The 60,948-nt window shown below is 39.5% G+C and overlaps 1 protein-coding gene across 1 annotated transcript; it reads left to right on the top strand.

Annotated features, from left to right (window-relative positions):
• Window positions 1-1,022: 1,022 nt before the first annotated feature.
• Window positions 1,023-31,138, top strand: FAM171B (family with sequence similarity 171 member B; the record flags this gene model as incomplete). Its single annotated transcript, XM_079538915.1, has 8 exons — window positions 1,023-1,167; window positions 21,264-21,497; window positions 22,201-22,293; window positions 22,651-22,809; window positions 24,663-24,830; window positions 28,440-28,556; window positions 29,359-29,482; window positions 29,803-31,138. The coding sequence occupies 8 exons, from the start codon at window positions 1,023-1,025 to the stop codon at window positions 31,136-31,138; spliced, it is 2,376 nt and encodes a 791-aa protein (XP_079395041.1).
• Window positions 31,139-60,948: the final 29,810 nt, after the last annotated feature.

Here is a 60,948-nt window from a genome sequence, read left to right as displayed (position 1 = left end):
ATAGCATGTATTTTTTGGTGTTGATGAAGAAGAGGGAGACCCAATGTACTCAAACTACTGTAAAGAAAAATAGTGGATCTTACCTGTTGAGGCAGCCATTAAGTTTCCCACTGCAGCACAATTTGTCCTTAAGGCAAGACGGCTGAATTCATATTTTTCAGCAAACTCAGCAACTGTAACAAAATTATATTTTCAGTGACAGCCCCAAATCTCTATGAAGTCATTGTTAATGTCAATTAAGCAACCATGTTGTACAGAATGACATGAAATTATAAGAAAAAATATATTAATTTTTATTAGATTTGTTAAAAAATCCCCAGAAAATACACTTGTAACCAGTGGAGAAAACAAATATTCTTCCACAGTATGTATTCTGTTGCATTCTTTTTCTACTACGTAGAAGAAATCTGAGGTCTGAACACCACTGTTTGGCCTGGCTTCTCACTATGTTTAAAATAAAGATCATTATTTGGCTACTATTTAATTTAAGGGAAATAAATTTCAAAGCAGCTTTGTACCTTCTGAAGAAACTCGTTTACTACTGAAGCAACACATGGAAAAGCTTCAGCACCTGCCTCTCTGAAATCAAGGCACGGCCGCGTCGGTGCCGTCATGAAATGCTCAGCGAGGCTGTCCCCACACGCTTTCAGCACTTAGCCCAGCAGGTGATGGACACCGTTCAGTCCGAGGGCGGTGAGGCCCCGGCGCTGCTGCCAGAGCCGTTTCACCTCATTGTCACTGCGGGCTCTGCTCCTGGGCACCAGCGACAGGACGGGCTGTGCCGAGGGAGGCTGGGCTCGGGTGTAAGGAAAAACTCATCTGAAAGAGCGGCGATGCCTGGGAAACGGCTGGGTCACCATCCGTGGAGGCGCGCGAACGGAACGCCGCAGCCCCAGCACCGCCCCTCCGTGCGGCCCCGCCCCGGCACGTAGCGGAGGGGCGGGCTCAGCGGCCGCTTGGGCCGGAGCTCCCGGTGCGGTGTTCGCCCGCGATGCTCCTCCGCTGCCCGCGGGCTGCCCGCCATGCCGGGGACCCGCGGGCCGCTTTCCTCTCTGCTCCTGGTGCTGCTGTTGCTGCTGAGGGGACGGCCGACGGCGGCCGCCGCCACCCGCCCGCAGCCGGAGCGAGCGGCGCTACCGGGGGGAGCCCCCGCCTCGGCGGCCTCAGGTAACGGCCCCTGACCTGCCGTCGCTTCCCGCCTTCCCCGAGGAGAATTCTCCTCTCCCTCCGCGGGGAGCGCGACCCCGTTTGCGCGAAGCATTAAAATGGGGCAGGGGAGATAAGCGGCTGTGGCGCAGGGTCGGGCGGAGCAGAACCGTGTTGGTGCGGCTGTGCCGTACCTGCGCGGAGGCTGCGAGAGAGGAGCCGAGCGGAGCGGGATCCATCTTTGATAGCGCGGCTGCCCCGAGGCGGGAGGGGAGGGGAGGGGAGGTGAGGGAAGGGAGGCGCGCGGCGCGCCCCGCGAGGTGCCGTTCGCGGGGTGCAGTCCTCGGCGGGCGCCGGGCCGCCGAATCACCGCCGGCCGCCGCCGTATCCGCGCGCGGAGCTGCGGCCACCGCGTTTGTAGATGCGTTCTGAAGCCTTCAGGGCTCGAGTTAGGAGCAGGCTAACGTTTGCCTTGACGTATTGCCTTTCGTCGGAGGATCCCGGAGCGGTTTCAGGCGTTAATTATTGAAGCTCTTTTAGCACCCGGGTTCCATTTGGGGTTTCGGTGGAGCATATGCTTGGCTGTGCCGCGTGTGCGTTTCTGTTTCCAGCTGCCTCCGAGAAGGTAATGTATGCTTAGCTTTGGGCATATGGTTAGCATTGCTGCGGAATCGAAGTGCGTGCACACCAAGGTGTGTATGTGAACTGGGAAACAAGCACAAAGGAAGGGGAAAAAAATCCCAGATTATGGTCTTGTAAGTTCTTAAATGTGGGAAGCAAGAAGCCACATTGGGTAGAATGTGAACAGATGCTTGAATGTTCCTGATACGTGCTTAGAAATGTATTAATTTGATTTTTGTGGTTTATTGGTTGCTTTTTTTTTTTTTTTTTTAATTGCTTTAAGTCAAAAGGTCTTACTTGTAGGACTGCGAGGAAGGCTGTCCTCCTTTGGAACAGATTCTTTTCTCGTTATTTTGGCTCTCTTCTTGTTTTCAGAGGAATGTGACATGCATCACCACTGTGAAAAGGCACTGTCAGCATTTCTACCTTGTGCAGCCAGCGTTTTGCTCATTAAAACTAGCAAAAAAGACCGTTTTTTGTGATTTGCCGATTCTCTCTGGATTTGTGTAATGATTGTGTTTTGTTCTGAGAAGCTCTGGGACCTTGCTGCCATCAGTGCTGCCAAAATCCCTGTGGTACCCAGTCTGACCCCAGCACCATTTGTTCACAGTTGTGGCTGTTGCAGATCCGCGTGCCTGGCGGTTGCTGCTTTGCTTTATTTGCTTACTGTGTCTCGTGGCTTTGCAAGTGCTGAAATGATAATATGGGATGTAGCTTTCATAATCAATCCCACCTTACGAATGTTAGAAGCAATCATTTGTACTGCCCTTAGCATTTGGTTATGTCACGTCTAACCACAGCTACAGCTTTGTTTCACTCGTTGGCTGGCTTTCTAAATCATCTCTTTTTTTTTCCTGTCATAACAAATTGATAAAACCTACAGTGATAAATCTTAAAAAGCAACAAGCTAATCACCATCAGGAAACCTCCTATGAAATCTGCTAAGCGCTGCTGTATTTCATGTGGCATTTCCTTTCCATCAAGTGCTGTGGGTAACTTTTGTTATCTCGATGCATCTGATATTTTAAAAAGAAATGGCTTGACTCTGGACCTGGATTTATCAGATATTCGTGTCCCACCCCCTCTCAGTGAGCTGTCCTTGTGATGGCTCACTGCCGAAAGGCAGGCAGGATAAATGGCTGTTGCTTTGCCCGCAGGATGCTGGCAGCAGAGCGTTCCCTAAGGGCAGTGCTCTGAAAGGCCGCTCCTGCAGCAGCTGCAGACCCTGTGCTGGGGATCTGCAGGCAAGCGGAAGGGGAGAAACCTGAGTTTGGATTCGTGCTGGTTGTTTGTGATTCCAGTGTTGAAAGGGAGGAGACATAACCTCCTAGAACAGAGAGCTGAGGTTGGAGTTCACAACCTTTTCTCGTTTGACGCTCCGATATCTATGTCCCTGCTCTGTCCGGGCTAATTATGCAGTTTAACAGATCAATTCCCTCCTGGCTTAACAAACTTCTGCCAGAGTAATTAACATGCTGCTTAGGAAGAGATGCTCACGTCTGCACAGCTGTGTGTGAGGGTGCTGGGGTGCACAATGTACTGCTAACACTGAAGTGGAGTGATGAGGAGGCCATTGCGTGTGATTGAATAGTTTTTCTGTTCTCCTCCTCTTTCTTCTCCCTTAAAAACAACAACAAACCCACTGCTGCCAGAAGAAATAATAAAATACTGAAGGGTAGGCAATGAAAATGTGCACAAGAGAGACTTGGTTCGAAAAGTTACTCTGACTCATGCTATCTAATGAATGTAGCTATTCTTCCAAATTATAGAAGAAAGTATTCAGGAGGAGAAAGCCAGCCGTTGTGGTGAAGGTGCTGATTGCCAAAGTGGAGAGCCTGTCTTGGTTCCTTGTTATTCATAGGGAGTTTTTCCATTTTCTGTGTGTCGGTTCAGACATCTGGGCTCTGGTGTGCAGCGGTGATCAAAGCGAAGTCAGTGCGAGCTTCAGATACTCAGCATTGGGTCTGTGGGTTTGAGCGCAGGATTCAGGAGGCAGTAAATTATAGTTGTGGCTTTGATCCTGCCAAATGTTATTTATTTATTTTCTTTGCTAATGTGTATCAATGCACATTCTTTGCAGGAGGTATGGGGGTTGTAGTTGACAACGTTTAAGAAGCGTGGATATTCTGGAAGTGGTTCGTTGTTATTCTCGTTATCATGTAGATCCTGTGCAGTAATCTAAGCAGAGACCCCTAATTGCATACGTGACTCTTAACTGCCTCGGTTCTGTGGCAGATCTGATGTGTACTGAATGAACAATGCTGGGGGAAAAACAGCCATTGTGTGAGTAGGAGCTATCACAGTGTGTGTAAATAAATAGGAAGATGTGCACCTTATTAAGGTCTCAAAAAAGAAAACAAAAAAACCAACGTTAAGTTAGGTTTAAACTGTGTTGAAGAATACTAATTGTCATGTCCTTAAGCATATGTCGTATCACTGCATGTTTTGCTCTGTGGGTACTCGCCATACCCTTTGAGATCCCAGCATCAACAAGTAAAGACTTGACTTGCCTTCCAACATAATAAATCATCTCCAATCTACATTATGTTATGAATTCAGGGAAAAGAAACTTTTTTATTTTGCTTTTCTTTTGCTGTTGTTTTTTTTTTTTTAATGGCAGGTGGCCTTGTACAGGACAGATCAGCTTGGATTTTTGCTGGGTGAAATGCAGGCGGTAGCAGGTGACAGCTCTGTTGGTTGAGGCTGATAAGAGAAATACTTGAATGCTGGAAAGCTCTGAAGAAAATAAGAGGCTAATTTTGTCAGCCATGTCTGGATGCTGCCTGTGCAATTGGACTCTGTGCCTGTTTCTCAGCATTATCTATTTGCCTCTGATATTAAGTTGCTATCTAATTTGAAGCCATGTTCTAGACAAGGGATTTCTCACGAAAATTTTTCGAAACTTCTTTGTCTTATTTGTTCTGATCATTCAGGGAGGAGGTAGCTTTCTTGTGTGTCCTTTCTTCTGAAATAATGAAACAGAAGTATTTCTGACGCTGTCTTGCGTTTGGTTTTGATAGCTTGTTCTGTCAATCTGATTTGAGTTAGTGATAATGAATTGTCACCCACTTCTGTTTGTTTGTTTTAATAATACAGTGCTGTGTGAATGATTCGTTGCTTGGTGTTGTCTTGCCCCTCTAGGCAGTGGGCAGGGCATTAGTAGGGTAGGAATAAACCCAGTGCTGCTTTAGAGCTTCTGGTGCAGGCAGAGACCCTGAAAAAATGAGTGAGGAGTTAAAAGCTGTATAGGAAATGGTGCAGTGTTCTTACTAAGAAGAAAATTGAGCAGTTTTAACATCTAGCTAAACAAGACAGTTTGTGCTGAGAAAGTCAGGGCTGTCTAATTAAAGAGCTCTAATCAGCTCTGGGGTTAATTGTTTCAGACAACCGGGAAAATGTTTTTCTTACCCAGTTGGTATTGGAATGTAACTGGTGTCAGGGCAGATGAAGTATTTTTAAGGTATCAAAGCTTATGAGTGAAATTATACTACTTGTTTACTATTTGGACATGGAGGACCTAGTTGAGGATTTTTGACAAAAGAGAATTTTTAATGCTTTAAATTATTTCAGATGTAAATGTTTGTTGGGAACTGGTATGTTTCGTATGTAGAGAACTTCCATGAAACTGAGGAGAGACTGAGTTGCGATATGGAAAACAATTCATTATCAAAAAGAACTGCAAAAGTATTACATGCATGCAACAACAAGATGGTGTTGTGCAAGCAGCAATGAAATTTCAAACAGCCAACTGCACTTCCTTGATAGGAGCTTGGAAAAGAGCTATTTAGTTGCTCCTGAATTTTCTCAGCCTCTGAAATATGTAGTAGTGGTTTCTCAGTTAGGTGAGAACGCACAGAAAGATTGCAAGTCTTAAACTTGTCCTGATTTATTAGACCTGATGGTCTTAAGTGACTTAGCTTTCTGTGCTGCTGTGAAGCTTAGTAATAGAACAGAACACAAGGAGGGGCATTAGGACGCATGAGAGAGGTGATAAAGCATCTGTAGTTTGAGTTAGAAGGGAGTAATGAAAAAAGAGGAGATTTCATTTGTTTGTCCATGTGTTCCTCAGTTTAAGCTATTCTGTCCCTAATAGAAGAAAAAGAAGAGTTTGCATTTCTGTCGTTGAGCACAAAGAAAAAAAATGTTACTTTGCTAACTTTGGTGAAGCGTGTAGGTATAAATGGGAAAGTGCTGGAGAGTTCTGAACAGGTAGGTAGCTTTCGAGTATTTTTAGTGAAACCTGGAATATATTACACAGCATTTAAAAAAAAAAAAAAAAAAAAAAAAAAAGAAACAAGTTGGGAGAAGGAAGGGCAGGATTGACTATTTATGAAAATGGGATCCATGGTTCCACCTGGCAGAAGTGGCAGGAAGTGGGAGCCATCAGTGATGGCAGGAAGCTGGATTGCAAGGGGTGGTTTTTGCAGTTCTTTGTTTTGTTCAAGTTTCATTGCTTCTCTTAGTCTCCTGGCAGGCAAGACACTATCAAAGACTAATTGATATGTAAAAAACATTCACCCAGTTGCTGTCGTGCTTAAAAAAAAAAAAAAAAAAAAAAGGCTGTTTAGTGATTTGGAATACAAGTGCTATCTGTGTCACTGGGGAGCTGTGGTATGTTTCATCTGTGAGCTAGCTGAGTGGATGAAGCCTCTGAAGACAGAGGCAAAGATCTGAGAGGAAAGCTTATTCAGAATGAACCTCTTTTTTGGCATTAAAAAAAAAAAAGGGAATTACTCTTTTGCCTAGAAAGCTGCACATTTTTTGTCATCAGTGTACCTTGCTGCAGCAGATGAGGATTTGAGGCGTGATGTGATAGAACAGTTGAGTCCTCTGTATCACTGCTGGTTTAATTCCAGATTTGGAGGTTGAGAGCAAGCCGGTGTGTCATCGGAGCACCCAGATCGATTGGTTAGGAATGGCCTTTGCACTGTAGAGGTTAGTGCAGTTTTGAATTACCCTTCTGTGTTCTGTAGGGTGAAAACATCACCAGTGATAGCTTGTCCTACGTAATCTGGTTTGACAGGACATAGCCAGCAGAATTTCAGTACACCTTATACGTGCTCCTAAATAGCATCTTCCACACGTCTGCAGGAAACAGCCCCTCACAGGCTGCAGAGGGGCTATTGCACTTCCTGCTTTGCGCTCATTGTTTCAGAGGAAACATGAGGCTTGAAATTTTGATGATAGCACATTTGAAATGAGGATATGAATGTGCACAGCCGTACAATCAGCAGCATGGAAGTGTTTGATGAAATGACCTCTGCGAGGGAGCTTAGGGGTGAAAATCTCAGGGGAATGAATTTAATTTTAGCCGTACCTTCTGTTCCTAAGTCAGGTGTTTAGTAAGGAGGACTTCACTCAGTCTGCGCCTCATCATTTTGTTTGCATTCTAGGTCTGTTCAGAAGAGCTGGCTTTGGCCAAATGGAGTTTGTCAAAGCTGTATCTGAGACTGTGGCACAATTGAAGGCAATGCCTGTATGGGCCTCACCCTATTCACTCCACCTATACAGAAAAGGTGATCTGGCAGATACTATCCTGTCTGGGAGAGAGGTTGATCAAGATGTGATGCTGTTTCCGTGTGAGAGGGCACACTCAAACTTTTACATGAGCAAGCTCTTGTGACCAGCTCTTGTGAGCAGCAGCAGACAGCCTGTTGTGCAAAAGGCTCTCCTAAAGTACCCATTGCCTTAATCACCACTTCACTGATAGGACTCTGTGCCACACCAGTGGTTCTGTCAGGCAACAAACTATCATGTGTTATGAAATGCACCAGAAATTGTCATCTGTGGAGATAATGCGGAAAGACCTTCCTTCTTCCTGCCCAGTTAGACCGGCTGCTCAGACTAGTGCTGTCCTCTGGCTGGTAGCACGTGTTGTATTCTTATAAACAGATTACTGGCAGCTCTGCAGATAATTGTTTGCACGTGCTGTGACCACAGTGTTGTGTGTTCCTGTCTGATGTAGATCCTGGGGCCATCCTGCATGGCCTGCTATGGCTGGCAGGGCTAAGGAGTGAGGTTCCTTACTGTCTGCATGCCTAAGGCTCACCAAGTGCAGACATGAATCCTATCAGGTTCCTGTTCTGTTCTTCCTCCTTCCCCTCCAGTTTCTTGTCTTTTTCTTCCAGGCTGTAATTAAGGTTTACAGTGGGGGCCAAGGAACAGCGTGGAATGACTGAAAGGCAGAAATGGTCAGACTTCAGGACACAATTGTTTCCTTTTTCCATGTGAGAATGCGACATTAGCTTACAGGCTCAGATCCCCCTGCTGGGCCTTCCAGGGGACCCTCCTCACTTCAGCATTCTGCATCTCCTCTTGTTAGTGCTGGCTAGGACGGTGCAGTCATATCAGTGTAAGAGGCAGAGGTGGCCTCTACTGAAATGACGTGGAAATAGATTGTGGCTCTGGGTAGGTTAGAGAGCAGGAAGAATATTTTAGACCTTCTGTCTTCAGGTTTTTTCCCATTTTGAAAGATTTAGATGCTTTGATATGAATCTCGTGTGAACTACTGCCTGCTGTAGCAGGTTTCCCTGCAAATGGTGGATTAATAGCTGTAGTGCCTTTTGTATTGAACGTAGTGAGTGTGAGGCAGATATTGAGCCATGTGCATTAGGACACAACAGTGTTTTCACATTGAAGTGCACTATTGACATGAGCAGAGCACCCCAGAAGAGCTGTGATGTCTGTGGAATGTGGTTTGATTAGTGTGTGCTTCAGCTCATGGGTCTGAGCGTTCGCTCGAGTGCTTTGGCTGACAGCAGAGAAGTCATAGCCAGATAAATTGGTGCACTGACCTGTTAGCACACAGCCTGTTCTACAGAAAAGAATTAGATGTGTCTTTTTAAGTTTCCACATGGTCAATAATAGCTCATCTGCTTCCTCTGGAATGTTTTCCTGTGGTCGACCCATCTTTTAGTCCTATTTGTCACCAGTGTGTTTTTTTTTTTTTTTTTTTTTTTTTTTTTTTTTTTTTTTAAACCTTCGTTCTGTGTGCATGCAGCTGCTGTTTTTTTTTTAATCTGCAGGTCCAATCAATCCTTACGTTATTCATATTGAAGGCTTTTCCTTTCATAATCATCAGTGTCTGTGTTCACTGACAGTGAGTTACAGTAAGATCATGCAAAGCGTATTTTGTCTTTTCATCCCATTTCCTTATCTATACAACTTGCATCAAGCTCTGAGCTGCAAACTGCCAGGTGCTTCTGTTCCCCTAAAACAAGCAGGCAGGCCCACTAAGCGTGTTTAAGTAACACACCTTTGGTGGTTTAAGAACCAGCTTTGCTATTTGTTGGAGTTTTTTTGTTTATCTGTTTTTCCCTTTGCAATGTTTTCTGTGATTTTTGAAGTAACTGACTGTGAGGACCTGCAAGCATGAAGTGTGAGGAGCTCTTGTCTAAACTCGTGCCTAAAGCAGGGTTGTTGCTGAGTTCAGAGCAGGGGCTTGGGGCATTTTCCTGTTAGGCCGTGCAAGAATAGGGATCCTGAAACCTCTCAGGAAAATTCACTGCAAAGTTTTCTTGTTTGCAGAGAACAGAAGAGTTTCCTCATGTCCAGTCAGATCCTTTCCTTTGGTCTCTGACTGTTGTGTCTGACAATCCTGCCACTCACCACAACCATAATAGGGCTGTCATCTTGGCAAATCCTTGGCTATAAGAGACTTGTTTAGGTCCCCTCAAGCCTTTTCTTTGCAAGGTTAGCCAAGCCTGGTTCCCATAATCTCTCCTAGCTGACCTGTGCTCCTGCCTCCTGACCATCTTGATTTTGCTTCTCCTCTGCAGAATGGCTTTTTTTTTTTTCTTTTTTTCTTTTTTTTTTTTTTTGAAGCAACCCCCAAATGTAACAAATGCTGATTCTAGATGCAGTGAAAAGACTTAATTTCTCTGCTTGCTATGGTGCTGTTGATGCAATGCAGCATGCCTTTGGTGTTCTTCCACGGATTTCATTTTTGGGGTAGATTCTTTTCCTCTAGTGAGTATAAATTAGAAAGTGGGATTACATCCTTTGCAGCAGGAATTGGGGCCGTTTTCTAAATGCTCTGTCTACAGTTGGCTCAGTCAGTTGAAATTGATAGCAGTGTGCAGTATGGCCTTCCTGCCCCCTGGTAAGGATTTCTTGGGTTGTAAATTCTGTCGGGGAACCAAATTTATTTATTATTAATTATTATTATAGACTTATGTGGGCAGTGTTCCCAAATGCAGCTAATTGGAATGTTCTCCTGTAAGTAATTTTTGATGATGTTGTGAAGCTGGTTGAGAATTTGCCTGTGATTATTTGCTTGCACTAATGCGAGCTGAACTGGGAAAAACGTCAGTGATGTCAAGGCATTGGAAGATCCAGGGCACTGTGCTGGAATGAATGAGGTGATTCTTGCCCCTTTGAACTGTTAGAGACGTTAATGGAATTAAGAAAAGCTTCTTAATGGCATTCTGGAAAATATTTTTTCTTTTCTGACATCTTGCATGAAGTGGCTGATCAGGAGAAATCAGTATTTTTATGCTAGGTGAATGCAGAACATCGTTTGAGCACGTTAGGAGCAGTGGAAGCTGTTAATAACAAATTACCTTCTGTAATAAATATAGCAGGAGCTTAATTCATTGTTTGTGAAAGTAAGGGAGAAAATGTATACTCTCACTAGAGAGATTTTATTTGGATTATAGACCACGAACACTGAGAACATTCTATAATTAAATTGGCTGAAATAGAGACCCGACAAAATATTGGTGAAAATAATGCACAGTGTTTTGGTGTTGGGCAAAAAGATCGTTGTGTCTGCTTGCTTTTTAATTAGTTGTCAGATTCCTTTTTATTTCTCTCTCTTTCTAAGCTCAACGTAGGAAACCTGTCCCTGTGCTGTAGTGTCTCTGATTGATTGATTTTAATTTCGTGGGACAGATAGTCTCAGAAACGACTAAGTGGATCCGTTTCCCCCCATGAAGTTGGAGCTGTGTCAGCTTTGCAAAAGCTGGCCCCGTGTCACAGGTGCTGGGTGAATCTGAGCATGTTGGGGAGAACACAGTACTTCATGTCCCTTTTTCAGTCTTGGTGTCGATAAAACCCTTTTCATCATCTTGGAGAGGTTTCCATGGTGCTAAGTTGTTCTCCAATTACTCCCTACAGGAATTCGGCTGCTTGCTGTGCAGGGAGAACTAGTTTGTCTCCGGGTGTTCGTGCTGGGGACGCAGCTGGGGGGCAGATAATTGCATGTCCATTTCAAACGGCTGTCCCTAAGCTGGGCCCTGGAGGACTGTGGTGAGGTGCCCTGGAGGCCTTGCTGAGCTGTGGTGAGGCGATAATGATTCCAAGTAGCGATGGCCGCTTTGTTCCTGTGCTCAGTATCACCCTTAGCTGGGTGGCATCACTGTGTGTGGAAGCAGTGTCTTACTGTGGGGACATGGTTGCAGCTTTATAGCTGTATTGTGGGGGCTGTTGCAGCTTTGTAGGTCATCTGATCTGTGAGCTATTATGCCAAGATCTTTTATGAGATATGTGGAATTTCACTTCGTGAAATTAATAATAACAAACATTTAATCATTGTCATCATTTGCAATTGTATTTGTAGAAGTATCATATTTATTGATGTGGTATTTAATAATTCAGTTTGTGAAACTCAGCTTTGTTAAAACTGGTGTAGGAAAGACAGAGTATGTTATTGGGTGCTCATTTTGTTGCTGCGATATGCATTTCCTATCTACTGCCTTCAACTCCTCTCCTATGTGGACAAGACTTCAGTGAGGAAACACTGGCTTGTGAACTTTGCATTTTCTCCATAACATCTCTGCAGAGTGGCCTTACTGAGGGACTTAGGGGACCTTTATCCTTTGGAAGAGATGAACAGTGCATGTGATCTTGCAGCTGTCAGGGAAGTGTTTTCAGCCAAGAGAGGTGACCAGTGTGTTATTGAATGGTGTCATTGAAAGCATCGGTGATTTTCCCTTGCAATTCCTGAGTGGAATGAATTGATGTTTGAGTTACTGGCTTGTAGGTTATGCTGTTCTGCTGTGAGTTTGTACAGGCATATCTGTCTTAAGCTTAAACCTATAGGGCATTAAATGTCGTGTTTGAAGAGGGTATTGCTTTGTCTTTCTGTGCATTTGTTTTCATTCTCTGTCAGATTAAGGGGATGCTTGAACTTGTACAGATCTTTTACCGGCTAGTTCTTACTAGCCACCACTAATAAATAGGTGAGATGAATAGGTGAGGCCCTAACCTATGAGGCTCAAGTAAGGTGCCTGATGCTTTAAAGCTACTGGAATATTCTTTGTCTGTTGCAGTGCATGGACCATTAAGGGGCAGGATGGACAAATCATTGGAAATTTCTCTGTAGTAAGTGATACCATTTCATCAAAGAGATGGTGCTGAATGAATTTTTATATCCACATAGCAGTGGTTTGATTGTCAGCTTCAGGAGTGGGAAATGCATGGTGTTTGCTTATCACACAGTAGGCTTGTGCCGATGGATTTTCATTTTTTGATTTCTGAGTATAAAATGTAGGGTGGGAATTTAAGACACGGCAGTTGAAATAAGCTGTTGTGCAGAATTTGATGTTTCCTTCCGCCCTTTCTGCTCAATACCGTGTAAGGAATTGTGAATTGTAGTACTCAGTCTTTTTCATTCCCTCAGTTCTGATGTGAGGTAAATGGTACAGGCAGTCACATTTACTATCAGCAACTGAGTAAACTGAGATCAGAAAACTTACAGTAGCTTCTGAGCTATGTGTGCTGAGGTGCTCTGAGGTTCTGAAGGTGTTGGGAGTTATTACCGGCATTTGCTCGTTCATTTAAATCTCTTCCACTCACAGTCTTTTCTTCATTTGATGCATGTTTGAAGACTTTGATGTTGTATATTCGTCATCTATCTTCCCTAAGATTACAGAACGAGTTACTTAAAATGAAGAAATTAATCCCAAAGAAGTGAAGCTCTGCAGACCACAGCAATTTGTCGCGTCTGCCCATCTGCTTTGCTCCAGGAGGTGAATTCCCAGCTTCCATAGTAACCATCCTTCTGACAGCCAGTCTGGCTGATGCAACGAAATAGCAGCCAATAAAAATGCTAAGTTGCTATGGTAATTGTCATCGTTGCAGCATCACCAGTACGTGTTCATTTTGAATGTTACTGAAATTATTATTAGTTATGCAAGTATGCCGATGCAGTAGAATTTATGAAATACGATTTGATATGAAAACTCTGGCTTATTATATGCTGTGAGCTAACATGTTAAGTCTCGGGTGGTGAAACGTCATGATTTCGGTATGTAAGTTGAATGGAGAAGGCATCTGGCAGCAGGGAGGAAGGAACATTCAGCTACTTACCAAACAAGTGTAGTGTGTTCTTTCACTGAGCTCCATGAACAGCAGCAGTGTTAAAATCATACAGAAATAAATCAATCACGTACAAATTGTATAGCTGCTTTTATATCTGAATTTTTTAGCTCCTGCTCAGGTAGCCAATAAAAATATTTGAATTGAAATAATTGTTTTCTTCTGTTTCATGTATATTAATAATTGTGATTGCCGTGTTTGGGGATATACTCCCATTGGATAGATCAGTGGGTTGTTAGCAGCTTTATGGATTAGCCTGATGACATTCTTGCATGGTTTTAACAGTTGTGATCATTCCTGGAAGGTGTTTATTGATTATGCATTAGTAATCGTGGAAGATGCAGCCTATAATGATCTGGTTTATTTTATAGATTTTCCAGGGGCTTAGTTTTGTCAATATTTGGTTCTTGTCAGCAACTATGGAATGATTATTGTGCTTTTGATCAGTATAGTTCTGTGTTTGGTCTGAGATCTTGGTGGAAAGTATAACCATTTACGGTGGTACTACTCAGATATCAGTTGTGAGGGTTGATATATATATTTTTAAAGTAATTAATAAGTCCACTCTTGTATACAACAGTTGGCAATAGAAGAAGACGACATGTTAATTTACCTATGCTGTGGTACAGATTTCCCGCTCTGTGTCCAGATCCATGGTATTGAAGTAGTTAATCTTTCTTAATGCTTAAAAACTTTCGATGGGTCTGCTTTGGTGATAGTTCTGTAAGCCCTCTTTTTTAAGAGTTACTGCTTGCTTCTCTTGGATGCTTAAACAAGTTCAGAAAAATCCCATATTGCATAAAACATAATACATCTCATATGTTACAAAGTATTATGTAAGCTATCAAATTATATATAAAATCCACTGCAATGGTAACAAGCACCAAAAGCTTTTGTGTTTGGTATGTGATGATTTTTCTTTTGATGTGATCTCAAGGTAAGCCTGCAATCCCTATTTGTATAGGTGCATATTGTGCAAGAAAATAGCTGGATTGATATGGCATGCCTACTTGATAAATATTGGGATTTCTAAAGTCTTTCAGTTCTATGAAGAATCTCCCCGCATTAGGCAGCTATATCCTCTAACAAAATATGATAGCTAAAGTGTGCCAGTGTAGAATGTTGGCTCTGCTTAGTGCTGAATAAATCTCAGTTGTTTAAGTTCCTTCTGAAATTGGAGTCACCTATTCCAAAAGCTGTAAGGAGATGAGTTCACTGATTGACACTGACCTAGTGACTGCTCAGTATTTTGGGAATTACACGAGTGTCTAAGCACTGATGAGGCATAATTTGAAATCTTTTGGAGGGCAACATTTCCATTCAGAAAGTGATGTCATCCTCTTGATCTCCTGCTTTAAAAACAAAACATACAAACAGAAATGCACACACAGAACGCGTGCCTCAAGCTGCTGCAAACCCTCCTTTCATCTTTTTGGCTTGAGATTTCTGTTGATGTATGCACATGCATACCTATAAAATATAAAGCATAGAAATATGGTGTTGGGGTTAAGGGAAAATAAAGAATTATTCTGTTTTCAAGTGAAACAAGATTTGTTGTTGGTAAATTAATTCAGTGAAGAACAATTTTTTTTGTGTAAGCATCAGTAAAATATTCAGTGATAATTGTTACGTGAAGATTTGGTGCTGAGTCTGTAAATAACTCTGATGGAAAATAAGTTGGGATGTATAACTGGGAATGAAGTCTGTTCTTTGAGTGGCACAGTGGTTTTATTACTTCTTTACTGCTAGAATCTCCTTTAGCAGTGAAATGGACCTTAGTCTTATCTGTAAAATACCTAACTGTAAAAATATCTGTATATATATTATTTCAGTAGATAATGAGATTTTCTATTCTATCTGTTAGAGTTTTATTATAAGATGAAACTGAATTTTGGATCAGTTTTGAGCCAGATGACTAATTATTCTCTGACCTACCAATTGACCCTCGACCTTGATGCTTGTTTTGGACGTGTGCTAATTTGCCATGGGCAACCCCATGTGGCTGTTCAGTCTGCTAGATTTGTGCTCTCCATTTGAAGTGCACGTTCTGGCAGGCTTGATTCAGTACATCTGATGTTATGTAATTGTCACTTTTTTAAAGCTGATGAAACTTGCAGAAAGCCATCTTAGGAGAAGTAAAGGTCTTTGTCCATAGGCTCAGCCTTCTCACAGACTGAAATACGATGCGGAGTCATCCCACAAATGGCCCCAGGGTGGAATGAAGGAGATCGAGCAGGTGTTCTCAAAGAAAAGCAGGCAGCATTGCAAACAGAGAATTAGTAAATGCATTTTTCAGAATAGTGAATGAGCAGGCAAAGATGAGATGCTGCTGTTAGAGATAACAGTAGATACATTCATCTCTCTCTCACATTGCTGCTTGCTCAGCTCTTAAAAGCAAACATGCACTTGTTTCAAAAGGTGTCATCTGATCTTTGTGTGGAACTGGGAAATCAAGATGGTGAGCAAAATGTTTTATGAAGTTGTGTTTCTGTTTTGCCCAATTAAGGTAGAAAGAAGGGCCGCATAAACACTGCAGTGTGTGATGAAATAATGCACGTGTCGACAGGAATGAACTTGCAGTAAATAACTGCCGTTTTCTTCTTAGAAATTTGCAGATGCTTAAAGACTCTGGCAGTGTGGTCTGTATGTGCTTAGCACAGCATGTGTTACAGAAGCAAGGAAATGTTTCTGTCTGAAATAATGCTGCATTTGAAGTCATTGTAAGATTCAGGGCTTGAAAGTCTTCTGAACGACATCAACAGTAAATTATTTAGACTAATAATAGCTCATGAAGTGGTGGAAGGGATTTCGAATCCACGCTTAAGCAATACTGAATTCAGTTGTTTTTCCTAGTTTAGCTGTCTCAGTTTTTCTTGAAGTGTTTGTCAGTGATATCTAGATTTGACTAGAATGGGTTAAACTACATCTGCCATAAAAATGAATGTGAATGCCTTTCTCTGTGAAAGGCACTGCTGTTCCCCTCAGGATCTGGCCTTAGCTCCTTCATAATTAGGATTTTGTTGATGGCTTCTGTGGAAATTGGTTGACCAGAAGTAGGGCGATGTGAACACTGCCGTGTCCTACTTTTCCAGACCCCGCTCTGATGCTTTGTCCTTGGAAGTCAGTAATGTGTTCTGCTCCACTGCATACGTTTTTGCTCTTTTCATTGTATACCTTCATGTTCCATTGTGCATTAGAATATTTTCTTAAGATAGTGCTGAAGTATGGAACTGCACTGTATAGATATTATGGTCCTGCCTTCATGGAATTAGCAGATTGTGTTCAAGTGGAGCAGATGTTGATTAGCTCTGGGCTCCGATTTACTTCGCGCTTCATTTTTACTATGGCCTTTACATTGCCTAAAAGCAGTTCTCTGCATGTCTCTATTTATAGTTGAATGCCACTGAGCAGCACCGCTGATAAATAAAACTGAAATGCCAATAGGTTCTTTTTCCAAATGGTGTTTCAAGGAGCAGTCCACGCTTGCTTTAAAATTAGAGTTACCATGCTGCTGTTTCGCTTGAAGATCAAATTAAACATGGGCAGCTCTGATGTGTGGCTGTATCCCGGCTCTGTCCTTGTGCGTGCACTTTTTCCCACCTGCTGCCCGGTTGTTCCCTGCCTGTCTGCTGGCTGCCTGGAGGCAGTGATCCTTGCAGTGTTCCTGCAGGGACGTTCTTAAGGCTGTCTTCCAGGGCAAGAATGAAACCCTGTCAGCTAGTTGTCAACTGTTTGTCCTTTTTGGTTAGTAGAAGGTCTGTTTGTTGTTAGTATCTAAATGCCCCAAAACAAAGCTAAGCGGTTTTCTTTATTTTGTGCTGTTATTTTATAGCAGAGGAGTACCATGTAATTATCACACGTACATATTTTGCAAAGGATGCTATAATTAGTTACTGACTGAGATATTCTGTTACCAGCTGGGAATATGTAGAATTGCTTCTGTGGAGTTAGGAATGACTTTATATGTGTACAGACCCATCTGTACACTGAGTCTATAGAAAGCTGTGTGGTTCCAGGAAAGCACTGATAGAAAGGAAGCTTATGTTAGGAGATAGGGGTTATTAATCAGACTTGCAGGTTACTTGATAGCTGTGAAGCATAATAGCGTGAGGCATAATGGTCTGACACTAACCAGCAGAATATTACCATGAAATAGTTAGCAGGGGTTGGGGGCCACCAGTAAGCTCATTGTAATGCACTGCGCAGGGCAGCAACATCTGCACACTCAGCTCATCGCGCCGTAATGCAGAACAAAAGGTTTCCACATAACCTTTTTACTAAAGCCAGGTAGGTGTAGGTTGCATTTCACTGACCGTTTTTCACTGGTGCTACGCATGAAGTGTTGCAGTGGATAGCACAGGCTGATATTCTTAGAACATGGGATTGCTTCTTCACAGATCAGTGCACCTTTCATGTCCTTAATTACCTTAAGCCAAAAAATATGGTGGTGTATGAATATAAGAGAGAGGAAAAATAACTGTTCAGTAAGTTAAGGTCAAGCAAATTGCACAGCGCATGTTTTATCTCTCTCGTTAGCTGAGAGCTAGGGAGTGTTGCCAGTTTCCGTAAGAAACATCTAAGTCCATGTCTTTTTGGGACTTTTCTGGCATTAGATTAAACATTCTGTAGGCAAGGATGAGAAAAATCTCTTCTTAAGAAAGGAACTAATAAATAATTTAACAGTAATTCCCGTTCCTTCCACTCCATAAGGCAATTGCTTAATTGGATAGTTGTTTGTGTGCTTGAGAAGGGTAACGGCCAGCCTTTCTCACCGTAGGAAGTTGGTGAGAGATATGGAAAGGGAATTGGGTTGGGGCTCAGAATGTGTAGGGGTGCTTCCCAGGCAGTTCCCTGTCCCAGGGTGCAGGAGGATTTCAGTTCCAGCACTCCTTGGCTTTGGGCATTGGAGCTGGGGCTATGGAGGGACAGCCAGGCCCACAGATAAATACAGCAACCAGGTAATGTGTTTGTCTGCAGCTGAAGGATTAACAGATTACATCAGGCTACTGTGAAGACAGATTTTTCTTTGCACTGTTATGCTTGGAATTGAGAGCTGGGTACAAAGTATTTCTTGTGCTTAACGCTGTGATATGATCTCTGAATTAGGATAGTGATGTGAAGCTAAATCCCAGGCACTGTGTCTTGTTGCTCATTGTGAGGTGTCGTTTATTAACTGTGGCATTTCTGAAGCATGCTAAGTGTGGTAGAAGGCATTGTTTCCCTTTTTCTAATTAGCTCCTACATTTATATGAACATTTATCAGCAAATGTTTAAATGTCTTAAAGCTGGCATTTTCAGTGGGCTTGCCAAGAGACAAATCTCTATTCCTCAGAGGCAGCGCAAATCAAATTAGCACAGACTGAGTTCTTTTTTCTAACTGTGGGAGTTCTGTCAAATCTATTTAATACTGAGATAGAGCTGACCCACTTGTTTGGCAAGTGGTAGTGACCAGAAAACAGCACGAGTTTGGGAAGTCCTTAAATGTATCAACTTTGGCTTTGTGAAATAGTTAACCAGCACTTCCTTTTGTAATAATCTGTTCAGTATGTATTACTGTGATGTTTAAAAAAAAATTCCTCCTTATTTGAGTCTTGAACGTTCTTGAGGACTTGTGCGTTAAGATCTTTTATAGAGGAAAAGATCCTCAAAACTGAGGTATTGTCAGTGTTAAAATAATGTTGTTAATAACTCAGTGCTGTTCAATATGGCGATAAATTTGCGCACTGAATGTATGTGAGGGAATTGAAAGAGCTAATATGAAAAGTGAGTTGGGCCAGGGATGGATGTCAGGTTTGGAAAGGAATGGATCAGTCAGGGGCACTGTATTACCAATGCATGCTCAGTCTGAGCTCTGAGAACCAAAGCATCGTGTTGCTTTTATCTAGGTTGTTGTTGCTGCCCTGCTGCAGGATGCTTTGGTGCAGCCAGCTCCATCAGCGCAGCAGTGAAATATGGCTGGGGGAGCAGGAAAGCTCTTGTTTTTCTTGAAGGATTCCGCAGTCTGTTGTTTCAATCAAAATCTGCTGGAGAAGTAGGTTTTAGCACGGCTGTAACTGAAGGAAATGAGAGGAAGTCATATTGTTGCATGATAGTACCTTTGAATGTACTAATTGCTGGAGGAGGGATGTAGTGATTCTCTGTATTTTTATCTATTTTGATTTACTGGTGGAAAATGGGAACACACAAATAAAAACATTGGTAGGACTAGAAGATGTCAAAAGTTTAAACATGGTAAACTTTTAAAAAAAAAATTCCTTTTTTTTTTTTTTTGTTTTTTTTACTGCATCGAGCTGTTAATGGTAGGTTCCTTTCTCAAATGACTTGATTGCTTGATGACTGCTAAAATACCATTTTGTTCCAGGTAAACGAAATGCATCCCTGCTGGCATGAGCATCAGTTCTATGCTAGTGATTTTATTTTATTTTTTAATACTGTTTAACAAAACGGTTTCTGGCAACAGGATCAGAATGTTGGACGCAGCCTATTTTCCCTATTTAGTGGCTGTTTCAGCAGCCATTGCTGAAGGCAAACTGCCTGTCTTCCAAGTTCCAGGAACCCCTGGAATGATGCTAGGAGTTGGTAGCTGGACCAGTGTTGAAGGATCTGCTGAGTCGTCATAATTTGGTTAGTTGTCACGAATGTATCTAATCGTTAGAGGTTTTAAAAATCCTTTCTCAACAACAAATTAAAAGCAATTGTAATTGAGAAAAGCTGTGAATAAGAGATGACAGCAACATTCTAAGTTCATTGTTTTTTAATTCTATAAATATGTTTGAGTACTATTTTACCTTTGCGTTAAGTAGATACTAATTTGCTGGATGTGGATTACTCTGTAATGTCTTAGAGGATCAGACTGGCAAAGCTCTGAGGTTTTCTGCTACACGTGATAAGTAGTAGTAAATTGAGTAATAAGGTATAGCTTTCTGTACATGAATGTATAGTGTGCTCTGTGCATACAGTAGACATTAGCCAATACTTACTTCACAGAGACCTCACTTAAGTGTTTTCCTTGCATACCGTTGGATAGGTAGCAGTTGGTTTCCCAAGGCCTTTTGATTTAAATCAAGGTCAGTGGTAGTAATCTTGCGGTGCAGTGCCAATCTTGATTATAGGGGAGATAACATAATGAAATTGAGTCTATTTTTGTGCTGAGAAATTTCAAGGTAACTCTCGTTGACAAATGACTTAAACATAAATGCATATTGCTAACTAATGCATTTAATAACCCTTGCGTAGTAGGAGTGTGGTGGTGCTGAATAGTAGTAATTACGTGCTCAGAATATTGGGAAATTGATGTTGCAACCTGTCTTAACAGTGGTCCGTAGGTACTTCATGCTGGGAACTGTATTTCATCCTGGAAGTCATAAGAATTCCTTTTTTCTGGTTCGCATTTATGTACTTGCTCTCTGTGGAAAGATTCCCTGGTAACTTAGTTACAGTCGAGGTGGCAGATTAAATTGAATGTAATTCAAGTGCACTTAATGTTTTCAGTATATTACTCAACCATTATGATCCTCATCTCTGCCAGACACCTGGTATCCCAAAGGAATGAGTAATTAGCAATAGGCAAATGGTATTTAGAAAGTGTGATACTGAAAGGTGAAAACCAGACCAGAAGGGTAAATCTGATGAGAGATATTAGACAGTCTAAATCTGAATTTGATTACTGTTTAAGAACTTCATACATGTAAGAAAAATTGTTGGCCCACCGTTTGTGGATTTTAATTTCTGTTCCTAAAAAAAAATGTAAGATGCAAATCTAAAAGTGGAGCCAAACTGAGGGTTACACTTGTCTAACAAGACCAGCTACAACTGTCAGTGTGATATGGCAGAGTACTTGCAGGACACACTGAGTCTCACATCGTCACATGTGCATTGTTCAAGCTTCAGTGAGAGCAGGAAGAATTACTTCTTAATTTGGGAAGGTGTCTGTTGTTGTTTTTGTTAGTAAATGATTGTCATTTTTTACTTCTGGCATCTCCATTGCCAAGGTTTTTTGCTTCCTTTTGGTACAACTCTTCCTCCCTTTTGCAGTAATTTAGCTATGGTGGGAGAGGAATGGACCATATATGAAATGGACTGCATAAGCACATAAAGCATGAACTATAGGACACAGTAAAGTGGTTAAGTTATAGTCCTCAGCTACATTATGATCTCCTTTTTTCTTCTCTTAATAGGGTCGGTGTTTATGCTGAAGGTTCAAGTGAATGACATCATCAGTCATCAGTACCTGGCACAAGCAGTAGTGGAAGTGTTTGTTAACTACACCAAGACAAATTCTACTCTCACTGGAAACAACGGAGCAGTATTAATAAAAGTTCCTTACAAGTTAGGATTAAGCTTAACTATCGTATCATACAAAGATGGCTACATGTTAACACCTTTGCCTTGGAAAACTGGGAGAATGCCAAGTATGTAAGCCTCTTACTGTCCTATTATTAAACTGTATCTATTGGTAATTACAGTACCTCTTCTCAGCAGTCCATGTAGTTACTGTCAAGTGAAAATGACTGCGGTTGGTTGAGGGAGGCGGTGCCTGTCAGTGCAGATGTAAGAGTGAAGGACCTGTTAGATCTGTCACAAATTCTTATTACTGTGCAAGTGAGGAGAGCCCTTGTTAACTCTGAGTAGGTTGTACTGCAACACAGTGAGTGTACTCTGAGAAATTATTCACTTAAACATAGCAAAGGGCTTTTAATGCATTTTTGATAAAAATCATATTTTATCTAGTGATTCACGGTGTGCCAGTGCTTTGAGTGTAGTATAACAGGTACAGCCTTTTGCTACACTTTCTTTTCAGCAGTACTTCCTCCCAAGTTTTTCTCTTCTTAAATGGGCAAGAAAAAAATCATTGTTTAAAAAACAAATCAATAAGAGGATGCTTCTAAGAACTCTAGCGACTTGTATTCTATAGAAAACATATAACAGTACCAAACACAGCCATATAGAATTTTGTCTAACCAACGTAATTCCTCTTCTGGCCGCCAGGAGTCATTGATTTCTCTAGTCTTCATATGCTCCTTTTCAGCTGCCCTATTCTTTTGGAATCAGAGAGCTTGTTAGATGGTTATTTTTTCAGTTGCATACTATAACAGATATTATCACTTTCCACAGTATACTCGTCTGTGACGCTCTCGTTGTTCCCACAAAGTCAAGCTAATATATGGCTGTTTGAAGATAGTGTTCTGATCACTGGAAAATTGTCTGGTAAGTTCGTTGTGTACTGCAGGCTAAGCAATTCATGATGCTTAGAAAAAAAGAATTACCGAGTTCATGCTCTCTGTAAATGTTCGTTTATCAACACTTGCTGATCTTCTAGGGACATGGAAGCCACTTAAGCTGGGGCTACCTGAGCACTGCTTTTCACAAGAGATAGATATTACCTATACCAAGGCTAGAATTTTGGTTGATTGTTTAACCATTTCTGACAGACGTGAGACTAGGAACTTAAAAGCCTTGAAAAAAGACTATTCTGCTGGGTGGATTTCTGAGCAATATTTTAAAAAATTTTTTTTTTTTTTTTTTTTTTAACCATGGCTAAAACAAAATATTAATCTTTTACAGATGCCAAATCTCAACCGAGTGTTCAGTTTCAAAAATCTTTAATAAAGCTTCCAACAGATCACCATATTACAAATGTTACAGCTTATTTGACAGTGCCAGAGCAATTCTTGAAAGTGGACAGTTTTCTTTATACGACTGGAATTCTTCTAAACAAATCAGGTATAGTAAATGTATTATTTACATTTTTAAAGAGATTTTAAAAACGTAATGTTTTTGAGCACAAACTGTTTCATTAAAAATATGCTGAAATTAAAAGTGCCTGAACCAGCTTCCATTGCATTAAATTGGTTTACTCTTCTTGCTATGGAGAAAAGCTATGAACACAGCTGGTAAGTATAGTTGCTCTTTGATTTGTTCCATGTATATTTAGTGTAGTGTGTCAGAACTCGTAACAGTGAATTTTTCCTTGAGTCTGCTTTACAGATGTGTATAGATAGTTCTACTTAGTGCTGAAGCACAGTTATAGGATTCTGATGCGCAGTAAGTAACCTTTTAAATGACTTTCAATTGAAGATATTTGAGATATCGTGAGGCTGGAGAGCTAGTCAAATGAACGCCTTAAAATGCAGTTGTGGACAGTGTGAGTTATGGGAATTTAAAGCAGTCAGTGGGATTAATTTTAGCAATGGGCTTTTCTGTTTTTTCACTAGAATTCTGTCACCTGGTTGCTAGAGCTTTACACTTAGCGTAAAGGTCTTGTGCAAGGTATAATTTGGCTCACTGTTAACCTGTGTAAGCCTGTTTGAGACCAAGTAGTCTGTATATATACAGAGCACAGTTGTAGTGATGTTTTCTATTATTCTGCTTCACAGGAGAAGCAGTGAGTGATTTCAGTAGTCATTCAATCCAAGTGCATATCAGCATAGTTTAGGATTTGCCATTGTATCAGATTTATTTTTAAATTATAGTTATTTCTGGCAGATGATACAGTTCTGTTTTGTTCTTTTATTTCCATTCCCAGGGAGCTTGAAGCCTTGTGGCTCCGAATTTGATTACAGCGCATGTGGTGGCTACTAGTTGATTTATTTCAACGAACTGTTCTTAAATTTTCATTGAATATCATCACATCTAATTCATATGTTGACTGATGTATTTCATAACTGTTCTCATCTGTATCGCACCTTGTTAAATTTAAAGCATAGGAGAATAAGCAGCATTTCTCCTCTTCAGTGTTTCTTTCAATCTGTCTGGCATGTGTATTAAATTATTCATATACTCCTGTAGGAATAAGCTTCCTTTTAGGGAATGTGGAAGCTAATTGATATCTGATGCACCAGGAGTTTTGTCGCAGCGAGCTTCTAACAGCCTGCGCAGATTTAATATTATTCCAGTACTTATTAATTCTGTTTCAGTTTTTTTTTTTTCCAGTAGCCTGTCATATCGTGGACTCTGAAGTATTTGCAAATTAGTGTGAAGGAAAACAAAGGAAACAAAATGACAAGCTGCACTGTAGATTTTTGCATATATGGAGTTTCCTTTGTATACTTTGACATGTTTCAAGCTTAAACTACTCAGTTAATTGTAACTGCCAAATTAGCATATTAATTGGTACAGGAAAGTTTATTAAGAGGGTTTGACTAAAAGGAGAATTGTGGTGGTTGTATATTTGCCATGTGTCTTCAGTTGGTTTCAAAGTTGTGCATATTGCATGATTAAAAAAAGTTAATCTGTTGGCTGACTCTTTGGGAATCAAATTATATGATAAAGAAGGGTTTCTCCATCTCCAAGCCATCTTTGGCGTAGTCATTGATTCTACAGCCAGTATCTGTATGTTAGAAGTGTTTCTCTTTCACATATCTGATATACAAATGACTGTTTTGGGCTTAGAACACAAAATTTACAAGTCTAGAAGTGTTCATTTCATTTGATCAAGTTAGTGATGTGTAACTGTGCATCTGAATGCAGATGAGGGCTTGACTTTGTTCCCAGGGATATATAATTAATTCTAATTATTTTTTTTTAAAAGTGTACTGTGAGTGGAGGATTACAGACAAAGTATTTCTCTAATTCAGGTTTCAAAAGCATTGAATTGACTCCTCTTGCTGCAATATGTGCAAACGTTCTCTTGGCTGGGAAAGAACTGAAAGTAAATGGTCCTATTCAGATTACACTTCCTCTTCCTCCAAGTACTGTAAAATCAGGAGATGCTATACCTGCATGGACATTTGATATGAAAACTGGTAAGTAGGCTGATGTGTTATTCCACGTTTTAACACATTCTTACAGTTCTGAGTATATGCCATTTTATCATAAAATGTTAATAGCGCTGATAAATTGTTGTTAAATAGTCATCAGTTTGGCTGGAGATCCCGTGCTGGTTTTTGGATGACTGGCCTGAATTGTTCAAATCCATTTCACTGCTTTCGCTGGTCTTAAAAGTGCTGCTAAAACTCATCAGCATTCCTATTCAACACGTTTGATTTAACAAATGATTATTTTCATGGGTGGGCTAATAATTCGGTGAATATATTTCATATGGTGTTAGACGTTGAAACCTAACAATTCTGTGAATGTCTTTCTAAAGGAAAGTGAATCAGAATTGAGAATTTAAGTCATTCGTTTTCTAAAGTATAGCTCTAAAAATCCTTTGATATTGAAGCTGGAATAGATGTTACTTAAGTCAATAAAAAACAGTTATGGAAGTGAAATGGAGGCTACATAAGAGTTATTCATGGTAACACCATAGTTCTTTAAGTATGCAAGGGAGGCTGGGGATAAGACATGCTAAACCTTCTGTCATCGCTCCATGTCTAATTGTAGTCAAGAGTAATGAGCTGTGTACACTTAGCCATTTAAATGTCCCATGTTAGGTGTGTGTGCATTGGTGTACTCACAGTCTTTGCTTGTTCCTTACACCTTTCACCATAGCTCATCTTAAAACACGCAAGTGAACAAAGATGTGAGTCTTTCCTCGCTACTAAAGCAAATAACTGTTGTAGTTGAAAGTAGAGGAGAGGACGCTAACTCTGAAGACTTGTTTACACATTTGAGAGAGAAATTAATCATATTGATAACAACCAAAGAGCATAATTGATTTAAACTAAGAGTGTGCTAATTAAAAATTGGCATATAGAAAAAATTCTGACGTCAATTTTAAATCTGTCTGTGCACCTAGGAGGCTTTCAGAAAGGAAAGTGGTAAAAGGTAGCATTCTTCATCAAAGTAAGTCTTAATCTGTGATGGCTAAATAGCCAAAGGGGATTTAATTTCTTGTTGCCATAGCCATCTTTGTCATCTCCTGTGCTCAACTGTACCTATGCTGAGCTGTTTTGACTTAGTAAACGAACAAAACTAGGTCAGCAGTGCTGTAAAAACAAAGAACTGACAGAAGTAGAGCAGATCAGCATAAGGGCAAATTAGAAAGAAACCAGTTTAAGGTGCATATCTGGGTGCCGAGAAGCCTACCCAGCGTGCCTGATGAGGTGTGTCGGTCTTGAGACAAGAACAAGAACATGATGTACTAACTTAACAACTGCAGCAACAAAGGAATAGTTGATTTTTCACCTTTGGGGTTGTTCACTATTAGAGGTTCTGTAAAGGTAAATTGTTGGCGATGATCCCTCACTGAAGTGCAGTACTGAGGTGGAGCCTGGAGTTTGGAGAGGGAAGAATAAAGAGAATTGAGAACAAGGAGAGAGAACTTACAGGTATAGCTTTAACTTGCATTTTTCATTCTTCTTCTTCAGCTGTCCTATAGAGTAAGTATTTGCAACTATCTTTATGGTTCTGGATGTTTGTTCTTACATACCTTTCTTTATTTTACTTTTACTCTGACCTGTACAAATTGTGACTAATTTCTGACATAACTGAGGAATAGCCAAGTATTTAATGCTGGTAACTGAAGCCAACTGAGCGTCTCAGCAATAGCACGGTCAAGAGCATCCACAGGAGCTGAACAGAGAGCTGTCACCACACCGAATAATAGGCTGCGGTGTGAAAGGTCTTATGTGCAGGATGGCCCAACAAGATGTTGACATGTGCTTAGGTATTCTCAAGTCCTTGGGTAGTTTGTCATACATAATCAGGACTTCCATATCAATGCTGATAGATGTAAGTGAACAAGCCTGTGTTGTTGTGTAGCTTAGTCTAGGTGCACCAGAAATAAAAACATACAAAGTGTTTTCTTGTATCAACTTTTGAAGTGCTCCCCTGGGTAGCTCAGTGTAGTGGTGCAGACACTTTATGAAGGTAAGTGATTGTTGTTGCGGCTACTGTAAATGCACAGTCTGTTCACATATGTTGAGTGTGGCCTCATTGTAGCTAAACACGTTGCTTTATTACAACAGATAGAGGAGTCATAGAATCCTTAGAGTTGGAAGGGACCTCTAAGATCCATCTAGTCTGACTCCCTTGCAATGAACAGGGACACCACAGCTAGTTCAGATTGTATTCAGAATACGCACTTGGAAAAAATATTTTTTTCTTAATGTTTACTTTTTTCTGTGGAGTATATTGTAGGCAAGATAAAACTTGAGTAGTCAAAAGAGATTATACTGCTTCTCATAGATATCTTAATTCGAAGCAGAACTTTTGGAGACGTAGGATCTTTTAAATGTGATGGTGTGTTATTAATTTATTTTTTAAAAGCCTGTAAGTAGCTCACCCTCTGTACTTACAAAACTGTTGTTTTGCAGCATAGGGACCTCTGACCTTAGAGCTGACAAGAAATAGGATTCGAGGTTCTGTTGTTGCCTCCATGTGGGAATTAGGGATGGAAGACACTTAGAGGTGGTGCTACTCCTGAGTCTGGACAAGAGGTTCTCGACGTAACTGAGAAACCACATCCTTCAGGGTTCTAGGCTGTTGCTGTTCCCTCTCTGCCAGCCATTATAAGTACCAAAAGAAGACTGCAAATTTTAGTGCCAAATGGTTTGGAGAGGTGAAGGAGGTTGCAGACACGTGTGGCATGGGTCAACTCTCGTCTCTACCTTCGCTCTGATAATATGTCTTGGGTTTTCTGGAAGAACAGTCCTGGATATCGATTTATGTGGCTTTATATAAATCACACTTTTTATGTAGTTTGGTTCTTAGTTCCTGTTTTTCTGTGCGTGTTAATGTTTTTCTTTCTTGGTATTTGCAGTTTGAAAATGTAAAATTGTTTATATGAGACAGCTTTCGTTTTTCAGGATTGCACAGATGGTATACAGCTAATGTACTCAAATAATGCACTGTTTAATTCCATCTCTTCTACTGCATGCTTTATTAGTTGTAGAAGTTGGCATACCATAAAACTTGTCCTCTGCATTGCCTACCAGATGGTGTGGAGTCTGTGGCCTAACAATAGACCTTCCTTGGTCTAAATCAGTTGTTACTGTATTAGAGGAGGAAAGGAATGTTCATGACAAGCATTGTTTATCCTATTGTAGCTTATTAGATTATGTTGCTTTCCCACTGATTGGTGTGAGCTGATGGAAAATTTCTATTTACATCCTTAAATTACCTGCTCCTTAATTTTTAAGTTTCTTACCTAAAATAAGGTCATTTTTTTTTTTTTCTCCAAATAATTGGCAGGAATATCTATTTAAGATATTTGTTATTAAGAAATGAATGATGTGAAAATAATTCAAGTAATTGCTTATGATGATATTTTATTTCAAAGTCAATGTATGTAAGGATATTTGTGTTGTGATTGTCGAAAGAAAACTTGCATTCTTAGTTAAAACTGTAATACATAGCGTACAGGACAGAAGTTTAATTTTTCTTGAGTTTTTGATAATAGTTTATTTGATAGTGGTTTTAGATAGAAAGGAATATGGCATGGCATTTTTGCAATATCTTATCTTTTTCAGGTGCTTGGGTAAGCCGTGGCCTAGGAATGGTGAAGGAAGCAAATGATCAATTAGTATGGACATACACTGCTCAACACTTAGGCTACTGGATAGCAGCTCCACTGCCTGGAACAAGAGGTATTGCACGTACAAATAGTGAATAATTCAAGTACAAAGTTGTCATCAGGCTGTTAGTTTGATTGTTTTGAATAACAAAAGAAAGGGAAAATGACATGGAATTTCAACACGGATAACCTCTGCTTGTTTGAATTCTGATAATGTGTGCCTTTCTGCATGTGATCGTTTCCTAGAACTTGCAGCACAGCCTGGATTTCCCTCCAGCAGTGCTAAAAGTTAAATGTTTATATTATTGCCATCTTCTGGAAGAACCTTGCAAGGAAACTGTAACTGTGGAGATTTTAAATGATCAATAGCGTGTCCCTTACAGCTGAGATAGTGTAAAACAGGAAGAAATGCTAGGAGGTTAGGCTTAGGTGTGTGGCCTCAGTGGATCCTTTTTTATGTATACATGTTGCATACTTGGATTTTGCAGATTCAAAATGAGGGATTTTCCCAGGAGAAATGTGATGTGAAATTGTAAATATTATAAAAGCACTTTTTAATAGAAACACCGAACAGAATATATAGGTGATGTTTCTAAGTCAATTTGGACACCTCAGACAAATGTCATTTGGCTGGAATAGATTAGGTTCATGGTATTCCTTTAGTATCTAAGATGAACCCTTAGAAATCCGTTATACTGCACATTTTCTAGACTGCTGAAATAGCAAAGTGAGAAGGGATAGATGAATATAGTACCATAGGAACACAAAATTATGGGAGGAGTACAGCATGTTGTATTGCTACAGCTCTGCATATCAATAACCATTACTTGATTTTGAAATCTAATTCTTGTCTGCTTTTGTGTTTGAAAATCTAGAATCGATCATTAGTGCAGTTTCCAAGGACATAACAGCCTATCACACAGTGTTCCTTACAGCCATACTGGGAGGCACTGTTATCATTATAATTGGATTTTTTGCTGTTCTTCTTTGTTACTGCAGGTAAGCAAAAAGAGGGGCTGTAATGAGCTCAGCATTAATGTAATTTAAGATTGATAAACTTGGACTTGGCAGGTTTCTTAACACTATTGAAAAGATATTAAGATATAAAGCAAACAGAATGTTTTCAACTCTTAATACGCCCAACTTCAATATGTAGCCAAAGATTTCTTTAATTTTGGTGCTTACAGAAATTCATTTCAAGTTTTTTGACAACATATTATACTAGTAACTTAAACAACTTCTGATATTCAGATATGGAATTGAACAGTTGTCGTATTTCCTAGCATACTCTGCAGTCACTCTTCATTTCTTTTGCTTAGGGACAAATGCGGTCAGACACAAAAGAAGGAAAAAAATACAACAAAGCTGGATGTCATAAAAAAAGACCAGACCACATCAACAACTCACATAAATCACATCAATGCTGTCAAGGGGTCTTTAAAGTTAGAGGATAAGTCGCAGCTGTATACGCCGAAGATGTCTTCATACAGCCCTCAAAGAAGGATGTCCACGGACACAGAAGATGGAAAATCACGAGACAATTTTAAAATCTACTCAGAAGATGTTTCTTATCAGTCATCCTATCAGACTGGTCAGTCAATAAGTTCACCTCATTCCTTGGAGCCTGGTGCTGGACTCAGACACTTGCAGCCACCAAAACTTACTAGCAGTGCTGCTTCCCAGGCTCCTAGGGACATTCAAGAGCAAAACAGATATCTTACACTGCAAGAGGAAATATACGGGCTTTCCCATATCCCAGAACATCTAATGCATATTTACAACCAACCTATTGCTATTCTTCAAACTTCTGATCTTTTCCATTCCCCAGAACAACTGCACGCCGCTAAATCAGCAACTCTGCCAAGGAAAGGACAGTTAGTGTATAGCCCCATGATGGAACCTGTGAATCGAGATGGTTACATACAAACACTACCTAAAATGCCAGTGCACTCTCATCCACAGCCTTCTGTCTGCAGAGATGAGAAAAGCACCTTGGATGGTGAACAAGGCTTGCCTTCTCAAACGTCAAACTGGGGTCGATACACTAACAGCTTACTGGAATCGGTCTCCGTCCCCGGAACGTTGAATGAAGCAGTTGTAATGACTCCGTTTTCATCTGAGCTTCAAGGCATTTCAGAACAAACGCTACTGGAGCTCTCTAAGGGAAAGCCATCTCCGCATCCTCGAGCATGGTTTGTGTCCCTGGACGGGAAGCCGATAGCTCAAGTGAGGCATTCTTTTATAGATCTGAAAAAGGGCAGAAAAACAGAGAGTAACGATACCAGTCTGGACTCTGGTGTGGACATGAATGAGCATCATCCTGGTAGGAAACTGGAGCGAGAGAAAACCTTCATTAAAAATATGCCGCATTCAAAGATCCTTTACTTGGAAGATCTGGATCTGAGTAGCAGTGAAAGTGGGACCACTGTGTGTACTCCAGAGGACCAGGCTGTGAGGCACATTCTGGATGGAGGGAATGGGCCAGCCGTAGAACAGCATGATGAAGAGGGTCTAAGAAGAAAAACTGTGTCAGGAAGTCAGGAATCCGGTATCCCTTCCCCTAAAAAAAGGGATAGGCCATCTCTCACAAAAAGAGATAGCAAGACTAATATCTGGAAGAAAAGAGAGGAGAGGCCACTTATTCCTATAAATTAAAACACAATGTGCTTTGTGTTGTTGCTCTCCCTGCTGGTTGGTGACTTCTTGGCTGCTTGTGTAATTCTGCAGTGTAGGGTTTACAAGGGAAATATTGTTTTCTAGTATCAAGAAAAATTAACGTTTTTTAATGTACAGATTGAGTTACTTTAACTTCAGCTGGGCAATTGATATTCAATGGGAATTAATTGATAACAGGGAAACACATGAAAAATTTACAATTCCTAAAATTTTGCTGGCAGTGTAGAGAGGGTCCACATTTTAATTAGCCTGTCATTTTTTTTGACACAACTCTTAGAATGCACAGTGAGAAATGTAGGCACTTTTTTTTTTTTTTAAATTTTTTGCTGAAGCAGTACTATAGTGGCTCAAGCCGTTTCTCAGTCTTGTTCCTAATAAATGTGATTATCTGTACAGTATTTTATATGTGAATTTTTCTAGGGATTTGTCACTACCACTTTGTATAATGCGTCATCATTTAGTCCCTTGGCACCAGAAGAAGAGCTCTGTTGGATTTCTCAGAAAAGTTCTAAAGCATTGCTGTCCTTTCTGTGTCCATCGGTGTGCAAGAGGTAACTGTTTTGTACAGCAGTGGCAGCAGGGGGATCTGTACATGCTGTGTGGTTACTGGAGTTCATGATCTCTGCTGTCATAAGGTGTTGCCTATCTTTTTTAGTCCGCTTTGTTCTGAACTGAGGATGTTGACAACTGGCATCAGCATCCACCTCCTGCAGGAAAGGACTGGTTCTGGTCACATTTAGAGCTGCTGTTACTGCTGATCTCAGTGTTGTGCTCCAAAACATCGTCTTGGATTCCTTTGGATTTATAAGTTAGACTTTGGACTACGATGAGTAAGTGTGCAGGTTTAGACAAGTTATGTTATAGTATGTAATAGTGCCCTTTGGTGGGAAAGCTGTTGCTTTTTATTTTATGACTTGGAGATTTATGTGCCTACATTTTACTAATCCAAGCTACTTACGTCCTAGATTGTGCATCACAGTGGAGTTAAGCAGGCTTTAAAAATTGGGGTTTTTTATAAGCATGAGAGCAGATTGCAAAATTTGGTCTGTAATGCAATATAAATACTACTTATGACTCAACTTAGAGTTAAGTTTACCAAAAGTCATGGATGCATGAAGTGTAACTAAGATATGTATAGGGGAAGGGAAAGGCCATCAAAATGTTCTTTATTTTTAATGTTCATCTTGTTGAAGTGATAGTTTCAACTTTGGCTAACAGAAAAATATACATACCCTTTGAACGTGCTTTGTATATAGAATGTCTTTCTGTGGCTTTTAAGATGCTTCCCTGATTAAATAAGTTCCAGCATCTTGGCCTTGGCAGTTTGACTACAAATCATCCTAAAAAACGTTATAAGTGTTTCCTGTAGTTTGTAGTAGTTTAGGTTCAACAGTGAGGTCCAAGCATGAAATGCATGCAGGTAAACTGTAGGGTGCACTTAGTTGACTGCCTGGCACTGCCATCCCCCTGCCTTTTTGCCACCATTGTTGAAGCACGCCTTGATTTTCTTCCATGCCAGTGCTTCAGGAATTCTGTCTTGTGAGAAATTGGGGGGGAGGTTGGGAGTAAAGTATGATGGTGGTGTTTGTTAACATCCATCTGACGTGTGCACTCAGAGTTGGGAAATATCCTATGTGGCTGGGCTTGTGGGAGTGAATACTCAGGAAATTGTTCTGTGAACTGTGTCTCTTCTTTTGGAATTGTCAGTTGTCTGGTGGCTGTTTCTAGAAGAATATGTAAGATAATTGGGATTGTACTAGCAGTCCATTAGTCCAAGTTTTTCTGACGTCTCTGATTCTCTTTAGCCAAAAGACTCTGATTTAATTATGCAGTTCATCTATTTTAGGGATTAAGATGGCTTGCCATATTAGCATCCCTTTGGTACTTTTTCTTGTTAACTAATTTAACTTCTCTATACGAAATACAGTACCTATTTTCCTGTATTCAATCCACTGGATTATTTATATGACTAATTTTATAGCCAAAAGTGATGAAATTTTCTTTTTTTCCTTTGTTTGCTTTATTACTTATCCATTATGTATTTTGAAGTGTATTTTCATAAGAACGCACAATTTATTGAAAGTTACTTTTACTTTAGAGGTTCAGTATTGCCCTGCTTAGAATTGCATCAGTTGTGATGAGTCCCTTTTCGAAAAGAGACTTTCATATCTTCTGTTGAAAATAACAGTAAATCCCTGATAGTGGATTTGAGTTGTCTAAATTGAGTATCGTTTTCCTACAGTAATTTAAATATGCAGCAGATTCTTGTTTAAAGAATATTTTAAATTGTAGGTACCAAGAGTACGTCATTCCTTAAACTCACTTTTATCATGGAAAGGCAAAGACTGTAGCAAATGGCTTTGTTCGTGTCAGCTCAAGTGAATGAAATTTTGCGCTCCAGTGATCCTGTTCTGCATCAGAGTAGGTATCTGGTCACCAAAGAAAAAGGATTAGAAATTTTGAAAAGATCAGTTTAGGATTTCAAAAGAGCAGTTTCCAAAGATGCACTGAGTTTGTGCTGATTCTTGTCTGCTATGTTGTGGATCACAAGCAAGGAGTGGAGTTATTTTCTGAACCTTCAATCTTAATGGGCTTTTGGATGTCTGGATTAAGCCACAGTTTTGCTCTTGTAGGCCTCTTGAAAGGCTGTCCGTAAGTGCATCAGCTCCTAGGCAGCCAGGCAAGTTGGAGGGGAATATTATTAAGAATTTCTTGCTGCTGAGCTTCTCAGTAGTTGGAAGCAAAATGAATTTCTTTCTGAAAGTGTGCTTTATGTTCTCATGATTGGTAGAGATGACTTATCTGTGGATAAAGTACGTGTCCTTAGTAGCCTTGCAATAGCTCTAGCTGTGGTGGGACATCTCCTAACAACATCATCTTTTGTGAATGAAGGGCCTCGGTTCTCTCTTGCCTAATGAGAATGTGAGTGTTTGTTTGTGTGGAGTATTTAAATTCTTATCTGGAGTGCACAAGCAGCAGTAAAGGTAATTCAATTTCCAAGACTGTCTTGAATTGTTGCTTCCGTCCATGCTTTGCTTGCTTTGTAGATCCCATATGCGAACTCTACTGTATGTGACTTGCTAGCATTTATCACGTTGTCATATGCTGCTGGTAACACTGCAGAACACTTTTCTTTAGCTGTATGTGGGAAGATAGTTGTATGAAAACAGATGATGGCCCTAAGCGCACAGTGAGAGGGAATTCTTCCCTGGCCCTAACTTGAGCATTAGAACTTGGATTTTCTAAAATAATTAAAACACTTGATATCCGTATGCAGTATTTACAGGCTATATCCTGTAAGTATAGTCATCATTTTCCATTCGTGTGTTGGAACTTGGTGCACTAGAAACCTATATTACCTTTTAGTGACTGGAATTCTTTATTTTACTCGTCTGTTCAAGAAAAGGAGTTTTGCTACGTTGAGTTCTGATATTTTAATTGCAGGTACTGTATGCTATGTGTGTGTAGACAAAATGTTACCGAGATGTTGAGTTTCTTGCAGCTGGGTATATCTTTTCTATGTGTTGGCAGGTTTTGATGAGGTGGTTGATGGAGTGAGCTGAGGCCTTGCTTCTGCAGATGAATCCGTGTGGCTCAGATCAGTGCTTTCATGCACTATAATCATTTTCAGGATCTAAAGGGGGTCTATAAGAAGGGGATGGATTCTTTAGCAGGGTCTGTTGTGGCAGGAAAAGGGGAGGTTATTTCAAAATAAAAGAGGGAAGACTGGACATAAGGAAGAAGTACTTCTACAGTAGGATTGGTGAGGGGCTGGAGGTTGTCCAGAGATGCAGTGGATGCCCTGTTGTTGGAGAAACTTGAGGTCAGGCTGGATGGGGCTCTGAGTGCCGTGATGGGGCTGTAGATGTTCCTGTTCATTGCAGGGGAGTTGGACCAGATGACCTTCAGGGGTCCCTTCCAACTCAAACAATTTTATGATATTGTAGATGATCAGATTAAATAATACATAGCTGTATATACATTAGTATGTGTATGGTAACCAGAATACAAATGAGCTAATAAACAGTAATTTTCTGGTGGTTATAAAAAGTCAGGTACTGCAGGAATTTAAAAAAGGAGAAATGCTTAAGAATTAGATTAGACTAGCAAGAAAGATCTTGTTAATACTGTCAGAATTAGCAGAAGTCTGCTATCATAAACCTGGAAGCACAACTGATTTGATAATTAGGGACATTATTTACCATTGCAGAGCTAGAGATGATGCAAGAGAGATAATCCAGTATGTAGGACTGCACATTTTTAGTTGTCCGCTCTGTTTCTGTGCAGTAATTTGTACCAAAGAGGGTGAGATGATTAGGCAGCACTTCAAATTCTTCTCGTTAGTTAAAATATGAAGCAGATTAACAATGTTATTGCTATAATGGTGTACAAATGAAAATACAATACACTACAGCCATTGTCCACTACTGCATGTGAAACGTGGCATACTAGGAATATCTGAAGAGCTAAATTAGCCTGCTGAAGTGCCTTTCTCTGTCATCAGACTTATTTTATCAGTGGGACACGTGACTATCTGAGAAGCACAGGTATGTGGTTTTTTTTTTCTGTTAGCCAAAAACCCCAGTTCAAACCTTCGGTTGTGTAGCTTTTATAATGTTTTCAAAGGCAGACCTAGTGTTTTTATGTTGGAATACTGACTTCTGCATGTTGATGATGATGACTGTTGTACACCCTGTCTTTTTTGTATTTTATGTTTGAAAAGAAATTAAAGAAGTATATCTTTAGCAATCAGAACAGTAGTATCTTTTAAAAACCACATACGGAATCCAATTCAACATAGTAAGCCAGAATGAAGCATCTTGGAAGTCACTGGGCTTATGAGTCTGAATCTGTGTTTTTTTAACTTCAGAAATGAAATGACTATGTTTTTAACATACAAACTATGGTGATGATAAAAAGCCACTGTCAGTTGCTAACCCTCATTGGCTGTAGGACATATATATGAGTGAGGTGTATTGAGTTTTATTTGTGTTTTCAAACCAGTTTATATCTCATTGTGAGGCCTAACAGGGGTTGTTTACATAACCCAAGCTTCTTCACTGATTTGTTTTTTTTTGTTTTTTAAATTTGTTGCAGTTGTACTCAGGCAAAACATGGTGATAGATCTATAGAGTTACAAATGAGTATTCTTTTATAGAATTCTTACTAACTTGTGCCACAGTTCTAACAGAGGACAGGTACGTTTCTCTTAAAGAACTCATACTAAAAGTGGGTTAAGAGATTTTAATCTGAACTTCATTTTCTTTTAAAAGCAGTATTCAGTGTGTTCTGCTTATTAAAAGACAAAAATTACCTAAGGTTGTTTTCAAGACTAGCTGAAGAAATATGTGTTGTAAGTCTTTACTATTAACATTCAGCCTGAAAATTATCTTACAGAATAAGACTGAAAATTGACTGAAACTTTTTTCAGTCAGTTTACAATTACTGGATATTTCTATATTTGCGAATGTCCAAAAAGTGTACTGGTACATTTTTCCTCAGTTTAATTTTTGAGTTCCTTTGAAGCACCTGCTGCACTTCAGTCCATGTTAGAAGAGTACTGTTTTTACAGCATCTTGCTACTGTGTGTGAAGGCACTGTTTAGTGCACAGTTTGTGAACGGAGGCCATAGACCATCGTTGGGGTACCAAAATGCAGGTGAGCTGATGGTTGTGGTCATCACCTTGTGTGTTGGAGCTTTACACTCAGCAGGCACTTCGTTACCTTCGCAGGCATTTTCAGGAATGTTCAAGAGCAGGTGGGATCTTCATTTACAACATTCCTGATGTTCGGCATTCAGATTTTAAGTATTTTTACATTTTCATATTTTATCAGAGGTGTCTTCTAATCTCTATTTATTACAGTATCAGTGAATATGTTGCTGAAAATGTAACTAAGACTTGTAAGATGTTAGAGCTTATACAATATAATAAAATAGCTAAAAGTCATCAGTGCCATAACTTCAGTTTTTATGGTCTTTGAAATCACATGTTGTCCAGGGACACACTGGTCTCACTTTTATCTTTGTTAAATAGTGCTAAAAAATATTCTATATTTCTTCCATGGCCATAATTCCAGTGTTCAACCAATGTTATCCACCTTGAAAGTTTACCAATTCTAATTCAGCCATATTCTGTTCCATTTCTAGTAAAGAAAGCCTTTGATCTCCACAGTGCATCTGATTCCTCTCCGTTTGCTGGCGCAGCTAAAAGTATTACCTGTGTAAATTGATTTTATTGAATTGGAAGGAAGTACTCAGAGAACAAGAATACTATTTCAGGTTTTGTTCATGCTCATAATCTTTTTTTTTTCTCCATTCTTTTATTTAGATAATTTCTGTGACTCCAAGAGCAAATAAGATTTCTGCATGTCTGAATGTGCAGATATGCCGAAGCATCGGTTCTACCTATGGATAATCTCAAAATATCCAGGTAGAAGAACAGAATGATTAAATGATACAGTAGAGCTTAAACCAAACTTCAGGGTTTGAAGTAATGATTTTAATCGCATGTAGTGCAAGCCTTTTTCTCTTTTTCAGCTTTATAAAAGCCATTTGTCAATTATTTTGTGTTTGTTCAGAAACACAAGACTACAGGCAAGCATGTTGCAAAGGTTCTCCTACCATAGCAGGCATTCTCATGTGCTCTGCAATCTAATGCTCTGAGAATATACTATCTTCTAGGAAATTGCTGGTTTTCTTCTTATTCACACAGAAAAAAATATTTTCAAACTTCGTGAGAAGTTGTTTCACTTCATTTAAACCTATTGTGAATTTGCTCGTTGCTTTGAAATGGATGGAGTTTCCTTAGTCTCTACAGGAAAGCAAAGCAATCTCATGAATTTTATTTCCAGTTCAATAGAGGAAAACTCTACGTCAGTGAAATTTCATTTTAATGTAAAGATTAAATATTTTTTAATATTTAATATAAAATTAATTTTTTAATATTTATAATGGGTCGTCAGATCTGTGAATGCAAATAATTATACAAAAAATGAGCTGAAGTTCAACTCAATCTATGTTGTCTTAAAATAAAAAAAACACAAAACTCAAGCTCTATGGGTTAATCATTAAATATCAATTAAAGTCTGCGAGTGGGTGACACTGGTAAGTTTGTTGTGAAGAAATTGCAACAAATTTTGGTTTCTATTAAAGCTATAAAGATACATACTGTATACTGTGTCAAGATTTCATTCCTCTTTTGAGTATAAATTATCAGTGAACTATAGCAGATCTTAAAGAAAGTACCTGAGACTATAAATAGGTTCTTTTACATCTCCCTTGTATTATTGTACACTGAAAATAGCAGTTGATAAGACTTTTTTTCAGCAGTGATGTTAAAATCCATCTGGCTATTTATTACAGCTCTGAATAAGAACTTTGTTGTAATTGGTCTTTCAAGAATATCAAAGCTGTACTCATTTTACATTTCTTGGAGCAATTTACTTGACTGAAGGCTAAAAACTTAAACAGCAACAATTTCACAAGTATGCAGCTATTTTCTGAAACATCTGCACCAGCCAGGTCAGTTGCTGTATTTATTTGAGATGATCTAATGTAAACACTTAGAGCAGCAATGAATTAATTTTTGCGGCGTATACAGTTAATGACAGTGATTATTCATTTATTAATTTGTTGTCTGATCTCCCAGAAATCCTGTGTATGGAATATAAAAACGAAAATACAGCTGTGTTACTTAAAACAAGAAAATTATGAGCTGGTATGCCGAGGAAATCCTTCCAGGAATAAATCTATTTTTGCAGGTTTAAAGTTGAGGTGATGAGGGAGTCCTTGTCTTAGGAATTTCTGTTGATGACTGGTCTTTCCCACTTGTTTACTCTCTTTTTGTGAAGAATGGCTTGCTACATGGGTGGATGTGAAAATTCAGCACTCTGGGATGTCTTTGAATTGAGGAATTATCACAGATACCTGTTGTTAAAGCAGATGTGTTCCTTGCACTGCCATTGTCAAAGCGATGTAGGCTTCTCAAAGCTTTATGTCATCCTTCCTAATGGTGTGGGACTTCCCAGAAAATGCTGCCTCAGAAGAGCTTAGAGAATTATCCTCATCATGCTTTGAATGCTCACTCAGAGTTGTGCTGTTACAATCAGAATCACTTCCTAGATGGTGGTCAATATAGCTGCTTAAAATTAAATCCTTTACAGACACAGACACACTTTTGTTATAAAGTGTTTTGATGCTACTTGGAGAACTTTCTGATCAGTGTTCAGATGATACTTGCTTGATTAAATATTGATTTCCAGAGACACATGTTTCTGGTTCCACTTCTTTTGCAATGTTTCTAATGTGTGTATGAGAACCATTTGGGAAGCGTTCATGTTTGACTGGCATATCCTTTCAAGTCAGAGCATGGTATACAGCACATTCATCAGTAGGACATTGGCTTTTTGGTGCACTAGCCAACTGTCAATACATTCCCTATGAAACTTAAAAGACAAAGGTCAGTTGTGAGCTTATTTCTCAGCTGAGTATGGGGTAATCAATTGTTTGACCATTCAAGCAGTAATTCAATTTTGTCCAGTGTTCTGGGTGTCAAGAGGAACTTCACTGAGCACGATGGGGGCTGTGCTGCTGGTGAATAGAGTGAATACATCCCAAGTTATGGACACTGTTAGGCTATAAAAAAAGTTTTCAGGCTGCTGCAAATGAGGTATCTAGATGAGGTGTCTTAAGGCTCTCCAACCGTCTGTAAGAGTAACTTGAGAGTAAGATCACACATGTTCATTAAAATGAGGAATCAGTGCTGACTCTGCTAGCTTTTCTTTGAGCTTAATTGCTCTTATGACTGTGTTACGTATCAATGCTTGGTGTAAAGGGTAGTGATTATGGACACTGAAGATAATGAAAGTGATCAAAACTTGGATTTTCTATTACTAATGTTGTTCATCAGTGGAAAAAGTACTGCTGGATAGATAAGCTAGATTGAGTTAGATCTGAAAAGTGTCTACGTTCTAGGGGCGTGCTTAAGAGTGCAAAGGTGATCTTAACAGGTTGCCTGGGTAATACGTATTTCCAAATACTTAACAGTTGAAAAGTCTGAGGTGGTGCAAGTTAACAGATTTTGTGAAGATTTGGTTCTTTGATGTTTGAAACACTTTTTTTTTTCCCCTCTTGTGATTACACGGTAGGAATCTTAGTGTTGACCAAGGTGAAAGCTCTTCAAACAGAATCTACACAGAGTACCTGGGGTAAATAAATTAGTTTGCTACCTAAAATGCTGGATACAGAATTTGCAGTGTTGTGTGGGGTACAACTAGTCCTAAAACAAAACAAAAATGAGTGCATTAGGAAAAGTAGGAACTAAAGCTGGATGCTTGAGAATGAAAAATTTGCCTTTGACTGAAATTTTGTAATTGACAGTTGAGCCAGTCTGCTAAACCAGAGCTGTTGTGCAAATCATTTCTGTGCTACTGATCTTGTGGGAATTGAATGTTGTTTCTGCATCAGACACAAAATAAGAATTCTGTTAATTTCATGGCCTCTCTACCATTTGGGTCATTTATTAGAACTAATAGTTCTTTTCAGGGGCCTTTCTACATTATTGGGGTTCTCTGATAAATTTTCATTGGTAATCCCCTAGATAAATCTTCCCCAACAACACATATTTGGTAAATAAGTAAAGTAGTATGTATGAATATATATAAGCTAGTAACAACTTACGTATAGCCAGTATGGAGAATATGTCACACGCATTGCAGCAGTATTCTGTGTAATTTAAATGGATGATTCATTACATGCCTCAGAGAGTGCCTGAAGAAGGTATTGAGGAAGATTGGGCACTTCCCTTCTGTACTCTTTGTTTAACAAGGACTCCGAACAGAATCACAGTATCAGTATGAACAAGAATGTATTCTTGTATTTATGTAAAACATAAATGTTGAGACATCTTGGAGACAACAGGACCGACACCAGATAACAAACAAATTAACAAGTAATTAACAAATGTAAAACCTTCTGTAGGATTGTGAACGTGGAGTACGCAGCCAGTGGGAAAACAGGGGAGGGGGGAGAAGGCAAGGGGAGAGAAAACGGTCTAAAGGCTGTCATGATGCGTCCATAGGCGCGCTCCTGCTTGCGGGACGCCCGCCATTGCAATCGTGAATAAATTCTGCTTTTATCAGAGATACCGTCCTGACAAAATTACTTGGAGATTTCCAACATCTTATGAACCCTTAAACTTCCAGGAACATCAACTAGTATGCTGTTTTAGCCTGAACAATTGCATAATGTAAGTTATTGAATTTTTGCAGTAGTTTGTGTGACTTTTCTGAACAAGTTTGACTTGTTGCTTTATTAGAAATATATGTTCTTATTAAAATGTTTATCCTTTTGTGTATAGTATTTACTATTTCTTTGGATGCTGTTTAAGAGAGTGTTGTCAGAACATTTTTTGTTTGTTATAGTAGATGGTGCAGAAGAACACGAGCTCTTGCTTCCCTTGAAGGCGTAGTACTTCTTTGGAACAGTTTGCTGGGTTAAAGCTTTCATATGTTCCTCTTTGATCTGATGGTTCTGAAAGCAGTTCATACCATTTCCATTTCTTATTTCTCTTCTGTTGTGCAAAATAATTGATAAATGGAACTCTATAAGATAAGCTGCCCTTGTAAGTGATTAAAAAGAATAAGAAAAGTAGCTGAGAACAGTTGATCAAATTTGTTTCCTAACTGTTTTTGGTGTGGCAAATACAATTAGCCTTCTTAAGTGAAATCTCTTACTTGGACCCTTGCAAAGCCTGTAACAGAAAGCATTTACTTTGGTTTGAACATGAAGATATTCTCACTTTTTTTCCTAAGACAACTCCCAGGAATGGCAAACCTCAAGAACTGCTATTTCTAGAGATTCTGACACAAAGTGACAGAAAAATTAACCTCTTAAATGTATATTTGTTTATGGTTGTTATGGTAATCTGAACTGATTGATGTTTTTCACTGCTCTGATGCTGCAGAGTGAATATAAAGCTGGTCTAAGGGAACCAGCTTTCTGTAGACCTGTATGTACATGTGTTTTCAGCTCCTTGATTTAATGGGTTTTGTGTTTCAGTTGTAGGCCTGGACTCTTAACAGTCTTCTTGTAGGATTTATTTGGATAAAAACTTGTTGACAGACTTCCGTCAGCCTGCATTTGTCTCAGGCGTGCCTCTCAGAGAAGGTAAGCAGTTAGTTGCAAAAACAAGTTAGAAAGGCAGGTTAAGTTAACTAGTGTATTCACAACTGCCCATATAAGGGTGTCATAATACAAGGCAGGCGTGCAGAGGATAACTGAGCTTGTATCTCAAGGTGTTACTTCTTTCTTAGCTCACTATTTTTTTCTGTAGTTACTTAGCAGGGAGCAAAATGAGTATAGTTGAGTGTGTAACGCCTGTATGATTCGTTTAAAGAGAAGAAAGGTAATATTGCATAGCTCAGGGTAGGAGATAAAAAGAAAACTTTTCTGATACTTGTCTAAAAAGAAAAACATGAAAAATAACAAAATCCAGCACACTCTGTACAATTAAGAGGAAAAAGAAATCATGTCTACAGAACAAGGAGTTAGGGTAATAAGCAGTTAATGTTTTATGGTGAAGTAGTGAATAAGACTTTCATTTAGAAAAGGAAGATTCCAAATACGTATTACAGAATTGTATGGATGTGTACTGTCTACTCTGTAGTTCAGATCACTGATAATAAAAAGAGAGGAATAAACAAAGACGTAGCTGTCTTAATCTTTATTTAAAAATACCTACTTGTAGCGCTTCACCACAATTGGAAATAGTCTGCAGTTATTGCAGGGGATTCTGAGGTGCTTATCTAGTTTTGCTTTCTCTGTTGTGGTCAAAAGCTGGTGAGAGTTTATAAATTCTTTCAGAAGGAGCCTCCCTGCTGAGTGGGCACTTTACTACAGAGTCATTTTCATCTTGGTGGTCAGTCCAATCTTTCTTACATTTTATGTGAATGTTGTTACCACAGCCGTATCTAAAGAGAAAAGATGACGAATTTCTGAAATACTTCCACAAGCATGTTAGAAAAATCACATAGCAATACTTAGCTGTCTCTGCTTTTGTTTTCCTCCTCCTCCTCCCCTCTGAGTTTAACTTGTAGAATTGCCAAATTTTTAAGAGTGAGAAAGGGACTACAACAGCTGTATTCTTGTGTACTGAAGCTAGCAATATTCACAGGTCTTGTAAATCTGCAACTAGATAAGTAGCAAGGCAAAGAACAAGTAATTATTATTGTAATTGTATAATGAACCTGCAGTAAGTGATGGGATGCGTTTTCTTGAAGAACTGCTGACAAATGGGACAAACACGCTTTTCATCAGTTCTTTCCCTTGATGTACCACATTTGTGAGAAGGGAGTTTGCTCTGTTTGTGTTCTTGGTGCGATTGCTGCAGTACACCCTCAGCTTCTGTTTCCACAAGACCCAACTTAGAAGCATCTAGCAAAAATCAATGCAAACATCTAAACTTTTTTGCGTGTATCTCATTTACAGTAACTCCATATCTCCAAATGCAGAAGGGACCATCTCTGCCAAATAAATATGCTATGTTTCAGCCCCCAGATGATGTAAATTCCTTTTTAACTACCACAGAAGCTTTTTGCAGTATGCAGGTTTTAATCTGCAATGCTGTCTGAGGCAAAGAAGAATTTGAGATGTTTCTAAACCATGAAGCTATCAGTGACAGCTTACATTTGAAATACAAAAGAATAAATTAAACGGTGTTAGCATAACTCATGATGTCTGTAATTAAATGGTTTTTTTGCTTCTCAGTTAGGAGGCTGATCTTGCAGCCGATTGCTGACATTGCAGTAAAAATTTCAGTGAGATATTGAAGAACTCTCCTTAAAGCGATGGGAAAGCGATGCAGGATAGAAAATAGCTCTGTTAGCAACCACCTTTGGCCTATTAATCTGTTCTCTGGAGCTCCATCTAGGTGTAGTGCTGATGCCACAACAACCTGGTCGCACTGCAGTCCCGCCGCCATGGGGTCATTGGGGCGGTGTCTGTGGATGCTGTTGGTGAGCTGAAATCCAACTCGTTGTCTACTGAAGCTACTTGCACCTGTACAGACCTTCAGCAAGTTCTGAAACGTTGCTGCGATAGAAACACAGGCTAGTTTCTGACTTGCTAAAAAGAGTTCAAACCGAAGGGGCCGGTCCCCCTCCTGCCGTCTCTCCCTGCCCGTTTCTCCGCACTATCCGGCCGCTTTGCCCCGCGGCAGCAGGCGGCTGCTGAGGGCTGCAGCGCCACCTGCCGGCACCGCGTCGCCCCTGCAGCGGCCGATCGGCAGCAGGCGGGCGGCGCGCGCAGCTCCGACCGGCGCTAAGGCGGCACGCGGGCGCGCGTCCAACCGTCGCAACGGTCGTGACGGCCGCTCCGGTTCCTCAGGCAGCGTTTGCTTCTTTCGGCTACGGAGGGATCTGCAGAAAACAGAAGGTCGTCTCCTCATCCTCGTTACTCGCTGCTTCTTTTCTCGAAATGCACCTGTTCCGTTACGTGCTTTCTTTTTTCTTCGGTTTGCTTTTTTTTTTTTTTCTTTGCTGAGAAAGGCCCTGTGGCCGAGGGGTCTTACTGAGGGCCGTGCAGTTGTGGTTTCAGTGACGGTTCCTGCTGGCCCTTTTGCCTGTGTGGGATGTGTTGGTCCCTGTGTGTTTGTAGGTATGGCTGCAAATTGCAGGAGTTGGTGAGCTTGTTTAACGAGCAGGCTTCAGAAAAGAGACTTAGAGTAAATGGTGTGCATCAGCAGCCACGTTGTGCCTTGTTTAAACACACGTTTTTCACAAGCTATGGCATGGAGAATACTTGTAGCCAGCAAATGAGGGATAGCGTTATAAGTGCTTATTACATATCCAATACAACAGACCCTTCCCCTCTGCAGGTATGAGCCAACCCGTTACATGATGTTTTGTGTGTCATTTTGCTCTTATGAGGTGATGCTTGACTTTTCAACAGTTCCAGAGCCGGTCTGTTATTGATTTGCCTTTTGTTTTGTACAAGTGCTTTTAGTCCTCCTCCTCCACTTACAAAATGCAAAATGACACCGTTTCCTCCATCTTTAATGCAGACCACCTTGTACAGGTCTTTGCTAGCATGCCTAGCATCTCAAATAGCGTATCCATAGTGTGACAGTTCTCACACCGTGTGGCAGGATCCAGCTGTATGAATAGTCTTTACAAATAACTGTTATGTAATAGGGCACTTTTTCTTATGTTCTTTGAGGCACTGAGTGCCTTTTATTTCATTTTATTGTGTTTTAACAGAGAGAGTTTCTTCTTTTCTTTGAGTACATAAAAGCTTCTGGAAGTTTTGTTGATTTTGAGAGAATGTATGTGGCATCATCCATCTTCATCTCTAAACTGTTACCATGAAGAGTCCAGGCAGCAGTGGATTATTTCCCCTTTAACGTGAAGCAGTTTTGAACACTGCTAGAGCTCAATTCTGATTTTAGTTTGCAAGAGGAAAACACAGTTTCAGCTCTCACCTCTTAAGAAGGTCAAATCTGCATTTCTTACATAGGAAGCATCTCATTTTCAGAGTTGAAATTACATGAAGTCATACAGGAAAGGGAACTCTGAACCTCTCGTTCTGAAAGCCTGTTTCAAGTCAAGATTTCTGTGGCCAGACAGTAAGAAGGTGATTTAGTTTACTTTTTATTTTGCGTGTTTGTAATTGTGCAACTTCCAGCTCTTTTTTTTATTTTTATTTTTTTAATAAACCTTTTGTTCACATTCACTGAACAGACTGCAAGTAAGTGGAAAACATTTAATCTTACACATTTCTTTTTTCAGATGAGTATCTTAATTACAAATTCCATGATTGATTCCTTTTCTTCAGGGAGATTTTGTCATTATTCCCATGTACTGGCAGCATTTGGGCATTAGGGATGGAGAATGCCTCCACCATTCCTCTTCCATTCCACTGGGAGTTACTGTGAAATGCTGCCCTTCTAATTTCTGGAGAAGCCAGGACTTCTATGCCTATCCTGGGGTTAGGTATTCCTTTTCATGAATCTGATCCAAAAGTTATGTCTCCTATTTCATTCTGTTGATCCATGATATTAGAGGTGGATGGCGGTATGGCAGTAGATGTTGAACCTTTCCGTCAATATTCTGTTACACATTGGTGCTGTGTGACAGATGGCAGCAGACGGGTGGGCTGAAATGGAAGTGTGCATGAAACAAGGGTTGTCTCATTGAATTCCTCCATGTGGAAAAAATTGACATTCATAGATGCTTGCTGAATGTTTACGGAGACCAAACAGTGGATGTGAACACAATAAGGAGGTGAGTGATGCATTTCAGCAGTGATGTGAAAGACAAGCCATGTTCTAGATGTCCATGCAAGCTGTTACATGACAAAATGAAGAGTGTCTCCATCAGCTCGTCACTGTTTTGTGACTTGTGAGCAGTTTTATCTTTCCCTCTAAACAGAAAAGGGAAACAGAACAGTAAAAGTCTTCTGGGATATGTATTCTTTAATGAGAACTAGGTGCCTGGAAATATTGACAGTCTGTGGAACTGGAGCTTCAACTCTTAAACTCCCAATGCACGATGTGATGTTATGATGTGGAACACCAGTAACAAAGATCATAAAACCATTACACAACCTTTCTCTTGAAACATGGTAACACCAGGCCCCGTACCAGCATGAAGACCATGGAGCGCACTGCCAATCTTGGCTGGGCTGTCCTACCACACCCAGCATGTAGACTGCATGTGGTGCCTTCTGCCTTCCACCAGTGCAGGCCAAGGAAAGATGGATGTCGTGGCAACTTTTTCCTAGCGACAATGCTGTCACAGCAGCTGTGAAACAGTGGATCACCTTTGCTGGTACAGGTTGTTCATTGTGGGCAAAAATGCAAACTTAGCGGTGGTGACTGTGTCGAAAAATAGAATTTTGTATCTGAGCATTTGCTCTATCAACTGGTGTTATTGTGCTCTTTGGATCAGTTTCCATGGAAATAAGTAGGAGGCATTACTTTTGGAGTGAGCTACATGTTTAACTTCATCCTGTTTGATATATACATATCTACATTGTGCTTAAGCCCACGAAGTTCACAAGGTAAATATTTTTTTTTCTCTAGAATTCAATTTGACAGATGCTCCCTGCCTTGCTTGAGAATCAATTATATCTGCTTCCAAGGTGTGTTTTACAATCACTTTATCCCAGGAGTCTTTAAATACTGTGAGCATCATGAAATTTTATTCCAAAGAAGCTCTTCAAAAAAAGAAAAAAGAAGAAAACTTGTCTGAGAGATAGGATCAAAGAGTCTGGGAATCAAAGAGAATTATTGGATCTGGGAAAATCTCCTGCAAATCCTGAAAACAGAGAATATTTCCTGTCAAAGATACTGATTTAGAGGTAAAAAAAAAAATTTCTATGTTAAGGCTTAAAAAGCCAGGTGACCTTGTGGCTCAGTGATAGACTTGTAGAGATTCTAATTGTCCTGGCTCTTCTAAAAACTTCCTGAGTGCTATTGCTCAGCGCCTCAGTTTTCTGATGGTAGTATTTCCTTTCTCCTCTTCCCTGCCTCACCTATTTAGACTGACTCTGTCCCTAAGGAGGGGGACTTGAGTTTTATCACTGTGTATTAAATTCTCTCACTAAACATTGGCAGTGATGTATTTGTTCAGTTCTGTCATTACGTTCTGATAGTGACTCAGGGTTTGCTTTCCTATATCTGTTTATAATTTTGTGCTCATCCTAATGCAGCACAGGACGCTGTCGATCACCTTTGCTGCAAGGCCCCTTTTTCCCATGTTCTGCCTGTTGTTCACCAGGATGCTCAGAGTCTTTCCCACAGCGTCTGCTGGTGGTTCATGGGTTTATTCTTCCTCAGCTGAAGGAGGCTGCATTTCCCTTTGTTGAACTCGACATTCCTGTCTGCCTTTCTGGAGCCAGCAGCCGTACAACCAGCTGATCCATCAACCACCCCTCCTGGGTTTTTATCATCTGTAATATTGCTGAGGTTATGTTTTGTCCTGCCTCTTGGGTTATTAATGATGACCTGCATCAATCTCAGCCCCTGTGTCAGGCCCTGGGATTTTCAGTAATAGTTTGATGAATTAGGTGTGGTGTTTGGAATGTTTTCTTCTGGTCTGATTTTCTACAAATATATTCCTGTCTTTTAGTTTATGATGTGAACTGTAATATTTCCAAATCTGAGATCATTATTTCTATTCTGTGGTTAATAGTTTTGCTCCTGAACGTGCTCTTGGCATCCTTAGATTGAAACTTTTTCATTTTTTATGACTTTAATTTTGAATAGTTGATGATCTGTTGTGCTTGTAGATGCTCTTTGCGTCTTGGAGGGAACGGAATTTGAATCTGTAATTCACCAAAAGTGATTAAAATTCTTACATTGAAACAATATTTAAGGAAAACTATTAACTTATGCTGAGTTTCTTTGGCATTATACAAATGCATCAGCGAGTTTGAAGGTAGATGAGTTCCAAAGGGTACAGTTCATCCTGTTAGTCACCATGAGGATTTTCATAGTTTACTTGTAAACAGTTCTCAGGAGTCTCAGTTCTTTTATGTGATAAATTGTGTGAAAGCCACAAAGCAGTAAATCTCTGCTCTGCTGAATTTCTATATGTTTGTTACCGTGATTAAATTATTTCTGTGTATTACGCAGGCAGGTGAGTGTTGAGGAAACCAGTACAGTAATTCACACGTCTGCTGTAAGACTATCTTCTGTCGCTTCTGAGGCTGTCACCATGGTAGTAATTCCATGGAAATGGAAATTCAAGTGGTTAATCAACACTTCATTGATTCAATTACAGGAACAGGACAATCTGCTCTGTTTCAGAAAATGGTGTTTCGGAAAGACCTGATGATTTGGAGACATTCTTCCCTGACTCATAATTCCATTTGTATTGATTATGCTATAGCAACATACTCATCACAGGGCAATGTGTCTCTTTTTGAATTATTGGTACTAGAATATCTTAAAGAAAAAAAAGTGTGGTCTCCCATCAAATATGCTTCTTTTGCTAGAACCTAAACTGTGAGACTGCAGTGTCGTGTCCACTTTGCCTTGGTGTAGAATATTGATATAGGGATAACTTAGCACCTCTAACGTTGCAAATTAAAGAAATAGCTTTACTATGTCACCTCCTAGCTGCATTGAAGGATATTGTGGTAGGGATAAGGACCTCTAGTCACAGTACAAACTTTTTCAGGTGGCTTGGCTGTATTGTGCAATAGGATGTGCGTTGGTGAGAGCATTTTCCAGAAAGATGCATGGTTCTGTAAATGGTAACCCACTATGAAAACGTGGAGTCCTTTCTAACAGATCAAAAGTAATAAATCTTTCCCAACAGATGCCTTATAATATTCTGCAGAACTGAAGATTTATCCGTTTTTTATTTTACATTTATGAATGCGTTTAATGTAAAATAGCATCAAGTAATAATTCAATCTAAGGAATTTCATTCTGAGCTGTAATCTTTCTCAAGAAATTTTTTTGGATTGTGGTACTGCGCGATTTGTAGTGACTTCCATTGTGAGACTGTATTCTGACCGTTTGTCACAAGAGGGGGCTCAAGACCTTTTCAGTTTGTAAATGCTGATATCCCACTCAGTGAGGAGAGTGATACTGTGTACGTCTGTGTGTTGACAAAAGGAATCCTCATTATGGGGATTTTTATTTGATTGTTTTAAAATAATTATCAATCATGATGACGATAATAATAAATAATGATGTTTTTAAATGATTTTACTGCTTTTCAATAATGGTCTTCAGAATTGTTGAAATACTTACATCAAAACGCTGGGCAATTACTAAGAAAATAATTTTCATATTGTTTCTTGTTTTGTGCTTTGCTGGCAGATACGTAATTATAAAAACCATGATGTAAAACTTCGTATAAGTAGGTTGGTTACATATTCCTGGATGTGGTCAAGTTATCAAGCAGTGAAATTCACAGAACATGAGACATTCTGTATCTCTAGAGAACCAACTAAAAGTGATTTGAAGGCATCAGCTAGCCAGGCTAAAGTACACGAAACAGTGCTTTTTAAAGCTGAGGCATTAACCCTGCTTATGCCAGTATTTTTAGGTTGTCAGCGTCCTGTATAAATGCTGTCCTCTAATTCTGTGGTGAAGAGACAGATGTCATTGCCCTTTTTAGAATGCTCTTTGGGAAAAAGCCTGGGAAACGGTAATAGTACAACAATAGGGGCATTTTTGCTGGATGATCTCTACAGAACCTGACAGATTAGGAGGTTCTGTACATTCTTGGCTCGTTTATTTCTGAGTGCGTAGATCCAGGATGAGGAGTGCATTTTTGGCAATGCTTGTGAAAGAAGCCATGGACGGTGTTAATGAAATGGCTAAGGCTCTACTTCTTATGGCAGAAGAGGATGATGTGACTGAGAAGGTGATGTCTTCCATGTTTGGTGATACAATAGACTTGGAAAGGCTTCTCCAGATTTAGAGGGGGTCTCAAATGTTAGGTGATTGCAAAGACTTGGTTTCAGTTAGTGGTAAATTATTATGATGCAAGAAAGATAATAGAAATGTCTGCTATCCATCTTGTGGGGAAACCTCAACCTCTTTGCTCCTTCTTGTTCTGGAAGAACTCGAGTTATTTCTGTTTATCTGTCTGTAGGCATCCATGAGACTCGGATCTTCTCCTTGATATATCATAAATGGATTTCAAATCTTCTACATCTGGCAGCACTTTGAGACTTTTAGAATTTCAACACACAACTGAGTGGCTTTGCAGTGCTGTGGCAATGGCTTTTCTATTTTTTGTGCCTTCGTGTTTTCAGTCTTCTAAGAACATTTTTTACGTGAGCTCTCTTAGAGCTAAAATCACAGAATACATAAAATGCAGTATTTTTGGGGAAGAAGTGATTTTCTAGGCAGCAGCATGTGTACTTTAAGAAATACAGCTTTAATTAACACAACCACAGGAAATAATTCGGACATTGCTGATGTGTGTAAACATGTCAGAAGGCTATATGCAGTCCTTATGGAGAACAGTGTATTATGGCGGCCCAGTTCCTCCCTTTCACTCTCTCAGTTTTGTTTAGTTTTCTTCAGTATTCCGTTGAAAATCCTGACCAAAAGAAATGGAAAAAAAGAGAGACAGAAGGAGAGAAAATCAGTGAAAGAAAAAACCTCTTGGGCACTGCAATGCTGAAAAAATAGCATACACTTCAATAGATTTTGTTTTATAGTTACTGCATATTTAAACAGAGACTGTACCCTCACTTTTTTTTTTAGTTGTTGTTACTGAGTACAGCAGAGTTCACACATCAAATGTGGAGTATCGTACAAATTTGACACAAAGTAAGCTACAGTTCACTTTGTATTTACTCCTGGAAACTTAAAACAAAGGTCAGCACAAGCTTCATTGTGCCTCTCATTGGGTTTTCCCACACTTGCATGAATCAATCTAGTACTTATGATCATCATGGTGTTTTTTTGAACCTGAATATCATGCAGACTCATAACTGAGGTTCGAGGAGATATTGTTAATTAGGTCCTGTTTCTCTAAGTGAACTGAGGGTTCCTTCTCTCTTTCTTCCTCTTGTTTGGAAATACTTTTTCTTACATTTGCAATTGATTCACCACTGAGAAATGTCTCAGTCTTTATTCTTTTCCCAACAGTGGTTTTTTCTTAAGAAAGCGGCCTGGACATGCAGTTCCTTCAGAACATCTTTCTTGTGACCAAGACTCTCAAAATATGAGAGCAAGCACAGCCTTTCCCCTGTGAACTGTAAACTACAACCTCATTTACTTCCTTAGCTTGTTTGCTCTGATCTTGGTCCCTAGCTGAAAGATGTGAAGAACAACAACCAAACCTTATTTTGAGAGTGATTACAAATAGGACGTAGTCAAAAGGAAACATTTCTGGTTTTAAACTTCTGTCTGCAGCATCAAACGTGAGATTTTCTATCTTTTGTTTTGCAAAGTAGGGGATTCCTAGTTCTTTGTTTTATGTGTGTGTTTAAAATTGTCTTTCAGATTTATATTTATTTTTATAAAAACAGCTGGTAATTAAAAAAAAAAAAAAAAAAAACAAAAAACAAAAAACAAAACCTTCTTGCAGTCTTCCCCCTGTGAAGTCTTTGCACTGTTCTTCAGCTGTTCCAATGACATACCTTTTCCTGCTGACAAATTAATTCACAAGCTCAAAGGAACAGGTGTCATACCACACTAGGCAGCCTGAGCAGAAAAGAATTTTCTTTGGAACATCCTTTTACTGCCAGTTTTACATACAGTCTTATATGTATCAACTACTAAGAAATGAACAAGTGTGAAAGTTAACTAGGAATTTACTTTGCACATCCTTTAAGGTAAATGTGTATTTGAGCCAGAAGTTGGCCTAAATGCCATCTGAAAGTCTCTAAGTATGACTTAGTCGTTCTCTGTTGGAGACTGTTACCCTGTGATGTGAGTAGTTTCTTTATCCTAGACAGGTAGGTCTGGTAAGAGACCAGATGGGGCCATCAGCTGTTGCTTTTCTGCTGTAGCTGTTGTTTTTAAGTTGTCTTTTGGTGGTTTTGTATACAGACAGAACTTCTCTTGCATCATGGAGTCTTGTTAATTTCAGGTGAGATGTGTTTGGGATATAATTGGACCAATGAACAAAATGGCCTGTCAGTGTCACAATTAAATATCTAGGTTTGGAATACGGATACCCATTAAATTTGTATTGACACGAAAGCAGTGTTATCATGTGGCTAAATCAATCCCAACTGGTTTAGAATATATTATGAATAATACAGATTAAAGGTATAAAAGTAAACCAGGAAATTTCTACTTCCATTACTTTAGTTTTAAATGCGTAACAGTAAAGAGAAGAACACATATGGTTCTCTTAAGGTCAGAGACTTTTGTTTCTTTTTAGAGAAGGTTACTGCTGTAGAGGTTGCACTTTCTCTATGTTTCAGCTACTGTGGCATTTGAAGAGTTTCATCTCAATTTCTCAGGTGAAACAGTTCAATTTTTGGTGATTCTTTTCTGAGTTTAGAGGTAACTCTCCATCTCCTTTTTAAGAGGATTCTCATGAGAGGTAGATCCTGCAGGACTTGAACTGCCATCAAGTAATAGCTGGTCAGCTTTGTACTGTAACTTCAACGTTCTCTTTACTGAACTGTGACCAATAACACATTTTTTTAGCTGTAGTCTTGTTCTCCAGAACTCATTATATATTTGTAAACACTTTCGGAATGTATCTGTGGCTTCTGCTTGGAAGATAAAGCAAGCAAAAAAAAAAAAAAAAAAAAAAAAAAAAAAAAAAAAAAGATTTCTACAGGTTGTCTTTGCCACAAAAGGCCCAGGAGAATCTACATTAGTACTTAAAACTTGCTTTACGTTTAGTCTCCCAAATAATACATTTCAGAACCATTCTTCAGCTGCATTCCTTACACCAGATACTGAAGGATAGAAGTTGTTTTACTGCGTCATCAGTTCATTCTAGCTGGTCATTCCCAGCTCTGGCTTGTGTGTATTATATGTGTGTATAATAAAATACCTTGACTTTTTACTCCTTGCTACAGAAACATGCCCATTTGTTTTCTCTTCAAAAGCTTTCTGGTCTCTCAGCTAATCTTTCTGTTAGGTCTTCAAAAGATCTTTGAGAACTTTGCCTCAGTAATAATTTTTGTATTCTTTATTTCTTCCTATGTGTTCTTGTTTTGAGGATTTCCCCTCAGCTTGAGCAGACATTTAGTTCAAAAATATCTTCAAAATGTATTATAAAAAATCATTAAGATTTAAGATCCTGCCTATGTGAGTGCAGATGTGATTCAACTTTGCCAGAAGATGACAGGTACTTAGAAACAAAGGTACTCACTGATGTGATTTATTTGATGAACTTTCTGTTACCAACCAAATCTGGCGTGGTGCACAGATTTCTGGAAGCGATAGCATCCAGTGAAGTACAGTTCAGTGAATGCACAATGCTTTAAATTCTTTCCTAGGGAACATTAATAGTAGCTGCTGCATAAACCAATAAGCTGGGTTCAGGACGTGCTGAGTTTACTGAGGATATGTCTGAGCTGTAGGTCTGCTGCTTCGAACCTTCTTCAAGTAATAAGGTGTAATTTTGTTGTGTGCCGAAATACTCTGTAATAAGAAATAAAGTTGTGCATGCAGGATATCCCCTTTCAAAGAGATGTTTGTAAGAAAGCGTTAGAAAAATGAACAACTGCTGATAGTTATTGTAAATCAGAAGTTTTACAGAGACATAGAATGGCTTGGGTTGGATGGTGCCTTAAAGCCCATAAAGTTCCACCCCTCCTGCTGTGGGCAGGGTTGCTACCTGTCAGATCAGCTTGCCCAGTGCACCATCCAACCTGGCCTTGAACACCTTCAGGGATGGAGCATCCACAGTTTCTCTGTTCCCATGGGAAATTGTATGGATCAGCCCCATCAGATGCCGTGTTACAGAACATATATCCAACTCTTTGCTAAGTTAGCTGAATACTTTCTATTGAGTATCACATCTGTGCTTTTTATCTGACAAAAATACAGATGATTGAGTTAGAGATGTCTTAATGTTGGTATGAGTTTAAAGTTCAGGCATTAAATACACTGGCATAAGCCATATCTTCCTCTCTACCATAGAATTTGAGTGAGAAAAGGACTAGACCTGCTGCTTTTGTAGTTTGTTCCCGTTCACTGCGATGGCACACCCTCAAAATGTGGGAAGTGAATGTCTTCCTCATGAAAGCAGGCTTGAGTGCTGTGATTATCTTATCTGTTGAACAGTTTGATTTACTTTCTTTGCAAATGTTTGCTACATGGATGCTGTTGACCATAGTGAAAATGGAGTTAAAATCTCGGAGAGGAGCCTCTGATGCTCCCAAGATTCAGCCTTGTTAGCTGCTGTACTTTGCCATAAATCAAGTAGCCATACAAAGAAAAATCACTACACAGTTCAGAAGGAAGTGGGATACGATAAACTCCTGTTTACAGCCAGAATGACTTCCTTGCGAGCCTCCTCCTTATGGGAACAGAAATATTATCCTAAGCTATTTGACAAATTAATATCTATTCAATGTATTTTATATCTATTAGTTCCTTTTGTGATGAAGCATAGGCACTTCAGCTGGAGACTGTGGTGCTTGTTATGCTAGGCACAGTTCAAAACAAGTTGAAAAAACTGAGCTGGCTTTGAAGACTAAGTTTTAATTACCACACAGAGAAAGGAAAGAGCTTTTCCTTCCTGTCTAAAGCTCCATTTGTAGGATACTTCATGCTAGTCTGTAAATCTGGCTAAAAGACACAACTGAAAGAGGTGCTTTTTTGTTAAGAACCACAAAATATGATATGGCTATTAAGTCTGTAAATGGATTTTCAGAACAAGTAAAGCTGCTGTAGGCTTGTATGTAGTTGTTTTGCTACATGAAAATGTGGTGCTCATCACAGCTTTATATCAAATAAACTGAAAATGAGCCATAATCTTCAGTTTGTATTCTGTCATTCAATATAAGCCAAACTGATATACGTATACTGGGGGTCATTAATGAGACACAGCTTAACTGCTACCAGTGGCATTTCATAGTATTAGTGGAGCATCTAGGGTCTCTCTTCTTGTGCCACATGCGACAAGTATACTGTGAAGAGTTTGTAATCTATGTGTAAGAGAAAGGGTAACTGGCACAAGAACAGATAAGGAAGGAATTAAGTGGCCAAGATGGCAAATTAAAGAATGCTGTAGAAGTACAGAGGAGGAGACTTCTTGAGCCCTGGATTGCCAGTTAGCCCATTAGTTCCTGCAGCAGAATACAGAAGTTTTTTAAGCCTTTGCATGTTTTTGAAACAAATTTCTTCTTTTAAAGTCTAACCACTTACAGGCTTTCTCATCGCTGGCCATAGATAGGCTAAGTGACTTTGTTTGGTTTCTTTCCAGTTTAACATTCTCTGTTTAAAGGCAGCTTTGGGAAATAACAGTGAATGAGCAGAGTTAATAGGTTTGCTGCTTAGTCTTCAAATTACAGAGTCAGACCTCTGCATAAAGACATGAAGAGTGGCGAGAAGTGTCTATGTACTTTCTGCAGAGGTTTTATTGTTTTTCAGCCCACCAAAACTGCTCTGTAAATTGTGTGATTCTGACTAATATAAGCACATCAAATTTTCCTTCAGATTACTACTGCCCAGTGTTAGATGTGCTCATAAATACATGTCTTCATTTGTAGCCCGGATTTTAGAAATCCCCACAGACCAATTGAGGAAGTGTAAAGAGACCAACCCGAAATGTCCTGGGAGAATTTCCAAAAAAAGCAAAGAAGCAAGAAATGGAAATCAAAATAAGGTCTTTAAATGTCTCTGCCCTAAGTTCTAACAGCAAAACTTCCCTTTCAACTTTCTCACAAAAACATACTGTTGTCATTTTAGTAGTTGCGGCTACTGCAGATTGAAAAGCATTTCAGACCATAGTTACAGACTCAGTCCAGCCCTTCTTCCAATTCTTTTTTTTTCCTTCTTTTGTGATTAAGTGCCTATGTTCAATTTCTGTAGTAAATCTGGGACTTAAAAACGAGAAAGAGGTGTAAGCATTTAGTGGGAATAGTCAGGCTATTTGCATTTTGCTATTCTCTTAAGTGGTTTACTAAGGGCTAGGCTGTATGTTCTATAATTTCTCTAATGTATCTCCATTATAGTGCTGCTGCCGCTGAATGCATATATGGAATTACAGATTACTGCAGTATGACTGTTTAGAAGATTGACCTTTAGCTACTTCAGTCGTTAACAACAAACTCCTTGAACATTTGAAGTCTTTTCATATTCTTAAACAAAACGGTTGCTTTATAACATGTATCAGCATTAAGGACACAATGCTACATTTTGGCCTGCTGGTGATAATGCCTTTTATTTTGGACTGATGGTGAAATCCTTGATGGTTCTTGGTCTCTGAGATAAGGGTGATGGCTTTTGAGATCTCTTTGACAAAAATTAGAACCAAGGTGGACTTGACTTCTGTCTTCTCTGATTTTCCTTGACTACATTTGTTGTTTTTATGCTATTGCTCCCTCCCTCTCAACAAGGATACCTCTATGCTTTTTATCTTCTTTTTGGCTTTACTGCTCACCCTTCTTTTGTAGCAGAGTGGTTGTTCTATTTATAGTGTCTCATTCTTACCTTGTCTGATAGCATCAATTATTTGAATGCCACTTAAATGTACCCAGATTCACCTGTTTTTGCCTTTTCTGTCACAACACTCATATTGATATCAAAGCTATGTATTTCCAACCTACTCCAGGAACCTGTTTTAGCAGAGGGGTTGTGCTAGATGTTCTCCAGAATGCAATCCACATGCAATTCTGTGATTCTATAAAATATTTGAAAATCGTGTACAGTTATGCCATCAACAAGATTGAAAAATACTTATGTACTGCTGTTACTTACACTGTTTTAGTATACTGATATTTGGATGAAGGCGAGTGAATATTAATTGTATCTTGATTAGTGCAGTTATGCTTTTTGGGTTTTAGAGCCCTCTATATCGCATACAGTGGAAATTTAAGCAGATTGATAACACCTCTGAAAAGAGAAAGCATACTGAAAATTTCTGATGAGTTTATATAGCAGATGAGAGCCACATGAATATTCTTTTATTAGATTCAGATTAGTCCTTAGTCCTGCAAATCTGGAATAAGGAGTATTATGGAATAACTTTCTAAGGCTGGTGCTCTCACTAGTGCTCATTTTTCTACAAGACTGTGATGCCTGACACAGTGCGTGGTACAAGAATGGAATCTGGATTATAGCCACGAGAGACACTTCAGTGAGTTCTTTTCAGACTGACTATGAATATGATTAAGCCCTGAAACCATTTACATGAAGACAATTGAGTCTCACACAGTCAGTGGTTAACCTAGATATTGCTTCCATCTCGCTGGGACAGGGACACATTTTCTTTCCTCTACACATCCTTCTGAAGCAGGAATCAGCATTACACTGTTACATCAGCACCTGCTTCTTTCAGTGACTTTCTTGCTTCTTTCTTCTCCCCATATCAAATACAGCTGCCAACAACTGTTTGTGTCAGGATAGAATAGAGATGAGGAGGCTTTTTACTGTTGGAAGCTTTTGGCTGTTGGCAGAGCTTTCATTGCTCAAGCAGCTGTTCCTTCAAGTCCCTGGGGTAAAGTAATATGGAAGGAAGCCAGTTGGACTGTATGAATTTGGGTGTCTTTCACTTAAAGTTATTACATTGTACTTCATAAGAAGTTCAAGCAGTTTTTAAGAACAAGCTATTGATTGCCAACACATGACAGAAAGTAATTTCTAAACTGCCAATTTTCATTATTTCTTCGTGCGCCTTTTTTTTTTTTTCAAATGAGTTTTTAAAGACAACTGCAAATACTAAATTTTAAACAGATAATTTTCATTAAGCTTTTTCTTCTCAATATTCTGTTTGAATTGTAGTACTAGATACAGAAATGTGTAATAAGCAGATTACCGGAGCTCCTTATTCTAGTGATATTTCATTAGCACCCAGACCAACAGAAAAGGAATGCCATTTTCATACCATTCTCAAGTAATAATAGGAATTTAAAAAGCAGATAACGCAGCCATCCGATCACTATTGTTTAAAAACTTCTTGTAAAAAACTTTGGTTAATGTAGCTCCAGGTGAGCTGTATTTGTAACATATGCTTCTGGTGGATTGTTCTTCTTCTTGGTGGTGTATATATATTTCAAATTGCTCGGCCGTGTCCATAAATGATTCTATCAGCTATGAGTGATAACTACGTAACTGTAACAGCTAATTTATTACCAGTGTAATACCAATGTACAATTAATTATATACCAGTGTAAAGTTCCTTTGTTAGTATCACTACATACCTCAGGGTGTCCCTTTAATTTCCCTACAGTGCCCAATAAAAATGTGTTTTCTGGAGTACAATAAGGGAGAGAGTATCTGTAACATTTAATGAATTTAAGATTGTACCAGTTTTGTTCTTCTGCCTCTTTACTGTCTTCTCTTAAGCTAGGGAGCAAATATAAACTCTGTGGCTTTTCCAGCAAGCTAACAACAATTCATATTAAAATAATGCTTATCGTACAGAGTTAACAGTAGCTATCAACTACAGTTGTTCTAAGATAATACATGGGGAATAATTTATTTCTCTGTTCTAATTTATGAGATTGATGAACAGAACAAAAATGTAGTTTTCATTATTGGTTGCTTTAACATTACGTGCTAAAATTTTGGTTAATTTTTCAAAGGAACTTGAAAATACACATGAAATTCAAGATTGGTTAATCACATTTTGAAACAGTCCACACACATACACTGTTTTCTTCATATTCTTTTATATTGCGAATTTCCAGGATCAAAAACAGGCATAGATTGCATTTGCCACTCTTTTCTTCCCTGCAGACAAATGCACATCTGGAGTGTCTTACACAAAAACAACTTCTAAGTGCTGAAGTCAAGAGATCTTGTCTAAAGTTAGTGCTGGAAATCTTTGCAGTGGTTTTGGACTGCATTTATTAAGAACCTTGAAATATTTGTACCAAATGAACAATAATAGAAAAATCATTGTTGCGGATCGTCATGCTTACCTTTGGGTTCTGTTTCCTTGAGATACATTTATTTTCTAAATTAGATATTGAAAACAGTGCAGTTGATTATCTGTGTTCTGGAACTGTTGGTTAGTAAAATGCAATTTTCAGCATGTTAGAAGTACAGTAAATGTTTTCTGTGTTCGTTTTTGCTGAGAATTTGGAGCTAGTGCATTTGGAGTGCAGTTCTGCAAGCCCAAAATGCCATTCTTTGAAGTGCTTGAGTCTCCTATGGTAGCAAAATCTGAGTGCATATCATGCTTTTTAGTTTCAAGAATTTGGTTCTGTAGGCTGACTGCTCCAGAATGGGATTTTTCGTACGTGTTTTCTCCATATACCCCTCATGATCTGTTTCTTTGAGAACACTGGATCTATGTTCTCATTGCTGTGCATATCTGCCACTTTTTAAAATTTACACTAAGACATTAATGAGGGCTGACAACAAGTAGCTGATCTACAGCAGTGAGACAAGAACATAGGCCTTTTCTTTGCACTCTGCTGAGAGAAAAAAAGAACAGTAGGAGCACTGCTGATGCGACTTAAAGGCAAAGATAGGAGTATGCTGAGAACTGACTCTCAGCTGACCTGAAGAAAGTACCTGTGGCTGTATCTGAAGCAATTGCAGATAGTGGAGGTTATGATCTTGCTCAGGTACTACTCTCTGCTCGTTCTGTGGCCAAAATCATTTCAGTGCATTTGTGCTGGTTATTGAAATGATTTATTCTGGTACCACTGAAGCTCCATAGTTTTTCTACATTCTCCCTGGCCTTTTTTGAGGAAAATTTGTGTTCTGAAATAAAAATTAAATTTTTATTTCACTATTTTTTTCTCTAAGGATACCAGGATTATATGTGCTTTTTAGCATCTTTATTGGTGATACTGGAATGGAATGCACCCCTACCAAGTTTGAGATGATGTCAGGCTGAGTGATGCAGCTGACAGAGCAGAAGGGAAGCATGCCAAAGGGTCCTGCACAGGCTTGAGTAGTGGGCCCACATGAACCTAAATGAGGTTTAAAAAGGCCAAATACAAGATACTGCACTTGCATCAGGGCAATCCCAGCTATATGTACAGGAAGAAGAACTCCTTGAGAGCAGCCCTGCAGAGAAGGACTTTGGGGATGAAAAGCTTGAACTTGAGCCAGAATTGTGCTTGCAACCTTTAAGGCCAACAGTATCCTGGGCTGCAACAAAAGGGGGGTGGCCAGCAGTGGAAAATGAGCGTTCCCATTTGCTCTGTCCTCATGAGGCCCCACTTG

The sequence above is a fragment of the Tetrao urogallus genome (genome assembly GCF_951394365.1).
Source record: "Tetrao urogallus genome assembly, chromosome: 8".
NCBI lineage: Eukaryota > Metazoa > Chordata > Aves > Galliformes > Phasianidae > Tetrao > Tetrao urogallus.
This window is presented reverse-complemented; position numbering and strand designations above follow the sequence as displayed.